This window comes from Cyprinus carpio, chromosome B7, assembly GCF_018340385.1.
Source record: "Cyprinus carpio isolate SPL01 chromosome B7, ASM1834038v1, whole genome shotgun sequence".
Taxonomy (NCBI): domain Eukaryota; kingdom Metazoa; phylum Chordata; class Actinopteri; order Cypriniformes; family Cyprinidae; genus Cyprinus; species Cyprinus carpio.
In genome coordinates this window covers 9,379,921-9,443,029 of record NC_056603.1, presented here as the reverse complement: position 1 = coordinate 9,443,029, position 63,109 = coordinate 9,379,921, and the positions used below count along the sequence as shown (strand labels likewise).

The 63,109-nt window shown below is 36.3% G+C and overlaps 2 protein-coding genes across 2 annotated transcripts; one reads left to right on the top strand and one right to left on the bottom strand.

The window, feature by feature from the left end:
* The first annotated feature begins 17,486 nt into the window (after nt 1-17,486).
* Nucleotides 17,487-23,948, top strand: cd248a (CD248 molecule, endosialin a). The gene has a single exon (XM_042727110.1). The coding sequence runs from the start codon at nt 17,726-17,728 to the stop codon at nt 19,889-19,891; it is 2,166 nt and encodes a 721-aa protein (XP_042583044.1). The 5' UTR covers nt 17,487-17,725; the 3' UTR covers nt 19,892-23,948.
* A 14,316-nt stretch (nt 23,949-38,264) lies between these two features.
* LOC109093533 (somatostatin receptor type 1-like) lies at nt 38,265-51,015 on the bottom strand. The gene is made up of 2 exons (XM_042727109.1): nt 50,586-51,015; nt 38,265-42,166 (listed from the first exon to the last, which is right to left on the bottom strand). The coding sequence occupies exon 2, from the start codon at nt 41,460-41,462 to the stop codon at nt 40,347-40,349; it is 1,116 nt and encodes a 371-aa protein (XP_042583043.1). The 5' UTR covers nt 41,463-42,166; nt 50,586-51,015; the 3' UTR covers nt 38,265-40,346.
* Between the last annotated feature and the right edge of the window lie 12,094 nt (nt 51,016-63,109).

Here is a 63,109-nt window from a genome sequence, read left to right as displayed (position 1 = left end):
ACAGTGCTTGTTCTGGCTATGTTCAGTTTCTCGTTCACTCTAATTATGTCAGGAACAGATAGGAGAACTAGCTGTTTTGTAAGCAACATCTGAGCTCTGTGGGAGAGATTCAAGGGAACATAGAGAACATTTTCCTACATTATATCTATGTAATTGTCATCCTCCTTTTGCTGTACCTCATTCGATAAACTATATGTCTTAGATTTGACAGTTCAAAATATCTATGTAATTGTCATCCTCCTTTTGCTGTACCTCATTCGATAAACTATATGTCTTAGATTTGACAGTTCAAAATAATCGATCAATGGCAGTGATGGGTAGTCCAGTATTTCATATCAAATTAAAGTGTTGATCTGGTTTGATGATGATGTTATTTCCCCGGAGCAGGAGATCTGAAACAATTGATGAGACATCATTGGTTCAGCAAGGAGCTTTCCTGGCACCTAAATAGCAAAAGAACAACAGGGAACACATTCAGTCTTAAGCTTGAAAAAAAAACAAAAAAAAAACTAGGGGTTCCAGTTGGTTTGCACACAGTAATTGAGTGGTGTTATTTTTATACTCCTTGTTTCAGGAACAAAATTAATAGGAGCGCAGGATTGGTCAGGATGGTCGACTGGCCAAGTGACCAATCAGTAGATGAGGTCGACACGATTGCTTCTTTTTTCTCCCCCCTCATTTTTGTTTAAGCTTTAATATTTTACATAACAGTGCTTTGGAAGAGGAACTTTTCTGAGTGGATTTTAGCCTGCTGATAGTGTTGGAACACTCTCTGAGGAGTTGTGTCTCTAAATTCATTCCATTTTAAGCACCTCCACTGCAGTTATCTATCAAATAATCGCTTTTGTAAAAAATATTTTTAAAGACAATTTCTTCTGTATTTTGAATCACCTGCTGTACATAGCATGAGGGCTATGATACTTTTGTGCAATAAAAGTATTTTTTTTTTTTTTTTTTGTTAATGTTGGTCTACCCTTGTGAAAAAAAAGTATGCTTTAGCAAACTTTTATAAAGAGTTCTTATTATAGAAATACTATACATCATAAGTGCTTAATCAGTGTAATGTTTTCTGACCATGAATTGTTTCAGTTTCAGTTCAGTTATATGCAATTAGCCAAACTAGAGTGTTTTTAGACCCACTTAAATTGTGCTTGATTACATCATTATATGTCATTTCATATTTATTATTATTGTCTTTGAAATATAGTTGCTGAATCTACTATATATATTAGCTTTAAATGTAATATTGAAGTTAAAACTATATTGAGTCGAAATTATAATCATGTAATTTACGTGCTTTAATACGTTAGTTATTAGTCAACACATCAGAATAAGTGTACTTCTCTAAAGCACAGCAAAATATTATTAAACAATAATTTAAAATGTATTTTGTTTTGAATATTACAACGTGTTGAGGAACACTGTCATGATAGTAGGCCTATAACCTTTAAATACACCTAAGTGGATTTTTTTATTATTGTTTATTTGCAAGTGAGGTTTTTTAAATACATTTAAGTGCACAAGTGCACATTTCATACAATTAAGCGCATTTCTTTTTCACTAGGGTCGTCTTTAGCAAATGTTGTGTTTCGCTGGTTTTCAGTGTTTTGTTCCAAGAGCATTGCGTTTTTAAGTTGGCATGTCAGTTTACATTTTTTAAGTCATTTTCGAAACTGAGAAAAACGAGTCTGTTGCGATTCTTTTGTTTAGAATATAAAAAGCCATCTTTTGTAAATGCCCCTTAAAAATGCATCTGAAGTATAGTAGATATGATGCTAAATGTTATATGTCTACCTTAAGATTAACTCGTCAAGACAACTCACCAGTCTAGATTATGAAAATACTGTAGATGGATTTGCACTTTTTGTTTTACAGTAGCATCATTTAGAGTATAGGAAGATGGAAAGAAAAGTGGAGAGAGAGAAGGAAGACCAGTGGAGGTGGAAGAAAGGAAGAGACCTGCATATTCTGTGGCGTACTGGGAGGCAGAGATTGGGTTTCACATCAGCTGAAACAATAGCACCATTCACTCACAGTGGAATCTGAAATCATTCAGCCTCTCTGTATGAGATTTCACTGCTGACCTACAGGAACATCCAGCTGCTTCCGGAGAACATCATCCATGTGACAACATGACACGTTTGTCTCATCTCAGGACCTCTCCGTTCCACAAAGATCAAACATCCAGAGAAGGGCTATCCGAGGCTAGATTTAGGAGCACCAATGGGTCATTCCCTGAGGAATGTTGAACACTAAACCCACAGTTTGGTTGGAAACATCAGCCGTGTTTTAGTTTAGACATATAGTGGATAAGAATAAGAGTTTTGCTGTGAGTCCTAATTAGATTTACAAGTTCTGTAGCCCAGTTTGTTTCCCTTGAGACTTCCCTTTGTTTCCTTTGAGTTTGGACACACTGGGAGGATGTTCTGGGAGTGCTTTATGTTCACAGAGGCTGTCTGAGGTTGATAGTCAACACCTGTTTAAACTTCCACAACTTCACATGACTTACTTTTTGTTTTTAAGCTACATACGTTCCTGCTGCTGTTTTTAAGCATTGAAACGGACAGCAAACATTCATCGAGATGGTTTATATACATACACACAAGTTCACTTCACAGAAGTGCATAATTTTCCACTGCGTTACATTTTTAATGAGTCTACCACTGCAAGAAGTACCACACCAGAAATAAACTAATCTTAAAATATTACAAGCCAACTAAAAGTCAAACACACCACATAAAAAAACTATTAAATTTAAACTAATAAAATTTACTCTAAGACATAACCCATACTTGGAATTGGTGCTCTGAAATTAACCCATCCAAGTGCACACACACAGCAGTGAGAAGTGAACACACACCCGGAGCAGTGGGCAGCTATATATCCATCGCCCGGGGAGCATCTGGGGGTTCAGTGCCTTGCTCAAGGGCACTTCAGCCATGGGTATTGAGGGTGGAAGAGAACGCTGTTCATTCACTCCCTCCCACCTACAACTCCTGCCAGCACCGAGACTCGAACCTGCGATCTTCGGGTTACAAGTCCAAATCTCCAACCATTAGGCCACAGCTGCCCCCAAGATCTGTGGTGTTTTCTTGTTGTTTGTTCTCCACCAAGAATCCATTAGTTCTCATGTGAAGTATTAGGCAGCTCTTAGGTCTTCGGATGTTGACAAGAAATTGAAATTTTGACTTTGAAACTCAAGGGACCACACTAGGCTAATGGCTAATATGGTGGGATCAATGGTTCTTCAATGAGGCTTTGAAATAACAGCCTCAGGAAAGAAAGTGGTGGTGACTTTAGCTTTGATCTTCCTTAAGATGAAATGCATATTCATGAATGTTAAGAGGGACCACATTAATGAATGACTTGGCCTTTGTTAATCATTGAAATGAAGGAAATTGGCAAGTGTTTTTGTTCTCAAATGTATAGACTAAGAGCTAATTTTTTTATTTTTATTTCTGGAAATTGTCTAAGGTATAATTCAGCACAGGGTCGGGTTTCTCAGACTGTGTGAGGAAGCAAAGAACATCATTTAAATCAGGGGTACTTTTTAAGATCTCTAATATTTAGAGATTTTGCCATGCATTAAAAATTTGTTTGTTTGTTTGTTTGTTTGTTTGTTTTATATAACCATGAGTGAATATACAATTCTCATTTTAATGAAAAGCAAGAGATGTAGATCTTGAATTTGCAAATCCATTTAGGACCCCTCAATTAGCAAACTCTCCGTGTCCTCACATGCACTTGAGTGTGGTCTTCGCTGCGCAATTTCTAAAGACTGTAAAATTCCAGCCGTGCCTTTGACTTACTGTGAAGGTATTTAGTCACATTTAGTGACTAAATTTATGTGTATTTAGTCACGCATTGCACAAACAAATCAATATTTGATTTTTATCGTGTATTTGTAATCTTAGTAAATCTTAAGAATAGAATAGAATAGACCTGCTAGTAATTTAGAGATTGTATAGTCTTAGCTAGAGGTTGCTCATGTCTCAAAGGCTGTATAATGTAATTTACTGCATTCAATAAAATCTATTTATTTAGTTAGTTATTTACCTATATATTTTGTAACAACATGTGACCTACTCCATCATTTTCAGTCACTTTGTCACAGCTTTCTAATGTTAGTTTGTAGTATGACTGTTTTCCTTTTATTTCTGATTCAATTTTTTCATTGTTAGATTGACAGATTTATCTTTGATCTGACCTTATTTTAAATCACTCTGACCAAGAAACATGCTTTTATGCATAACATCTCAGCTATGGTTCAACTTCAAGCTGTTGCTGAAATATAACTATTTAAATGCTGGCTTATATCCATGTTTCTGTGTCAAGGTGACTCAAACTGATGAAGCAACAACAATATAAAAACAATGTTGTCTGAATGAAGAGCTAAGCTTTTGTTTGTTATTTCAAGGGCTCGAGTCAAATCTGTAATTTAATTCGATCTAAAATGTTCCTTCTGACAACAGAAAAAAGCTTAAAAAAAACACACAAATTATGTTTAGACGCAAGCAACAGCACTTTTTCATTGGCTTACTAAAAGCCTTCAGCATATTACAGAAAGACAATCATAACAGAACCCAAGGAGGTCATCGGCTTTGACACGTGACAGTGCTTTACTGGTCTCCACTCTGCTGTCTGGCTCCCACACTCTGGCAAAGTGGACTGGTCAGTGTCAGTTTAGCTGTAATGGCTTTACAGTTCTCATCCACTGGTCTGTGAAGAGCATTGAAAGATGTTTATGCCTTTCATTCCCCTTTGAGTGTTTGTACAGTCCTAAAGTAGATGCTGTTGTGTTGTTTCATATATTTTCAGAGGCACTCCTAAACTTCTAATGGGTGTGCCTGATAAAATTGAGTCTCTGGTATGAAAGCTAAAAGCAAAGAGGTTTAAGAGGTCACCTTTGCCAGGACCTCGGCTGTGGGAAAAGGGGGAGGCAGGAGTTAATTTATCTGTGTTTGTATGCTGTAATGGAAAGTAGGCGCAGTTTTGTTTTATCTTGAAAGTGCAAAGCTTTTACAAGTTATCTTTCCATTCATTCTATTCCATTTACATTAGTACAATTAGTGTACATAATAATAATACTATTAATAAGTACACTAAAGCAGCCATTTAATTTAATAATATATTCACCTTCAAATGCAGTTTTAAAAATATACTTTCTCTCTCTCTCTCTCTATAGTAAGTACATTTTTTGAAACTGAAAATTTGAAGTTGAATATTAAATTTAATGGCCATTTTTAGTGCACTTAATAATAGTATGCTTTTATGATTGTTTCTTAACTCACTTACAGTAAGCACACTTTTAAAACGTGCAATTTGTAATAATGTCAAGTTAAAAATTTATTTATCTTTTGTTGTGCTTTAGTGAAGTACACTTATTTTGATAAGAACTTGCTAACTCCAAAAATCCAGAAATATCCGAACGTAATGAAATTTCATACACATAGACCAGGACAAAATGGCACCAGACAAAAACGGCACCTATAGGGGGCACTACAACTGAAAATCCTTAGTAATGCGATAAACATATTATCAAATGGTTGAAAATTTGTAAGAATCTTATTTGGTGGACATCCTTACATGTAATATCTAATATGAATCGGCTACAATAAAAAAAAAAAAAAAAAAAAAAAACAGAGCCTCCAGCGGCCAATCAGATTTCAGTGAATAATAACGTCAAACCCAAAATGCCTATTGTTATGAAGATTAATCTATTCCTACATCTGGTATAAACAAGTATGTGTACATATTTTTGTGTAAATCTTTCACAAGGTGGTGCTATAATAATGTTTACATTTTCCAAAATAACTAAACTGTGCATTTACTATAAATGAAAACTATAACACATTTTCATTTAACTGCAATTAATATTTAGTTAAGCGTCTGAATTACTGAATTAGTTAAGCGTCATTTATCACTTTGTAGAATATTCGGTCACGCTTTATTTTAAGGTCCAATTCTCGCCATTAACAAGCCATTAACTACGAATTTTGCATCAAAAACTCCTAATTTGCTGTTTATTAATAGTTAGTAATGTAGTTAAGTTTAGGTATAGGGTTGTAGAATATGGTCATGCAGAACATGTGCTTTATAAGCACTATTAAACAGCCAATATGTTAATAATAGGCATGCTATTAAGCAACTAGTTAATACTAAAGTGTTACTGTAAATTCATTGAAAGTATATTATTTCTGTAATAAATACTTTTTTTAAAGTATGCTAATGTGTACTTCTTTTTCACAAGGGCATATATTTGATTGTCAGAAAAATAAGGAGTGTGTCCCTGTTTCCCAGAGCTCTGCCTTAGCTGTTTTATTTAGCCAGCTGACTGTCTGACAGTCAAATCAAAACAACATTTGAGCATGACTCTTATAAAATGTGTCAGGGCTGGTTATTTTTTCTTTGATTATTTGCATGTGCACTAAAGGAATACGAAACCCTTTGGCCATGTTATGAGATAAATCTAGATATTACTGCAGTTACTCTGAAGTTCAAAATGAAACAATGGGAAAATATGAAAGTGATCAGACTGATCTGATATCGGATAAACTGTGAACTGGAGCAGGATAGTCATACTATGACCCAGTTTATATGTGTTGTATTTCTCTAAATAATGTAGAAAAGTTATATAGTTTATGGTGGCTGCTTTTCGTAGCCTCCACCCATTGTCTCCAAACGGTAACATATCATGTTATAGAAATTCATTTCAAAGGTCTCTTGCAGGGAAGAACTCCATCACCCTTCCCTCTCCTTTCTTTTTCTCCTTCGAGAGAGTGAGAAGGCAAAGGTATGCGTCGCTTGAACAAGAGCCAGAAATGGATCTATTGTTCTTCCATGAGCAGGTTCTGATGGTCATAAGCGTTTCTAGATCTGTCGTCTTTTGGGAATTGCAGACACATGCGCTATCTCCATCAGAACCTTTAAGGGAGGACAGTGCAGGAGAGGTCACAAAGAAGGATATCTTCTCTCTCTCTCTCTCGCTCTGTCTCTCTTTCTCGCTTTCTCACTTCTGGGCTGTAGATAAGGAGGGGTTAACTGCTGCATACTCTCAGAGCCTGCTGATCTGAAAGCCAGACGTGGATTTAGAGAAGAAGAGATGGGGGTGAGAAGAAGAAAACGAGTGTGTGTGTGTGTGTGTGTGTGTGTATGAGGGAGACAAACACATAAATAAAACAATATTGCTTTGTTCATTTTTAAAACATGAGGTTTAAACCCCCCAAAGCAATAATGTTTGTGGTGTATGAGTGTGTGTACAGGTTTTGCTGCACTTTTTGAAAAGCATTACGGTTTTTGGCCATATTTCTCAAAGTATGTCCTTAACATATCCTTAAAATGCTTAATCATGTTTTTGTTTCAAATTTGTTTCAAATTTAATAATATAAAATAAAAAAAGACAAAAGACCCAGACCATTTTTTAAGGCAATGTAGTGTTGTTGTGGGTGTGGCTATGGCATAAGAGCTTACCCACAATTCTCTATAATACTTTCATCTCTCAAGATCTTAGAATTTTGGGTCTGACATTTTTATTATTAATTTTTTAAAGACGTCTCTTATACTTATCAAGGCTTAATTTATTTGATCAAAATACAGTTTAAACAGTGATATTGTGAAATATTATTCAAATTTAAAATAGCTGTTTTCTAGTAGATTCTATAAAAAAATTATTTATTCTTGTGAAGGCAAAGCTTTTTCAGGAGCCGTTCCTCCAGTCTTCAGTGTCACATGATCCTTCAGAAATCATACTAATATGTTTATTTGGTGCTCAAGAAACGTTTCTTATTATTATCAATTTTGAAAACAGTTCTGCCACTTGATATTTTAGTGAAAACTGTGATAGTTCTTTCATGATTCTTTAATGAGTAGAAAGTTCAAAAGAACTGCATGTACAGTATTTGAAATAGAATCTTTTGCAACATTATAAATGACTTTACGGCACTTTTGATCTATTTAATCCATCCTTTTCTTAAACGTGTATATGCTGACTTAAACTTGACTTAAACTTAATTAAAGGCCTGTTTTTGTACTTTTATATGTTGCAGTTTTACCCTCCTACAGGAAGGTTTTTGCCACACACTTTATTAAAGGCAAGGAAAGCATCACAAGTGGGAATACATGTATAGTCTCACCAGAGATGTAAGTTAACCTTCTGTAACTTCAAAGAGCTTTTATTATCATGGCCATAAGCCGGGTTTAGGTCCATCTGTCTCCATGAAAGCAAATCACTTTTGTTGTCTACTAATAGCCTCAAACAGAGTCTATTGCAGAGCACAGATACAGTGTATTCTGTTTAGTGAATGAAACTACTGTGTGAATGCAGCCAGCCGGCTGCCCAGCAGAAAATGAATTCATTAAAATAATAGAATTACAAATTGCCCAGCACCCAGTGAACAAATTTAAAAGCCGGCTCAATTTTCCATTGTGAATCTCTGTGACTGGGGGAAATATAGAAAAGTCTGTGCATGGAGAAAAGTCTGATGGAAAGAGTAAAAAAGCTTTATTCAATTCTATTTCTGGCATGTTCGTCCATGCAGCTTTACTCTTTGCCTCATTCATTTCTCTTAATCCAATTCTCTCTCTTCTTAGTGTCTGATATTTATTTTATAGCTCCTCTCATTAATCTGGCTCTTAAAAGCTCTTTCAGGAGCAGAAAATCTACTGTGTCCACTTTTTTAAATTATTTGCTTAAGCTGGAAATCCATTGCTTTGTATTGCTGTTTAAAACGATTCCATTTGTCTACATGAAGCTCTTAAAAACGTATATATTATAGCCCTTTATAAATGGGGCTTTATGTACCAGATCTCATGTATATTTATTGATATTGAGTGAATGATTAATGTTTAAGTACTTTTAGGGTGACTTACTCTTAAACAAAATATGCAAAACATGTCAGCAGGACACTTAGTGAATTTGCTACACTGAACAGACCATATACAGTAAGTTCATGTTCTGATGAGTGATAATTTGTGTATATGTGTGTGTGTCTTGAATGAGCTACAGTTATAACTGGTGCGTGTTTAGAAGCCTGGAGGGTTTTGGAGAGCTTGTTGAAGGAAGGTCTTTATTGTATTTTCTGAAGAGAATAATCAGGAGAGAGAGCAGCATAGAAAGATAGATAGTGTTGAAAATATGCTTTGGCATCGTTCCACATTATAGAAATAGTTTGCATCCTGCTCTGAATTAAGATTCAGAGTTTTGGCCCTGCTGCTATTCTGAATGCAGTGATGGAAACCCCCTCTCTGACTGCGATTAATGGCGTAAGTGTTTGTGCAATCACATATAACGAGTTGTTAGTGAGGCTCATTGCTATAAGCTTCATTAAAAGTAATGATGTATAGAAATGATAGCATGGGAAAATCCATTTTCCCACTCCCTTGGTGACTAAACACTGACCTCAAGAACAGAAATATGTGAGAAACACATTTAGAGTGTGTTTTAAGAATGTTTAGTGTCTGAGTAAATTAAATAAAAATGACATTGATTAAAATGTTTTAGGAATTTAATACTGCACCTGTTCTACAGTAGGTCATTTTTCTGATTTAATGATGATTCGTAGATTTAATAGGTACATTTTATTAAAATGGCATTAATTAAATATGCAGTCACATTGTTTGACACACTATATTTACTTTGTTTGACAATGGATTCCATCACTTAACCAAGACTTAAAATGGAAATGAAGCAGTCAGTCAAGTTTGCATTATTTAGGAAAATAACTTCCATTTTAATAAAAAAAAAAAAATATAACAAACATGATTAATGTAACCATTTTAAAGAAAAAAGGTTGTTTTTTTTTTACAGCTTTTGGAGCAAGGGCACCACCATCTTGCAGTACCACCGATTGTGACGTCACGGGGTTGGTTCGCTCCGCTGGCCAGTGAAGTAATATGAGCATTTCTTTACATTTTGAACACACGCTTGTTTAGAAATGGAGGAAGATGACCATGAAAGCACTGTTAAGTCTATAATAAGTGCTATTGCCTATGCATTAGAGCATATATGGGTGATGGGGCCGAGCGGTAGGACATGTTAGGAGTTGAAGAAGTCGTGAATCTGCTGGTTTGGAGTAAAGTGCGGATCGGAAACAATACTTGTTTACGTGGATACTCCTCAAGACTGTCTTTTTGATGTGCTTTGTGTGCATTTGATGATGAAGGCGCGAAAGAAAGCTCAATTTGGTAGCCTACTCATGTGCTGTCCGAGTCGAGCTGTGGCTTTGTGTGTGTGTGTGTGGTGGCGCCGCCGGCGCGAACAGAAATGATCCATCACATAATGTGAGAGTAACTTACTGCATTTAAATCTCTTTCAGAAAAGGTCTATCACAGCGTGTAAGTACCGCATTGAAATCTGTCCCGTGCTGTCTCACGCTTGAATGGCTTAAAACACTTCAATATTTAAACTGACACGTGAGAATGATAAACTTTATTGAGGAAGCAGCACTGGTCCGATTGTTCAGATAACGTTAGGTGATTAGTTAAACACTAGGCCCTGTTAACAGCAGGAAAGCTCATGTGAACATAAAATATGATACATACAACTGGTGAACCAATCAATGTAATACATATGTCTTAATGGTCTGACATAACGATAAAATGCGACATGAATGATATTGTATGAAGCGTTGTTTGTTTACATCAAGTTGCGCCTCGCATTATGAAAACAATGTTTGAGATACCATAATCAAAACTTAATATATAAACAGTTTGATGTTGAATATTCATCCAAATTATGGTGAAAACCAAATTATTTGTGTGTTAAAATAATATGTGTGTTCAAAATGTAAAGAAATGCTTATATTACTGCACTGGCCAGCGGTGCGAACCAACGCCCTTGCTTCAAAAGCTATAACAAAACATCCTTTTTTTCTTTAAAATAGTTACATAAATCATATTTGTTATATATATTTTTTAATCAAAGTGGAAATCACTTTACTAAATAATGTTAACTTAACTGACTGCTTCACTTCCACTTTAAGGTTAAGTTTAAGATGTTTAAAATATATTAGTGCTGTCAAATGATTAAACGCAATTAATCACATCAAAAATAATATATGTGTGTAAACTGTGTATATTTATTATGTATTTATAAATACAAACACATGCATGTATATATTTAAGAAAAAATTATGTGTATATAGTAAATAAATTTATATATAATATAAAATATAATAATATAAACATATAAATGTATATACATGTAAATATTTTCAAAATATATACTGTATGTGTGTGTAAATATACACAGTACACATACATATATCATGTAAACAAAAACTTTTATTTTGGATGCGATTAATTGTTTGACAGCACAATTTCTACATCACGATGTGGGAAGATTTGCATAACGCCACCCAAATGTTCACCCAAAGAAAGAAGGCGTTTTGTTGTGAAAGCGAAAATGCTTTGTTTGGCCTTCCAAAAGGGGACACGACTAGAAATCAGTGGAAGCAAATATTCAGATGTGTGCAGCACATTTTATGGAGGACTGTTTCCTGATCCTGGGAGAGAAGACTACAATGCCAGCTGTTTTGACTCACAGCCTGTAAGTACTTTTACATATGTAAAGGATTTGCCACTGATGATTCAAACGTGAGTTTTGAGCAGTGTAGAGTAGCGCTTGTTGTTTGTTGTTTCTCCGATCACAAATGCAGACAATGTTTTTATGTTTACACGGCGCGATATGCAACGCAATACAGTAGTACAGCAATAAAGACAGTATAAGTCATTATAATCCGTAATTATGTCCCCAATGGATGCATCAAATGGCTTGTTTGTAATGGGTTTTATTGTTATTGTCTTGTCGCGCCGGTTTTCTGACCGGGACACGCATCACAGTAGGGTAAGGGGTGTAACATTTCCATCACGCGCTTGAGGAGTTTCGGCCAATCACAACTCACTGGACAGCTGGCCAATCAGAGAACACCTCACTTTTCAGACCGATGAGCTTTGTAAAAATCGACACGTTTCAGAAGGCGGGGCATAGACGAGAAACAATAATCTACAGTGTGTGGAAAATAATGTGATTTTTGAACCTTAAACCACATAAACACATTTCTTTACACCAAATACACAAAATAATGTTATTTTCAGCAACATCATATGACCCCTTTAACACGTTTGCTTTTTGCACGATTCAAAATATAGCTTTCCAGCACTGTGAACCTGAATACCGCTCTTGACTCTTGAGTCAATACACCTATTATGTTACACAGTGGAGGGGGTTGTTTCTGGGCCTCAATCTGGGTCTATTTTCCTGCTCTGGATAGTAAGAGCCGTGGCCCTGAGGGGTGTAGGGGAGGGTACACAAATACTCTGACATTTCACTCACCCCAGTGTTAATCAGACTTTCTCCTCACTCTCATAACTAGGGCCAGATTGTAGTTGGTGGACTTAGAACAGCATCATGCATCAAAGCCACTCTGCTTTAGATTCTTCGTGTGTGTTCTGTTGAGCTAGGACTTGTAGAGACTCATGGTCTTTTAACTGTGACCACCAGAGTTTTGTGTCTTAAAAGATTGATTTCCCAGACATGCATTAAAGGACATTCTTGTCTACAGTTTATTATATGTGAAAATATGTAACTTTCTCACGAATAATTGTTTTATTTTTTTGTTTTGTTTTTTCAAGCCGCAATGAAACGGAAGTGGAAACTGATCTTTTCTTCCATATTGTGACATACAATATGGAAGAATTTAACAGATTATATAAAATAAAAAAAGTTAGGTGGGGACTTGGTTCAATGTATCGTTTGTCGATTTGATTTTGATAAGTGGGTGTTTCACTCAAAATGGAGGCAAATAAAAGTGAATTTGCAAGGTTGGATTTAAGCAGATTATTGTAAATAAGAGTTTCCTAATAGAAAAATAGATATGAATGGCCTCTTAAGACTCAAGATTTTTAATAACCAAGTTTCAAAATTTGGCAGGCCATAATGTTGAAACATGGGGGAGGGGAGAAACATAGCTGTAGTACTGTAAAATTTTATTTATTTCCCCCATAACATCTACATTGCTTTCTCTTGCTGCTACAGTCATGTATATTTATGTATATAAATAACCAGTTGATGCATATTGTATGTATTGAACACAGTGAAAATACCATTTATTTTTTACTGAAATTTCAGAATCAAGAGCAAGCTGAATATTTCGATTGGATTGCACAGTAAATGTTTATATTGTTACCAACGAATGGCTACATTTTGTCCGAAACCTGTTGGATTATTGGCTAAATATCTTTTGGCTTTAACAAGATTTCCTCAGAGAATGCAATCACAAATGGGCCATATTTTCTATGAGTCCTGTTCTTTCTGACATCAAAGCACTTGAACGCAACAAATTAGTAATTACAGAAGAACTTCATAAGTGGGAAGATTCTAATAGAATATAAAGGCAGCATAAATGGTTGGAGAAGTTTTGCATATGCCACTAGAGAGAAGCCTGTTGTTTTCACCAGAAGGTCAGGTTTTTTTTAATAAATTATTATTATTATTATTTTTTTTTTTTTTTTTTTTTTTTTTTTATAAAACATTACAAGGTCAGAAAAGAACATAGAAGGTTTTAAAAATGAAACATATGCACAGATTAATTGCTAACAATATGATATGTAACATACCTTTAGAAAATAGATAGGGTGAATTTTTATTTCATGCTGACTTTAACGGTAGTAGGCCAACTGGGTTTAATGTTGTGGATATCTGCCCGAACACAAACTGCTTTTTGGACAGAGTAAAATTGTCTGGTGAAATAATTCTTCCAAGTATTTTGTATTGGATGAGAACCCACTGTGAGCCTAATATTTTGGCTTTCTTGTAACATACCTTAAGCAAAAATGATACAGGTGTTATAATTCCCATTTAGATACAAGTTGATATCAGTAAGGAGGACAGTGTTTATGTATGTGTGAATTTGTTGTTCCTCTCTAGTATTGTGATCGAGCTAGCCTTTCATCTGAATCAAAAGATCTCCAGATTTTGTAATACTTAAACACAGACATTATGCACAGGGTCTGAACATGATGTAAAGTATGTGATCCACATACATGTGTGTATCTATGCTTGTGTATGTGGAAGTAATTCCTGATCCAGAAATGTATCTTTAGGATGACTGCTTCAGCTGAATTAGATTTGAGACTTATCACGGTTCAGAGAGAGGGCTTTCCATAAGTGCTGTCAAAGACTGAGTTATGAATTTTAAAAATGTCAAATAGAGCCACATAAGAATATACATCCTGCACCAAGATCCTCGTTTCCAAACACAGCTGCAAATGTTGATCAGTAAGGTCATTGTAACATACAACACAATCGTTTCTCTCTGTTTTTGTGAAATGCTGTCTTTAAGATTATGGAATGATTAGTGTTTAGAGTTTGTAGTACTCTGTGTATGGGGCTTCCATTTGCATCAGTATCTTAAATAACATTATTTCTGCTTTTACTTTGTGCTTCATGAGAGCATAAAGCAAGCTTGAAACGTGAAGACATGATTGTCTGTTGCATGTATAACATCTAATCATTCTCCTCAGTTGTAATCACAGCTCTAATTCCTGCAATTATCAATGCAAGAATTAGGAAAACTGTTTACAGAGAAGCTAGTGGGTGACTGGATTCAGTTCTGCATGTTATGAAGGGTTGGTGGAAGCAGCATGAGACCTGAGAACAATATTAAGGGATCTTGAGAGTGGAAAAGAGTAGATGTGATTTCCAGGTGGTGGGTGGACGGTTCCAGGAAAAAATAAAGGCAACTACATGAAAAAACAAAAAACAAAAAAACTAAGGATCTTCTGCTCTGTGCTGCAAATTTGACCTCTGTTTCACCTCAATGTACCTCTTAGATATGGAGTTGTGAAATGAAGGTTAGGTACATCAGCACTGATGGTGAGCTGAAAAGAGAGCATGAGTCAAGGTGTAACATGTACCCTTTTCCTAGAAATCTTCAGGTTGGTTTCTTGCATTTTTGAAAAACACAATTTTCTTATTATTTTCTGGACTTTCCAAGCCTGTACTGTACATCCTTGCAATCTTGTAACAGAAGCTTCTTGGAACTGGTTTCTGTTTATGTTTCATTTGGCTAAGATTGTCAGACAAGTGTAGCTATTATATGGACCCAGGATTGCATTTTTAACATTGAGTGTTTCCATGGAAATGATGGATATGTTCTTGTAGAAAGTCTGTAGTGTATGAATAGATTTGCCCAAGCTCTTATGGTTGTTAGAAGTGTGTGTGTTTACTGACATTACATTTGGCATTGTGCATGTGTATCATTATGCGTGTGGACTGAAAAAAAAAAATCTGTTACAGATCACTTAACCTTTAGACACCACTCCAAAATGTTATGATGTGATATTTGATTTTAATGATCATCACAGCAGGAGTCAAATTGCTTGGTTTAAGGTTGTGTCAAGTTTTATGATTCTTTTACCAGAATAAAAGACAAGAAAAAAAAAACTGACCCTACTTCAGTGCAACATTGAAGTAATCTAATATTATCAGCTGTCTAAAACATGTGCTTCATCTGTGTTTCATTCACGAGTGATTTTTTAAATGATCTTTTAGCGAAATCCAGCCATTTCCTCCTCAGGCTGCTCCTGTTTAACCCCCCACAGAACATTATCCCCATTATGACCATACACAGACTGAGACCCCATCTCAGTCTTTCCTCCTCTGTTTTCTTAACAAAACTAGACCTGCTTTTGTTCCTTACGGCTGTGGAGACTTTAACCTCTAGCATAGCTAGATTTATTATTGTTCTGGTGCGCAGTGATTGTTGATGTTGCTGTGTTTTTACAGGCAGCTGGCAGACTTCAGGTAATTTGAGTTTTTTTTATGCTGCAGTCATCAGGTATGAACAGTGTTGTTGGGTAAGTTAGTTTAAAAAAGTAATTAATTACTAGTTACTAATTACGTCTTCAACAGTGCAATTAGATTACTGTACTAATTACTCTCTCCAGAAAGTATATAATTAATTAATTATGTAATTAATTAATTACTATTTAAATATTTTAGTAATTAAATACTAGTTAATTACTTTCTAAATCACATATCAACCTCAACAAGTTATTGATACAAGGATAGACATGAAATGGTTATTTTAATTCTTTCAAGTAACTACATAAATTATTCTGGTCACACTTTAGATTAGGGTCCTAACTATTAACTATGAGTTTTGCCTCAAAATACTCCTAATTACTGCTTATTAATACTTAGTAAAGTAGCTGTTAAGTTGAAGAATTGGGTAGCATTAAGGATTTAGAATCATGTCTTATAATAAGACATTAATATGTGCTTTTTAAGTAATAATAAACAGCTGATGGTGAGTTGATGGTGAGAAGGGTTACCAATTATTAACTCACCAAAGTATTAAAAGAGAAAATAAAAAAAAAAAATCAAACATTATAATTTTAAACTTTAAATTATTATGTAAAAACAATCTACATATTGTGTATAAATGTTCTAAACACAACACAAAATTAAATTAAAATAAATAAGTAACTGTAATTAAATTACAGAAAAAATAAAAGTAATCCCTTACTTTACCTTTTCATGGGAAAAGTAATTACTGTAATTATTTAGCAATTAGTTACGTCCAAAACTGTGTATGAACACTACTTGTTTAATTTAACAAGGCCGTTCATTGAAGAATATTTATTTATAATGTTTATTAGACATTGTGAAGCACATGTGAATGCATATATTCCATTACAACAAACTGTTATGAAAAAATACACACTGCCAACTTGTAATAATTTTTTTAGTCCACTCAACAATTTGTGTGTAATTCATTCATCAAATAGAATGTATTAGTAAAATAAAGTAACATACTTATTTGGATACTAATGTTTGTCTTTTTATGTTTTGTCTTTCATTTTTATAGGCAAATTTTTAGAGAAGTGGGGAATGTTTGGAAAATGGCCAGATTCAGACATCCTTAAGAACATAATAGCTTTTACAATATATGTCATGATGACATATATTAACTGCAGTGCCACAGCTAAAATAGATCCAAGCACTGACCAAATGCCAATATATATATATATATATATATATATATATATATATATATATATATATATATATATGAAAAAGAGGAAAGATCAGAGAAAAGCTGGAATATAAAGTTCTGACAGATGTAAGTGGGACTTTTAGAGCAGACACAGCCTTTGTTTTAATTTTCTCTAGCTTTTTACATTGTTAAAAAAAATAAGTGTTACAGTTTGTTATAAGTTATCCGGTATTCAGAGTTTGGTGGGGGTGGAGAGTCAGGTTTGCGGGGGGTCATGTGGTAGGGAGAGACCCAAATCATTTCCATACACACTTATGAGAAACATACGTTAACTTCTGGTGAAGAGGAATCGAGACTGTTGCACTTCCCCCCAGTCCTCCCAAAATACACACACACTTTGGTTCTGCCTGTGCCAAAAACATCTTTTTTCAACCCCCCCTTTTTTCAGTCACTCCTACCCTTGTTCCATCTCTCCAACCCTCCCTCTCCTTTTCTCTCTCTCTCGCTGGAACGTCAAGGGTGAGACTGTAAGTACTCAGCTTAGGCACAGATCACCACTGGACAGGACAGAGAGTGGAGAGTGGAGAGAGGTAAAGAAGGGAAAAGTTTAATACAGGTACAAGTAGAAGAAGAATGGGCAACTAGGGCATTAAACTGTATTTTAGCACCCTGAAAGTCTCCTAAAAAAAGGGAAAGAAGTACAATAGAAAATAGAGTAGGTGTGAAGTATGGGCTGTCCAGTTCTTTATCTTATTCTGCTGTCCTCACTACTGTGCCTCTCCGGGGTGCAGACTCAGGACTTGAGAGAACGGGATGCACTCTGCAGGGAGGATGGTTGCTTTGTGCTCCATTTTCAGCGCAAGATCTTCCTGGAGGCTTGGCGGAGCTGCAAGGAACACGGAGGGAACCTGGCCACCATCAGGCATCCAAAGGAAGCAGCAATAGTGAAGGAGCTCTTCTCGAACATGGAACTGAGACAACACCACAGAGGCAAGGCAAATATCTGGATTGGCCTTCAGAGACAACCCCGACAATGTTCACCCACCCGACCCCTGCGTGGCTTCTCTTGGGTCACTGGAGATCAGGACACCCAGTACACCAACTGGCTACAAGAGGACTCCGCCAGTACCTGCTCATCCCCACGTTGTGTGGTGATGCCTTACAGCACTGCGGCCCATGAGCAAGGGCATAATCTGAAATGGAAGGACGGACCATGTTCGATTTCAGTGGACGGCTACCTTTGCAGGTACAACTTCCGAGGCATGTGTACAGCTATTGCTAGCGAGGGAGGTGGAAATACACTGTATAGTACCCCTTTTAACCTGCTGAGTACCCTCTTAACACATATCCCCTATGGATCGGTAGCAGCTGTACCTTGTCCTGCTAAAGATGACCAGTCAGTTCTGTGCACACAAAAGGAAGATGGAACTGTTGGTTGGAACAGGGAACCACCTTTTTGCTCTGATACGGCTAAGACAAGCTGGTGCGATAAAGACAACGGAGGTTGCCATCACTTCTGCGTTGAGGATGACTCACACTATTATTGTGATTGCAATGATGGCTATCTCCTGGCTGAGGATGGGGTAAGTTGCTTTCCGTCTGACCCTTGCAATGGGGCTCCATGTGAGTTCGAGTGCTTGCGTGTGATGGATGGCTACCGCTGTGCTTGTCCTGATGGCTACATGCTGGCACCTGATGAACGGGGCTGTGTAGATGTCGATGAATGCCTACAGAGTCCCTGTGAGCATGTCTGTGTAAATGCTCCTGGAACCTTTGAGTGTCGCTGCCGTGATGGTTACCAACAAGATGAAGAGGGTGTCTGTGAAGATGTAGATGAGTGTTCAGACAACCCGTGTGAACATGCGTGTGAGAACACATTGGGCTCCCATATTTGCCACTGCCATCTTGGTTTTGCCCCATTACAAGAGGACCAGAGTAAATGTCATGACATTGACGAATGTCAAATTGAAGGAACATGTGAGCAGATGTGCATCAATTATGATGGAGGCTTTGAGTGCTACTGTGAAGAAGGTTATACTCTTCAATCTGACCAATATTCCTGCAGGCCCGTTGGGGAGGACATGGAGACTCTCTCAACCACTGTCTCCAACCCATGGATTACTCACAACCCCATTTGGAAACCAGAGGATCCTGCATACCCATGGCACCCTCCACCTGATTCTGATTGGAACTGGCAGACTGAGCTGCCCAATGTGGAGACAGTTCCGACAGACCTGATTTTGACAACTGAAGAGGAACCTGAAACTACTACACTGACTGAAAGCTCCCCTGAGGTCATTAATGTTAATTTTGACCTTAATCCAGAACAACCAGTTCATAATGCTTTTTTTCCACCAGCAACTCAGACGCCCACACCAGACTATTATGAGGATGAGAGCACCACGGTTCCCACAGTCCTCCCTTCCTCCACAGCTTCAGGCGGCGCTTGGAATTGGCTCTGGTTCAGCTCAACCCAAACAAAGCCTGAGACACAGGAAACTGCAAAGAACCCTCTCGACCTTTTTGGAGAATATGAGCTTTATGAACAAGACCATGATAATACTGACATGTATGATGTTGAATCAACCACCTTTGGTCCAGGGCAACAAACTTCTACCCTGTTCCCAATGCAGTCACGAGGAATAGAGGAGGTCATTATTGATAATGACAACAGCAGTAACCAGAGCCAAGGAACCAGCTGGTTGCTAATCGGATTGCTAGTGCCACTTTGCATCTTCATTGTGGTGATGGTGGTCCTGGGCATTATCTATTGTACACGCTACACAGTTAAACCACAGAACAAGAACACCAGTGATTGCTATCACTGGATTGCTGGTGCTGGTGACAAAGCGGCTGCTGACATATCTGGCAGCGCAACTAAATCCCATGTTTAAGCAAGTAGGACTGTGACAGGACAGTGTGAAATATGTAAATAAACTTTGTTTTGTAACTTCACAGTAGCGAGAGTTTCAAGAGGAATTTGATAAATTGAGGGTAGCGCCCCATCCTTTCCCTTTGACATTTTTTAATCCATGATTATTTATGGATGTTTATCTGGACTATCTGCTAAGTGAGAAATGGGAGGTGGGGGGCAAGAAGGAATGACTCTAAAAACCACTGAGCCTCATTCTCTGCTGTCCTCAAGAGGCAATAAAAGTTCTTCTACTGTTGGTCACACTGATCTTTTAGTTTGCGAAACAGTTGCTCAACAATCACATGGCAACTAAGAGAGCATACTTAATAGATGAGGATACTTGGTTGAGTAATGTGGGTTATTTATTTTTTATTTTGAAGGGAATTTCCATCTGAATAGTTGTCATTCAAAAAAGTCATGTCTTAAAAAATTTGTTCTGTAAGAAGCCATAATTTCAGTCCATTTTGACAATGTCAAGATTTTTATTCCCTGTTGTGAATTCAGTCTGATCCAGACAAAGAAAAAAGGCTTTCTATCATATGTGTTAAATGTTGTTTTAACCAAACTGTGCCTAACATGTCTTGTAACAAGAAGATTTGAAAATGCTTTCTAAGCATTGTGTGTTTAATGACAGTAATGAAATCAGTCCTTTAGAGGTTAGCATGCATGTGGACAGTCTGGTCATTATGCCACACTGTGAGAGTGAAGTTAGACATATTTTAAAAGCATTATGAAATGGCAAAACAAGCAGTATGACAAGCATGTACCAGTGGCCTTCCTTGATCATTTGCAGTATTATGTTTCGATATTCTTGAGGATATGTGAAGGTAAGGTACAGATAAACTTGTTTAAACCACAAACCACCAAATTTCCTGCTCTAACTACTACTTGATTTAAAAAAAAAACTGTTTATTAAAGTGCTCAATAAGGTTTAAAATATTTGTGTCTTCATTGTTTGAGACAAGCAATATTTGTTTTGTTTTTTTGATGCTATGGCTAATGCATTCCTACAGAGTCAATAGGAAAGTTGTGGTTTAATTTGTAGAATATGATTTTTTTGTAAGGATAAGAGTAAGGATGTAAGGGTTTGCTCAGTTCTGTAAAAGTAACAGTGCCTCCATCTTATTCTTAATTTGTCCTTTCAACACTTCTCATCTCATCTTTGCTTTCTTTTCTCCCTTGTTCCACATGGATACTGAGAGATTTTCTGTGATTGCTGGTGGTACTATGAAAGTACAGAACACATGTTCTGTACTCAGTACCAGCTGATTATCCAATCAGATCAATCTGGCCAGACATCAGAGAGCACCTTACTGTCATGCAGTGTTGTGGATAATTAGTGTGCTCAGCCTTCACATCATCACAGGAAAAACACTCTGGTGTAATCGCTTGAAAACTGACAGCTTCCTACATGTTTTGCTGTTGTGGTTTCAGTTCAGTGTGACATGTCTTTAGATTCATCTTTTGGTGGTCAGAAAGTTTGGGGGCAGTAAACAGTAAATAATAGTGAATAAATACTATTCAGCATGCATGCTTTAAATTGATCATAAATGACAGTAATGATTTCAACATTGTTACAAAAATGAACAAAAAAAATACATTTTGTTCTTATGAACTTTTTATTCATCAAAGAAAAAATGCTTTGTGGTTTCCACAACAACTTTAAGCAGCACTGCTTAACTGTTTTCAACATTTATCATAATAAGAATAATGACAGAGAATGATGATAAGTTTTCTGAGCACCAAATAAGTACATTAGAATGGTTTCTGAAGGATCATGTGACACTGAAGACTGGAGGAATGATGCTTTGCATATAAATTACATTTTACAACATGTTAAAAATAGTTGTTGTTTTTTGAGATAGTATTTAAATAAATGCAGCCTTGGTGAACAGCAGTGTATACAGTTACATTGACTCTAAAAGATTTTTAATCAAAACTGACACATTGGTTCTATTACTCTTGACCAGGTGGTCTTAAAGTGTCCTTGCAGAGCAACTAGAAAGTGTCTGAATACTTTTGACTAAATTCTTAACACTTATTCAGTGTTCCTCATATTCCCTATGTTTTGGGGGCCATGTGTCCCCACAAGGATAATAATACCAGTAAATTTTGACCTTGTGGGGACATTTTTGGTGCCCATAAAAAACATTATAAATCATACAGAATAATCTTTTTGAAAATCTAAAATAGCAGAACATTTTGTTTGAGAGGTAGGGTTAGGGTAAAAGTATAGAAAATACAGTTTATAAAGTATACACCATTACGTCTATGAAGAGTCCCAATAAAACATGGGAACTCTATGTGTGTGTGTGTGTGTGTGTGTGTGTGAGAGAGAGAGAGAGAGAGAGAGAGAGAGCCCTATCTTGCTTGAAAGTAAATGTTGTCTATAATTCAGTGGTATTCATACATTTTTATTTGTGACTTAAGTGTCCATATACTTTTGGGGTCACTGTACTTGTTTTTAATTCTGTAACTGATCATAAGACTAGTGTTTAAATGTTGTAAAAAACTAGTATAAAAAGCATTATGGCTAAATCTCAGTATCTGATACACATACAGTAGTTGTCTTCATGCAAATTAAGAAAGCATATTTTATTATTTATTGGGAACAATTTATACAAAACAATTTTTAGCCACTGCTAGAAATCATTATGCTTTCTTAAAGGCATTTAACTAATTCTTCAAATAATCACTTTAAATATTATAATTGACCTTCCATTATAATTACTAATGTCAGTTTAATTTCAAAGGCTTGCTGATTGTTTGTGTTTGCTTTGTGCCCTCAGGCACTCTCACATTCAGCACAGTGATAAGCAGCTGGGTAAAGATTTCTTCAAAGGAAAATGTTGGAGTATATCATGGCCTCTCCTCATTCCACATTCCACAGATGCCTCTTTTAAATTCAGCAGTGCATTATTAGAGGGAATGGACTGATTTATGTAATGTATTCCAAAGATTGTTAGCTGTCACTGGCTTAGCTGTGTGTCTGTGTGTGGTTGATTGCATGCATAACCAGTCTTACGCTCTCCTGCATTTCTCGATAAACAACCTGTCAGCTGTATTAATTAAGGAAGAATTATTATTGGAGCATTGTTTCTACATTCCACGCAACCTATAGGATCCTAAGTCATTTTATGCCTCGTTTCCAGCACCTATGGAGGCTGATATGGCTCATTAAAAACGCCCTGTGATTTCAGTCTGACATTCCATATACTGTCAGACATGGAATATTGGCAAATGTGTTTGGCATACCTTAGTTTGTTGGGACAGAGAGTACCAAAGTTTTATTTATTTAATTTTCTAAGTATAGAGAAACCTAGCAATATTTTTCACCTAGAAGTGACCCAGATTCAAGTACTACCATGTATTAGAGGTTTAAAATCGTGCAGAAGAAAATATTCATGATTTATGTTGAGATGTTTTCCTTCATTCTGTTCATTTTCCTTATTCCAGTTTTTTTTTTTTTTTTTTTTTTTTTGGTTCATATCCGAATGTTCAGTTCAGCTGTAGGACTTTCTGTAAACTTGCTGGCAGTTTGAACGAGTCACGTACAGGCGAGTCTTGGCCATGCTGTATGTGCCCAGTACAAGCAAATCGTAGCATGTATCCTTATGGACTCGCTTGGCTGCCCGCTCTTATGTTTCTTCTATGATCAGTCATGTGTGAAAATGCAATGTGTATGAAATTTAAGGAGTCCAAGTGTGAAGAGAAAGAAGCCTCTTGTAGCCAGGGAATCTAAGAGAAGATTGAGATATGAGTTTTGGGAATTGTGAGTTTTGCATTTCTATGCCTAATTACAGTAATATGGAGCCAGGCTGAATATCTCTGCACAACACCACAGACGCCTCAAACTGGGCTTTTCATATATTAGGTTGGAATCTTTGTTGTACTGCATTCAGTAAATTATTCAGAAAAAAAAACAAAAAAAAAAAACATTTTGGCAGATACTTCCTTAACCAAAGGACTTTTAACACCATGCATTATGTATGTGAGTGTGTACTGTAAATGCAGCAATAAAGGGACTGCAGAAATGAGACGTGGCTCTTTGTGAATGTTTATGATCTGTGCACCAAGAAATGTGCGATTAGACTTCACAGTTATTTCTCAGCAATATACAGGTCCTTCTCAAAAAATTAGCATATTGTGAAAAAGTTCATTATTTTCCATAATGTAATGATAAAAATTTAACTTTCATATATTTTAGATTCATTGCACACCAACTGAAATATTTCAGGTCTTTTATTGTTTTAATACTGATGATTTTGGCATACAGCTCATGAAAACCCAAAATTCCTATCTCAAAAAATTAGCATATCATGAAAAGGTTCTCTAAACGAGCTATTAACCTAATCATCTGAATCAACTAATTAACTCTAAACACCTGCAAAAGATTCCTGATGCTTTTAAAAAAACTCCAGCCTGGTTCATTACTCAAAAACCGCAATCATGGGTAAGACTGCCGACCTGACTGCTGTCCAGAAGGCCATCATTGACACCCTCAAGCGAGAGGGTAAGACACAGAAAGAAATTTCTGAACGAATAGGCTGTTCCCAGAGTGCTGTATCAAGGCACCTCAGTGGGAAGTCTGTGGGAAGGAAAAAGTGTGGCAAAAAACGCTGCACAACGAGAAGAGGTGACCGGACCCTGAGGAAGATTGTGGAGAAGGACCGATTCCAGACCTTGACTGAGTCTGGAGTAGAAACATCCAGAGCCACCGTGCACAGGCGTGTGCTTTTGAACCAGAAACAGCGGCAGAAGCGCCTGACCTGGGCTACAGAGAAGCAGCACTGGACTGTTGCTCAGTGGTCCAAAGTACTTTTTCGGATGAAAGCAAATTTTGCATGTCATTCGGAAATCAAGGTGCCAGAGTCTGGAGGAAGACTGGAGAGAAGGAAATGCCAAAATGCCTGAAGCCCAGTGTCGAGTACCCACAGTCAGTGATGGTCTGGGGTGCCATGTCAGCTGCTGGTGTTGGTCCACTGTGTTTTATCAAGGGCAGGGTCAATGCAGCTAGCTATCAGGAGATTTTGGAGCACTTCATGCTTCCATCTGCTGAAAAGCTTTATGGAGATGAAGATTTCGTTTTATCAGCACGACCTGGCACCTGCTCACAGTGCCAAAAACCACTGGTAAATGGTTTACTGACCATGGTATTACTGTGCTCAATTGGCCTGCCAACTCTCCTGACCTGAACCCCATAGAGAATCTGTGGGATATTGTGAAGAGAAAGTTGAGAGACGCAAGACCCAACACTCTGGATGAGCTTAAGGCCGCTATCGAAGCATCCTGGGCCTCCATAACACCTCAGCAGTGCCACAGGCTGATTGCCTCCATGCCACGCTGCATTGAAGCAGTCATTTCTGCAAAAGGATTCCCGGCCAAGTATTGAGTGCATAACTGAACATAATTATTTGAAGGTTGATTTTTTTTGTATTAAAAACACTTTTCTTTTATTGGTCGGATGAAATATGCTAATTTTTTGAGATAGGAATTTTGGGTTTTCATGAGCTGTATGCCAAAATCATCAGTATTAAAACAATAAAAGACCTGAAATATTTCAGTTGGTGTGCAATGAATCTAAAATATATGAAAGTTTAATTTTTATCATTACATTATGGAAAATAATGAACTTTTTCACAATATGCTAATTTTTTGAGAAGGACCTGTACATTGAGTGGCAATTTTATCAGGTACATTTGATTGTCAACAATCCACTTTGGTACATCATTTGCCCACTTCAGCTTCATATTTTTGTTCTAGAAACATGGCATTCAGATGTGTTTTTCTGTATACCAATATTGTAATTGTCATTGTCTAACTGACTAAATCAGCAACTACTGAACATCTCTGCAAGATCTACATATTGCAGATTTAGCAAATGGTTTTCGATTTATATGTTTGCATTTACAAGCAAAAATTATGGCTTTTAAAATGGCCACTGGGTGTATATTGAATGTCTGTCAGCTTGTATGTGTGTATGTGTGCACTATCCATTGATGACTTCCTTTAGAGTTTAAATTGCTCAGTAGATGTTGGATTTTCATCAGTCGACTTCATAATCTGCTCTCAAGTGAATCGTTTTTTTTAAATCTCCCGAAAAGGCAGATCATGTTTCTGATGTAATATACATAATTTATTTGCATCCTCCATGCCTAAAACAACAGTCAACAGTTTTCTTTGCAGAATAAAGCAGATCAGACAAAATGCAGTCATGCCCTATTTTTCTAGAGCGCTAGGATTACTTGCAATCATGAAATTCCATTTGAATAGTGCTTTGATCCAACACGAGCATCACTTTCTCTTGCCAAGTCACTCCAGTGAGGGCTGCCTTTCTCAAAGCTTTTTTGTTTTCAGGAAAGTCAACCAACACCCCAGTCCTGTTTCTTGTTCTGATTTGGCTTTTTAAAGTACTAATAACACCTTGTGATATCTTTTGTTTATGGGACAGAGGGATTAAAATCTGCAATTAGATTGTTTGAAGATATGGTTCACGCCATTCAAGGTCTATCTGTTTCACAAGCTGCTGAGCAGATGTGCAGATCATGGGCTTTCCCAGGCTACTCCTTTGATCTGTCAGTCAACCGTAAAATCATTCTTATTTTCCATGGCACATTGTAACAATAGCAATTTCACTATAATAGATGTAATGTCTATTTTTTAAATTGCTGTTGCTACAATGTGCCATGGAAAATAAGGCTGATTTTATGGTTTTGTCTATTTTGTCTAATGTAGTAAAATAAATATTAAATCTGCAGTCTGTAGGTTTTGCCTCTTTGTCGCCATCTCTGTTTGAAACCTGCAGTTGCAGCTGTGTGCAGAATTATCTTCCTTACGTGGGCTGTGCTCCGGCGCGACTTCAGCACAGATGAATCTAATGTTTTGAGGAGTATAAGTGACTGTCAGTCAGTCACCGCACCGGTGTGGATATTTACTGTACTTTGCATAGATTCTAGCCTATGTCTTGGAATATATGACCAAAATAAGAATTTTCACTGTATATTGTCATCTGAAAATGTACTCTAAGTAACAATCTGCCACATTTGTTCTGACCAACTGAGGAAAAAAGCATTACATTAAATCGCTCTACCAATGATGGTTTAATCTAAAGATTGGTTAGCTCATATCACATCAAACCATGCAAATTATTATATTGTTATACTTTATTCTTTATTTCATTAACACATAATCCTTTCTGGATTATAATCTGCCATCAAAATAATACATTTAATTATTCCAGCTGTTGTGATAAAAGGCTATAAATGATCCTTCACCTACAGGATCCTCACATGAGGACAGGTGAAATGCTGACAGGTGTCTTGACAGTTTACTTCTCAGCTGTGTGCATTATCCAAAATTAATGTACATGGAGGGCAACACTTGTCATCTTAAAATTATAGCCAACAGCACCTGAATACTAATCACAAGAACATTCATGAAAAAAGAAACACTTGTGAAAAAGTGTACTGCAAGCCATTTGAGAATTAATTGGCTTAAATGGTTTTTCTCATTGTGAAGCACTTTCTGCTGTTGGAGATACTGAGAAATGTTTGAGTGCTTTTGAAATGCCGACAGGTGTCTTGACAGTTTACTTCCCAGCTGTGTGCATTATCCAATTTTTCGTCATTGTTCAAGCAGGTTCTTCAAGTAAAATTATCTTCAAGAGAGTTTATGTGTAAATAAATGAAGGAACAACAAAATATGAGGATGCCAGAGTGTGTCTGTTTGTTAGAGCAAAGAAAGCACAAGGCAAGAATACTTACAATAGTAAAGTAATAAGTTAATTATAGTTCATATTTCAAAGTGTGAAGAAAGATTAACATTATAGTAATGCAACATTTTATGCATAACATAATTTTTTTTATATCTGTACGTTTGGTTTCATAGAAATGGTTCAGATTCAGATCAATGTGATTCTCTTTACATCATTACACTCCATTAAGATCCCATGGGAAAATTTTTGTTTTTTTTTGCAGTTAATTTTAGTATCCCATACTGCAATGACTTATATATCACAGAATATGACCATGTTAAGACCATGTTGGATTGATGCATATGTAGTTAAAGTAAGTTTCATAAAATACAAGTTCTCAGATATTTTTCTAAGTCTTAAAGGGATAGTTCACCCAGAAAAGTGTCATATTTCCTCTTTCATGTTGTTCTATGTTGGTTAAGACCTAATTGACTTTCCTCAAAATATCTTATTTGTGTTCAGAAAATAAAATAAAATAATACAAGTTTGGAAAAACCTTAAAACAAAATTTCTGTTTTTGGATGTACAATCCATGGTAGAAGGTTTTTCAATACAGTTATTCACAAAACTTCAATGATGGAGAATGCATCTTGGATTGAAAGCGAAAAGATTAAGTGACCTTTGTAGTTTAACAGTAAGAGGTAGTGAGATTGACTGATCTGCTCTTGTGTTTCTGATCTGTCTAACAGGCAGACTATGTCAGTGACTTTAGACCATGCTTAACTCCTTAGCATAATGCAAAATCTATAGATGTAAAAATAGAAAACAAGAGATGAGAAACTGGGCGTCATGTGTAATATGAATGTGAATGTGCAAGTGATTAAGTATAGCAGTAAAAAAGTATTTTATCATTCCCTTTTTCTCAGACAATGTTCAGTCTTGGTGATCAGAGTTCCTTGGGAGCAACTACTGTGAATAAATTCTATTCTAATTCTACAATGATCTCTTTTGGCATGAGGCCCAGGGGATCCTCTTCTAACAATCCATAGTCATTACTTTGCCAGATATCTGATTACATGCTAGTCTAAGGCCTTTTGAATGCTTTTGTCTGGTTTATAAAACTTTATAAAGATATATTAATGATTTATGGCGCAGATAGTTAAAGTGAAGTAACATCTGTGGTGAAATCGAATATTTCCCCTCGCAGATATTTCTCCGAAATTCCTGTCTAGACAATCACATAAATGGAACTGAGGTGAATCGGAGGGCGTTTTTGTCTGAGCTACAACATTTTCTATTTATTAATGACAAACCCAGATATAGTTTTAATTCTGAATTGAAATCTTTCGAAACTACATTATTTATGTCGTTATGAATAAGGGAGGAGACAAGATGCAGCACATTAATGCACGAATATCATGAATTACATCATCAAACCCTTAGTGATTTTTACTGTTCTTAGAAAGAATTTGGGAATTCATTTCCTCAGGAAGCCTGTGCTACAAATAAAAAAAAAAAATGGCATACAAGAGAGAGAAAAAATGAAGTTATGATGAATCCTAAATTGCGGCTAAACAGAAACTGCACTGACACAAATGAATGCAGTATGTTTTGTTGTTCGAATCATTTAATATTTTTTCTTCAGTAAATCATCAGAGGAGATATTTCTATCCAACATGGACTTATTTAAGCTGTTTTATTGCTTATGTAATTGTATTACATCATTATATTTAGCAACGTTCATCAGTGAACTTTAGAATTAATATTTGTCATAATAAACAATTCTTCTTTCAGCTTATTAGTCTAACTGTAGGCTGTTTACTGTTACCAGGCAACAACCTGGCAGATTAAAATTGTGTTGAAGAATGTGTGGTCGCAAGTGTGTGTTTATGTTCATTTATAGTCACTTGAATGCGGCTCATACAATCAGAGTCATACATCAGTGTATCGTGTATGAATTCAAGGTCAGCTGCTGAAGGGGGGCAGCTGTGGCCTAATGGTTAGAGATTTGGACTTGTAACCAGAAGGTCGCAGGTTCGAGTCTCGGTGCTGGCAGGAGTTGTAGGTGGGAGGGAGTGAATGAACAGTGCTCTCTTCCACCCTCAATATCCATGGCTGAAGTGCCCTTGAGCAAGGCACTGAACCCCCAACTGCACCCCGATGGATATATAGCTGCCCACTGCTCCGGGTGTGTGTTCACGGTGTGTTCACTTCTCACTGCTGTGTGTGTGCACTTGGATGGGTTAAATGCAGAGCACCAATTTCGAGTATGGGTTACCATACTTGACAAATGTCACGACTAAGTGTGTGGCTTGGCAGCCAAAAATAAGCATAAAACAGATACACTGACAAAATGAGGTACAACCCATCCGCACAATCAGCATCTCCTGAAAGCACATTATCGATCATTATTATGCTCGGTTTTTAATAGTGAAAAGGTTCAGTGGGTTGAATGATTGCCTCAGGTGTCTTTGTGTGTATGTAAACTCCATGCAGCTCAGCTAGTATGGGAAACTGAGCTCAGTCATTTGTAAAAGTTTCTTATTTGGGAAGTCATCAGACAATTCTTGTCAAATTAGATTCAATTGATTAAATGAATAGCTCAAGACAAATGTTCATTCAGCTTTGAAACAATAAACAGTATCTAAACTATGGAAATATGTAGTAAACCAATCATGAGGAATCATTTGATTATCTGAGCCATTTGCACTTGGAATGCAGCCTTTATTGGTGGAAATATGGAGTGGTGAGCCATCACTATGTAAAGTGAGTCATTTCTAATAGATATCACCTGGCTGGACTATATTACTTAGGAAAGAATGTTTAAATCATATCATCCTTCCAATTCTATCATCCAAGATTTAAACACAATATATTTTCCTTAGCATGTGTCTCCTAACTGACTCCACTGAGGCTGAAAAAGAGGAACGAATAAAAAAAAGATTCTCTTCATTATTTATTTATGGCAGGTATTTGGATTCGTTCCTTTTGGTGGAGGTCCCCAGTTTATCTTACTAATTCCTGCTAAATGACTCTGGAAACTTCACTGGAACATAATGGAGGTTATTAGAGCTTTAGGTGAAACCAGATGTGGGAGGGTCATAAAATCACCATTTCTTTAAACGATCTTCTCCTGCGGCACTAACGCTCCATGCTTTGACCTCGCTTTCCAAGAAAATGCTTTAAGCGGGAGGTCCGTCCGTATCCTAACATTTACGAAATGATGAAAAATTGATGTGAACTCTTCTTTAATCTTGGTCCTGTTTACAGCACACGAGGGCTTTGTCTGAAATTGAGGTTGTTGCCCTCATTTTTGTGCCCCGTTTTATTTTTAGCCATTTCTATCAATCATAATGTCATAATCTGCCACCTTCCCTGTGATGAGTTTCTCAAGCACCCAACCACTGGGGTCTCAGCAAGGTCTGCAATGCAGAATCTTTCTATGGACGTAAGCCAAGTCTGAGAGCTTTTTTTTTTTTTGCACGCTATGGCCCGCATACCTCTGACAAAATGATAAGGACATGTAGGCAGTACAAGAGCTCCTACTTGACCTTTATTCTAATAATATTACTGGGCAAGGTGCTTTTGTTCTCGCTCTGTTTTAGATGGTGTCAAGTTGACACATTGGAAGAGGGGTCATAATGTAGCAAGGAAAAATATGACTGCGCCCCAGAGCTTTAGAAATTGCTGTCACATCGAATCATTTGTGCTGATAACAGTTGCCACAAACACATAAAAAGCATTTTTAGGGACAATTGTTTCAGAATATACCCAACAGATGTTAGCAGGTGTTTAATGGTAATGTTATACTCTTGCCGTAGACCACTGAGGAGTCCTATGTTTCCTCCATGTGGCCCCTTGGGGTTGTGCACATTTTCAGTCAGCATTCATCTACGGTTCTGCTTCATTCATGGCCAATGAACAAAAACTGGTTGATAAAAAAAAAGGACAAAGAGCAATATTTTTATAAAGGAAACAATCTGGCCTCACATTTAAACTTCATTAGCATAATAAAGGCAGAAGAAGATTAGTGTGGGCAGTTGTGATATCACTTATCAGTTATTTTTGTTGAGTCATTAAAACTGAAGCCAGTGTCACTGCAATACCATTTCAAACACTAAGCCTTCATGAATATGAAACGTGGCTATAGAACAAGTGAATTTTGAAATATGGAGTGCTGCAGGGATGATGTGTTTTTGCAGGCCAAAACCTAAAAAGTTAGCTTTTCAGCATTGTCCTGAAGTCAGTGGGTTTTAAAATGGGTTTTTGTTTAAATGCTTAAAATAGGGTCTGCCATTAATACAGGCTCAAGGTATTTTCATGTTTCATTCAATATCAGTAAAACCTCCTTGTTTTTTTTGTTTTTTTTTTGATGTCTTGAAAAAGGTTTTTTGTTTGCTAACAAGTGGCTAAATGGGACTGGAGTTGTTTTGGGAATATTAAATGTCATTAGGCCCAACATGTTTATAATCATGTTCTTTCAAACTATTCTAATTCGAGCTTTCAGGGAAAATTGTTTTTAAAAAAAGATACTTAGTGGTGGTGTTGTTCATTCATTTCTAGCCTATGTTTAGCTTTTACCTTTGGCTTTGTATTTAGACTTCAAAATTCAAGTAGTGTTCATTTGTAAAGATTAATATAATGAACAAAATGTGTAAGAACATTTATTGGTCACAGAGTTTTTTTTTTTTTTAATAGAAAAAAATACTATCTGCTGCTTTTTGTTGAGGGAAACAGGATGATTCCAACTTCTGGGTTGGCCTTCAAAAATATGTCATCACTTCAGCACTCTACAGTATATCTGTTTTTGTAGCTGTGCATGATTTGAGTTTTTGGTGATTGCTGAAGCATGACTAAGCATTTGCAAGGAACTTTTAAAGCTTTTTGCATGATTTTATTCTATTCACATCAACAGTAACATATTATATATTCTCCATAACTCTTTGTTAATAATCTTTCTGTCAAATCAAGGTCTTTTAGCTGTGAATATAGACTAGCCACCTCAGAACTCTGATTATAAATGCATTGAAGGTTGGTCTTTTTGCAGTCACATTAATATGTCATTTATTTTAATGTCACCTGTGTCCTGCCTCGTGTTTCTTTCATAACCTTGCGTCAGTTTCATTAATTCAGTGAAATAATGTTGTCCACTTTCATTTAACATTTGTATAAATCTTATTTGACATTGTGAGAGGCAACAGAAAAAAAATAGTTTGGAGTCAAATATATTTGGAGATATAGAGTAGCCTAAATGGAATTTCTACAGTATGCATAGTTTCTGGTGCTTTAATTATTCTCAGTGTGTTTCATTTAATTTATAGACCAAAGAACACATGTTAACTGATCGAAGGAAATCATAGTTTTGCATTCACATTGCAGAAATCATGCTCAAGAAAATTGAACATGCTTCTTGAAGGTGTATGAAGGGCTAATGCATTAGAATGTATGAATTTTAATGTCTGTTCAATTAATATTCAGAACAAATAGCATTGAGAAGTCTGCTGGCTCATTTGACTCCATTAAGTCTGTATTTCTCCAGTTACAGTTAAGCTTTAGAAAGATTCTGTAGCCTTGGGCCTGAGCATCTACTAGCTAGCAGATAAATTCACTGACTCATACTGCTTTTCATTTTTGCCTTAAAGGCAGAAGAGTTAAGTGTTGCTATGAGACTACTTGGTAATGGCTTTGGCATTGATTAAAAAAATTGACTCTGTTACTGTAGAGACCTTATTTAGTTCCACCGTATCCCAAAGGTACACTGCTTTTCACATCCAAATGCTAAAATTTGTTCAGGCTTTCTATAATTGGTCTGAAGTCAAAAGGCTCGACCAACTTGACCTTTCTGTGATTGAGGGCAATAAGTTGTTGGTCAAAATATATGCTCAGCACTGTGGGCATTATTTTGACAATCCAGTCACCCAGTGTGGGCCTTGAGGGGATTCAGTGTGATTAGTTCTGTCCATCTTGATCAACAGTAAAAGGTTTCAGTCACATTATTTAATAATTGTTTTCTATTATGAATTGATATTTTAGATATAATTTTAGTCCAGCAGTATTATCTGTATAAACTATTCTAGAAATAATATGTTCAATTCTTTTCATTAGTGTATATTTCTTTTCTCATATATTTATATGTACAAATATATATTATATATTTTTTTTATATATATATATATATATATATATATATATATATATATATATATATATATATATATATATATATATATATATATATACATCTTTTACTCAACCTTATGTCATTCGGAACCTGGACTTGACAAAATTGTGAAGAATATCCACACACACACACACACACACACACACACACACACACACACACACACACACACACACACACACACACACACACACACACACACACACACACACACACAATCCCAATTTGAGTAAATAATACATTTTCATTTTGCATTTCATTTTTCTGTTCCTTTACATACAGTATATCCCCAAAGACAAAATATAATTTACAGTAATTTACACATTTTTAAAGGTTACATAGATGATGTTTAAAGCAAAATATTGCATTTTTTGCAATATATATACTCAATGGCCACTTTATTAGGTACACCTTGCTAGTACCGGGTTGGACCCCCTTTTGCCTTCAGAACTGCCTTAATTCTTTGTGGCATAGATTCAACAAGCTGTGGAAACATTCCTCAGCAACTGGGGGTTCAGTGCCTTGCTCAAGGGCACTTCAGCCATGGGTATTTAGGGGGGAAGAGAGCGCTGTTCATTCACTCCCTCCCACCTACAACTCCTGGCAGAACCGAGACTTGAACCTGCGACCTTCAGGTTACAAGTCCAAATCTCTAACCATTAGGCCACAGCTGCCCCATGGACAGGGGTGGACATGGTCAGCAACAAAACTCAGGTAGGCTGTGATGTTTAAACAATGCTCAATTGGTACTGAGGGGCCCAAAGTGTGCCAAGAAAATATCCCCCACACCTTTACACCACCACCAGCCTGAACCATTGAGACAAGGCAGGATGGATCCATGCTTTCATGTTCTTTACGCCAAATTCTGACCCTACCATCTGAATGTCGCAGCAGAAATCGAGACTCATCAGACCAGGCAACGTTTTTTCAATCTTCTATTGTCCAATTTTGGAGAGCCTGTGCAAATTGTAGCCTCCGTTTCCGGTTTTTAGCTGACAGGAGCGGCACCCGGTGTGCTCTTCTGCTGCTGTAGCCCATCTGCTTCAGGGTTCGACGTGTTGAGCGTTCAGAGATGGTATTCTGCATACCTTGGTTGTAATGAGTGGTTATTTGAGTAACTGTTGCCTTTCTATCATCTCTAACCAGTCTGTCCATTCTCCTCTGACCTCTGACATCAACATGGCATTTTCGTCCACACAACTGCCGCTCACTGTATATTTTCTCTTTTTCAGACCATTCTCTGTAAACCCTAGAGATGGTTGTGTGTGAAAATCCCAGTAGATCAGCAGTTTTTGATATACTCAGACCAGCATGTCTGGCACCAACAAACATTCCACGTTCAAAGTCACTTAAATCCCCTTTCTTCCCCTTTCGTCCCCATTCTGATGCTCGGTTTGAACTTCAGCAAGTCATCTTCACCACATCTAGATGCCTAAATGCATTGAGTTGCTGCCATGTGATTGGCTGATTAGCCATTTTTGTTACCAAGCAATTGAACAGGTGTACCTAATGAAGTGGCTGGTAAGTGTGTGTATATATATATATAAATCTATATATATACAACTGGGAAGATTTGAAATGTGCAGAGCAAGGAAACTGAAGAAATCACATACCTGGAGGTTTTTTTGTCAAGAATCAGCATTACTGCTGAAGACAAACCAGACACAATTCACAAAAGGCTATTTATAAATAGTCATGGATGCACAAGAAGGCAACGCATAATATTAACCAAGGGTATAAACTTCAACAGGATAATTTATGTAAATTGAGTCATTTTGTCTTACGGAATATACGTATATAATACCGTATCTGCTACTGTATGTTCAATAGTTTCATCAAGGCTGTATAAAAAATAAATAAAAGTAAACTGTAAACTATTAGTATTTTTTACAATCCACAGCCTTCTTTGCCTCATGCCAAATAGAAGGGTCCAAAGGTGTCCCTTTGAGGATACTGCCCCAGTGACAAGCTGCTGCACCACTAAAACTACAATATGTGCACATTTCTTTCTGAAAGTGTGAAAGAGAGTTTCTGTAACAGAACTGCATGCCCCATATTTCTACCAAATGGATTTGGCATGAGGCAAAGAAAGCTGTGTATTGTAAAAATGAATAATAGTTTGCAGTTTCAACACATGAATCAATTATGTTGATTTTATAAATTCACCTTAATAAAAGTAGTTCAGCTATGCAATTTCCCAGAATCAAAGAAGCTTTTATTTGAAGCAAAGTTTTGTAAAAGTGAACGCCTTGTTAAAGTTTGATAGAGGTTGCTCAGAGGTTGGTCTCAGAGGTTTCACTGGCATGGAAATTGAATCAGGAAAATTTCAGCAATGGCAATGAATTATAATCAGAGCACTATGTGAAAAAGTGCTTAATGCACATTTGGAGTTTTCTGTTTAATGACTATGTTCAGAATGGCATACTATTATGGCTATATCTGCAGTTTATACTATATATTCTGTGCACAGTATGCAGGTTTTATGCATGCATAGAATACACTGATAACCTGCTTACTCTGCCGTTCAAAGGTGTGGCATCAGTAAGATTAAAAAAATAACAGTAATCCTTTTATTCCGCAAAAATGTGTTACAATGATTAAAAGTGTCATTGAAGACACTTTTAATGCTACAAAAAAATTAAATGCTGTTCTTTTAAACTTTCTATTTATGAAAATGAATCCTGAAAAATGTATCATGGTTTGCATAAAAATATAAAGCAATATTTAAGCAATATTGACTGCTGAAAATTCAGCTTTGCCTTCACAGGAATGTATGTAGTAAACTAGTATTTCAAACAGCAAACATTTTGTAGAAGTGAAACAATCAACAGTCTTGAGAAAACTTGCCAGACCAGCATAACTAATTCCATTACATAATGATTAGATAAACATGTCACATCAGCAAGAATTTAGTTTAGCACTTCACTTTAGGGCACAATGTCCCTAGACACAAGATACAAGATACAAGATGTTCATGTGGATGAGCAGAATCTCACAGTTGTCTAGTAAACAAATATGATTATTGCCATATAATAAATAGTAACATTAACTGAATAAACTGATTTTTCTGAATAACAGCAATGCTACACAATAATAAATACTTGCTATTACTTTCTTTCCATTCTTCTCTCTCCCTTCCCCCTTCCCTCTCGCTCTCTCCCAGACGTCTCCAGTAATTTCTTCACTCATGTGGCCATGTGTCCTTTTCTGACATTGCAGATGCTGACAGTAATATTAACACTGTGATTTGAGTCACCTGCAGTAGATGATTGCAAATGATGTGGCTGTGAAGGTCAGTTTGGTGTTTACAAAGTGCATTTAAATGTGCTTATGAAACATAATGGCTAAAGCAGGGAGGCAGTAAAGCATGCACGTGTTTCTACTCATAGAGGTTCACTTGGGAGCACTAGGTATTTTCTGCCTGATGCTACAGTATAGTGAACAGATAGTTGACTTCTATTTTAAGATAATGTTTTGTACATGTTTTAGTGCATGCATAGCTTGTTTGCATTATACAAGTTAGCATTCAAAAACTTGTATATATCTAGAACTCAATATATTTGTATGGCTACTCCACCACGAATGCTAAAGAAATAACTATGAGTCACTGCATGCAACTTGATAGGACTCCAAATTGGTGTCACAAGTTCAAATACACGTTCTATGTAGATGAAAATTCACGCACATAATTGTGGAGCATGCAGACAAAAAAAATAAAACATAGATGCTTATTTCCCTATATTCTCATCATCATCAGAACAATGCATGTTCTGACATGTTCTTTATTTGTGTTTTCTGCTTTTCTGTGATTTATTTATTTGTTTGTGGCCGGCCTGATTTATTGAACACATGGTAAAGTCTTCTATGAAACCTGCATATCCACTTCTATTCCAGGTCTCTTTAGGATGTGTTTGCTTTGACCATGAAATGTTCTTATGGTCAAGCATAAAGTAACTACACCTCTGTGTCTATTTCTTACTAGTTAGAGGCAGTTTTGTCTGTCAGGAAATAAAAATGAATCATGTCACTAAACAAAACCAGCTGTTTTTGCTGGATTCCCGCGTTTTCTGTTTTTGTGTGTGGCAGCAGCTCTTCCATACTGAAAGAAGAGTTAATGCATTGAGCGAACTCGTGTCATGAGGTTAAGGGAAAGGATTGGGCAAACTTCCACATCTGTGTCATTTCAGCTGTCATTAGACTGAAGCCAGTCCATGGCAATGAATTGATTGAGCAGATGGAGAGCCTCAATGTGATTGAGAAGGATGCAACAAGCACAGATAACAGTGGTTTTAGTCAGTGGCTTGAAAGCTGGCAGACTAGCTTCCTCCTGTCTGAAACTTAAATATCTGTCTGTGTAAAGTTCAAGTGAATTTAATTACGATTCCAGCGAGCACCTTGTTCATCATGCAGCTGCAGCTGAAAGAATTCTTCACTGTGTGATGCAATAGCACTGCTCCAGACAAATAGCAGACGCCTAACCAGGTTCAATCAACTTTTATTGTCTTTTTTAATTTACTTTAAAATACCAACAATTTGGACCCACAACACAGTTTCAAAGCAGGGTAAACTAAGTCAAATTTGGGCATTGACTTGTACAAATCATTTGACTCACAAACATAAAGTAAATAATGATTTAAGGAAGAACAAATGGAGTATTTTGTTATGGTGATATTGTGCATTCAGAAGTACACAGAATCCACAAACCAATCATATAACCATTTCAACATATGTTTCATATAAACATTAATCTACAATTAATCTACAATTAACATTATTACATAAGGATCACAGATTTAACAGAATGGGCTCTATTGGTTGTTTATAATGAGGTCTTGCTGGCAAATCTTCACCACATAAATAGAGTTTATGATGGAAATTTGGTAGTATTTCAAGGCAAACTGAGACATAACACATCCTTATTCTCTCATGACTTAATGCTGAGCACCAAATATTCTGACCTTGCTGACCTTTGGCGACCGTTTCGTTATTATTAAGTTGCAGTCACATTAGTGAAATTTCTCTGGCAAATAGTCAATGCTCAATAGTATAGCGATGCATGAAACATCACTCGTACAGAAGTCACTTTCAAATCAACTGTCAAATGTATCCTAATTACCATATCATGTTGTTTGATTGATAAAGACCATTCTCTTAAGCACATTTGAATTAAAACAGTGTCTACACATCAATTAGAAATTAAAGATATTTAAAGATTCAACAAACATTTTGGTTGTTATCTATACAGATGCACTGGACTGCCTCTCTTTAGATACCTATATTTGATATCTGAATATGTAAGACAAGAAATGTACAAATTGCCATGTTCATGAAATGTTGGGGAACTGTAACAATTTTAACTTAATGTAAATTAAATTATTCAATTTGTACGACCAAATGTGTAATTGTGCTTACAACTGCTCAGAATGGTATACCTCTGTGTTAATTTTTCTTAAAAGCCAATGCTATGAGCTTTTAGCCAATGTAACGATCATTTGCCAATTAACCTATCGGTAAGCCCCGCCCCCCTTTGTTGCTGTTGCTCACTTGGACAAACAAACGGAGTTGCTACTGTCTTAAAATGGCGGCTGCCAGTGTGAAAACCTTGTCCCAATATGTTTTTGATACGATTTGGACACAGAACCACCATCATTTAAGTTGGACTTAAATATACCATGGAGGGATGTATAAAATATTTCAAAATAAATATGCAAAAATATAGATCACAATGCAAACAGGAGAAGTCCTATGTTATGGTCATTACGACCGCAATGACAGCATCCCAGATCAACACTGTTTATGTACCACAGGGTAAGATTACATTAATTTACATATAACCAGTTTAATATGGAGAGTAGACATTAAATGTAGACCTTCGTGTATGTGTTTTTGACTTACACTGTACATGACGTGAGAACAGTTGCTTGTACGTTAGCACTGACTCACTAACTTTAACGTTAGTTTTAGCCAGAGTTACCTTGCTGAAGCACAAGATGACATTAACGTTCTGCTTGAGCAGATGAAAATTGTAACTTAATGAGAGTATGGCAACCAGAAAATGAACATTTTCGTCTTCTTTGGGATTGGGGGTGAATGCTTAGGGATATTTTTGCTCTGATTTGTTTGGGTTTAGGAAATAGAATAAAATAAATCCTATTGCCTATCTGCTCGGCGTACCTGGAAACAGTGTCATAAGTACCCCAGGCACATTGTTTTTCCATTTCTGTAGCATAAACACCATCAAACCAATGAAAGTTTCGAATCTTTCAATGTTTTTCTATGGGGTTGAAATCTAAAGATATCCGAGTTCCAGTCCCCGTGCAACTGATACTTGACTTCCATTGGCTCATCTGTGTTCGAGGAGGAGGGGCTTACCGATAGGTCACTTGGTACTGCACTTTCATGTGTCAATGAATGATATGATTAAGGGGTAGTTCACCCAAAAATAAACATCACTGATAACCAAAACTGTTAGTAGAGGTTTGGAAAGAAATGAGAGTGGGTACACAACGATTTTCATTTTTAAGTCAACTATCCCTTTAAACACTCTCACTGAATACCCTCTCACAGAGTGGTTGTACGGGAGGTACAGGTTCCATTTCGAAACACCATGTCAGAGGCCAAGCACTCCTTTGGAAAGTTTGGTGGGCCGCATGTGGTCTGACGCCGCAGGGCCACAGCACAGTAGTCCACCTGCTCAGCATCCAGTCCATTCTCCAGCCAGCGGAAACAAATGATACGCTGAAACGAGCGGCGGAAGTTGTCCGACACGAATCCGTAGAGAATGGGGTTGGCGCCGCTGTTAGCGTAGCTTAGAATGACAAATAGCTGAGTCACCATGGGGTCTGGCGGCTTGCGGAACACACTAATCAGCTGCACAATATAAAACGGCATCCAGCAGAGCACAAAAACGGCCACCACCAGAAGCACCATGCGTGTGATCTTCTTTTCAGAGCGCCGCCGCTGCAGCCAGCCCGCTTTTAGACCCACCGCTCGCATGCGCACTACAATCAAGCAGTAGCACAGACAGATGGCAGCCACGGGGAGCAAGAAACCAAGTAGGAACGTGTAGACCACAAACGCTTCTGACCACGAGGACTCAGGCCATAGGAAGTTGCAGTCCACTCCTCCGTCCTGCGCCGGAACCGTGTCCGCGAAGATGATTATGGGCAGAATTACAAGCAGCGAAAGTCCCCACACACAAACGTTGACTACTTTGGCAACGGTCGGCCGACGGTAGCGAGCCGCTTTGATTGGGTGCACCACTGCAATGTAGCGGTCCACGCTCAGCACGGTCAGGCAGAAGATGCTCGTGAACATGTTGATGCCATCCACACTGAGAACTAAACGACACATGAGTGAGCCAAACGGCCAGTGATGCACCGCGGCTGAGGTCGCCAGGAAGGGGACGCTCAACATGAAGAGTTCATCCGCAATGGCGAGATTGAGAATGTAGATGTTGGTGGCCGTCTTCATCTTGGCGTACTTGAGGATGACATAGATGACCATGGCGTTTCCTGTGACGCCGACACAGCACACCAGTGCATAGATGGAGGGGATGATGATCTTGCTGGCATCGGGTTCGGGTTCGTAATACTCATAGTCGCCAGTAGAGTTGAAAGGCAGACCGGTTGAGAACACAAAGTTCTCGCTGCCATTGTATCCAGCAAGCTCTGCCATTTTTTTTGTTGTAATGACTTGTATTTTTTGATGCTTTGTACCCAAATTGGGTTGTTCTGTTTGTGATTTCCAAAAGTCACTCAATGTCTTAATGTTGCTCTAAAGTTAGACATTCTCAAACAGTCACAAGTCTTGTTTTTCTTCAACTTCCAAGTGCCCTTGAAATTTTTGCACCAAACCAATTGACAGGTCCTTGTGACCAGCCCAACAGCCTCACATGGGTCTCATCTCCATCTCCTAAGGGACTCCATTTCCTTTAGAACTTGAAGATAATAAGCAGAAAAATTGGAATCCAAAGGCGAAATTGTTGCATCTGCAGAATTCTAAGTATGAGCATTCCTCTTCGATTCCTAAGCAAACCTGTGCTCATCTATGAGAGTGTGCAGGTATTGAAGGGCATGGCTCACTGAGCATCATTCAACTTCTCATTCTTGGCAGAGAGAAGGCATTCCAGCTCATTAATAAGAAACTGAGTCTGTGAATCAAAGAATTACTATGTTACTCTCCATGTGCTCTTGCCGCAAGAACAGCCTCCCAGTGGAGAACGTGATCCACAGCATATTGTTAAATCAAGATTAGTTCACCTGGAGTTGAAGCCGTTCCATCGTACCATCAAAAAGAAAAATTGTCTAGAGGAGTTTAGGTGTAATATATTTAGTTTGTTTGTTTTACTGGTATTCCTTTGTTCCAGGTGTCATTAAGATCTATAAAAAAAATAAAAATAAATCATGTTAGTTAAAGGCAGTGGTGGCAATCATAAGGTTTAAGGGGTGTCTGATTATGGCAAAAAAAGTCAAAATATCTTGACATCCTTAACCCTCATGTGTTTCATTTGGACCTGGAGATTTTTCCCCCGAAATTATAGTTAATGTTATCACATTGGACAGAGTATAAAAACTTCCTTAACTTTTTAGGGATTTTCTTAAAAGCTTGTTACACTTGTGGCATTCCCAATCAAAAAAGACAATAAATTGCTTCTAAATTTCTCATTATGCAATATTATCACCAAATATTGGATTTCATATTTTTATTAATTTATTTTCTTTAAATTAGCACAGGTTTTGTTGTTCTTTTTGGGACTGATTAATCGTTGGCTCCATTGAATTTTGAGTGAATATTGCTTAAATTATCCACAAATAATGCTTTTTTCACTCAAAAACCAAGATGCATAAAATATTGAACCCAAGATTTGGTAATAATGACAGATTTATAAGATATTTTAATTTTTGACCCTTTTTTTACCTTTAGATAAAGAATTTTCAACACAGCACAAAGTGTTTTTTTTTTCTTCAAATAAGTAAAGTTTTTTGTGCTTAAAAGAATCACTTGCCTGAATCATTTGCAATTTGAAGTAAATAATTAGTAATTTACTATCGTCGAAAAGGTGGAATTACTAATTGAGACAAATATTTTGAGAAACCTGTTCATCCCTGTCTGAGTTTGTGTGTCTGCATATCTATTTTCCCTGGATATAAAATGGATTCAGAGATTAGAAGTGAGATATATTTGTCATCCGTGTCATTGTGGATGCATGAGTGTGTGCGAGTGTGTCCGAAAGCTCTTTCAGCCATCCCCCTCTTCAATTAGAAGACAGACAGAGAGACACCTTTGACTTCAATCTGTTTGCTCACAAAGAGCAAACATCCTGCTGTAGGACTCGACCTTGGTGATGCCAAACAAATGAGAAAGTAATCAAAAGGAGAGGACAGAAAACACTAACCCCTGAAACCCCTCACAGCTCAAGCTGGGCAGCTAGTGCCCCTGATCATCCAAAAGGCAAATGCAATATTAAGCACAAATCTGGTAAGCTAATAAAACGAATGGCTGGAATACAAATGGCTTTGTGTCTGCTCCAGCAATGTATAAAACAGCTAATACACAGAAAAACAATACTGTGAGCAAAATTTTGAACACAGGAGCCCAGATAATAAATAAAGCTGCTCCGCGCCCCTTCCATTCAGTTTTACAGTTTCAAGCAGAGAGAGATAAAGATCTCTGTTTGGAAAAAAATTTAACATTTTGCTAAAACTCGATAATTCCAAGTGCCCAGTTGTGTTATTGCTAATAACAATCACTATGGTGTGTTTTTCCTGGGGACTTTTTAAAGCCATTTTTAAACCAAAATGGTTCCAAATTGTACTTGTATTTATAGCCCAAATGTATTTTCTTCTATGAATATCACCACCCAGGTAATTTCCTCAAATAAAAAAGACCCTGATTCTCGGCTTTCAATATTTTTCTGCTTTGAATGTTAAATCGAAAAATGAATGAACATAACATTGAGACTAAATTGATTCAACACTGAATCTGAGCTGGATAATGACACTATTGTCTTCTGTAAAGCTGCCTTTGAAATTATTTCCTAATTAATGAACTTTGGGACATTGACACTGTTATTAAACTGAATTGAATCAACATTGAACTACTTGAGCCCAATAATGTCACTGTTGTTTTATAATTAATTTGGCACCATTTTTTCCATATTTGTTACTGTGAAGCTGCTTAAATAAATGTGACTTGTCTATAGTTTTGTTTAATAATTTTCAGGTGAAAGGACTCCAAAAGCTTAATTCCTATATTTTTCATCATAGCTGCTCCCTGTTTACAGAGAAATGGTTCTTATAGAAATATAATCAGCCTAAAGGTTCTGTGCTTTAATGATACATACTTAACTTCAATGTATCAAATGGTGGAGAAAGGGAAATTACATTATCTACAAAGCATTTCAAAACCCTCTCACCCGGTAAATAGTGCATTCACTGCTGTTATCTCCATAAGGACTCCTGCTGATGCCAAAGCAAAAGCCTTTTCATGACGCAATGGACATTTCTTGTGATGTACTCTTCTGCTCATATAGGAGAAGCAATGGTAGAGAAGGTTTAAAGAAGCATGGGATGGAATAGAAATGAGGATGATACTAAACAGCAAGAAGAATGAAAGAATGGTTGAAAAGGAAAGTGAAGTGAGTGAAAGAGAAGAGAAAATAGTGACGGGGGAAAGGACCTTGAACAGATACACAAAAAGTGAGAACCAGCAGGAGAACAGAACACAGTGAGATAAAAAAAGAAAGGATTGTGAAAGAGGAGCAGGTCACAGGTGGACCGACTCACACGTACAACCGAGAGTGAGTTAAGACATGCTGGAGGAGCTCATGATGAAAGACAGAGATGAAGATCAAGGGAGTGAAAAAGAGGGAACGAGAATAAGTGAGAATGAGTTCACAGTGGAGAGGAAAACTCCATCACTGTTCTCTGACATTTTTCTCCAGCTCTCTCTCTGTCCCTGCCTCTCTCTCTCTCTCTCAGGTCACAGTAATGTCTCAGATAGTGGCACAAGTTAGAAATGTGGCTGGAAGAAGAGGTATGTGAAAATTGGGTGTAGCTGGTCAATGACAAATAAGGATGTCTGAGAAGATGAACAGGAGAAATCCTTCATAAATCTAGTTTAACAGTGCAAAGTTTTTAGAAATGCGAATTTCACATCAATGTTTTTCCCCTGGAAACACATTTATAGCTACCATTTTTGTGATGTAGCCATCAAGTAGAAAGTAATTTGCTTACACCCTGAATACACTGTACATCTTATTTAAATTCTTATCTTATTTTGTACAAAGATACAGAGCTGGGAAGTATTTGATTACATGTAATTTGGATTACGTAATCAGATTCCAAAAATTAAGTACTTGCACAGTAATAACATTTAAAAATACTCATAATCAGACTACAGTTGTTTTTTTTATGGATTACTTGATTTACATATCATTTACACAATAGCATTAATTTTCAATAATCAACTACTGATGAACACATTCATTCTTATTTGAATGATCACTAAATGCACAAAAAAAAATTACAAATTCACCAACTTTTTGTCATCTGATCCTCTGTCGCCTAACATATTTTATTTGAAATTTTGAAGCGAATATTTTAATTATATATAATATATAAAGATACTATATAATATATAAAGATACTCTCTATATATAAAGATACTAGCATTTAGATATTCATGCTATGTGCTGCATATTAGAGCATTTTTTTTGACAAGCAATTAAACAAAATATGCCTTAGTAAAAAACACAAAACTGTCATCTTTAAGAAAAAGTAATACAGAAACAAAAAGGTCTGACATGGATAAATGCACAAAAAATCAGCTCATTCGAAAATCTTGTACATATTGAACATGAAAGCAAAGCTAATTTTCAAAACAGTCAGTGAATATAAAATGAAAATTATAGCAAACGAAGCAGATTGGTTTCAAGGGTTGTTGTAGCAATTAATATCTGTAAAGCCTAATTTGCAAATGCATCATATTTTTGTCACCCTCCCACAAATGCACCATGTTTTACAAGACTGTGACGTTAGTTGAAGCACTAAAAGGAATGTAATAAACATCAATGCTGAAGTCTGAATAAAACACAGTACAAAGCATATTTTTGGACAAATGTGACTGATGCTTTTAGCACCTTTTACTGAACTCAGAGCATTTGTTTAACACAAAAGCCTTTGGCTATAGTATGTGGGTATGACAGACTACCCTTTAAAATCATGGTAAAAGGACAATAACGTGCTTTTCTGGCCTCTCTGTATTTGTCATTGTATACTAAAAGGGCAATAAACAAAGATAGGGCTTCACACCTTCACAGCATGTCATGTGACTGGATTGGCTCCCGTTAATCCAACTCAGCATGCTTTGTAACACCGTCTGTGTGTGCGTCTTCAAATGCAGCTCACTCAGCAACAGCCTACAGAGCCATTATGTTGAAAAGGACATCATCTGGTCATCATTATCATTATAATCAAAGCAAGTTTCTGTGGCGATTGAGTGTGAGCCTGCCTCGTTTTATCTTCTCGCTCATGCACACACTAAATACAGATATTACTCTAGTAGCAATGTCTCACTAGGATAAACAGTTATTTTGGTGATTCTTAAAGGGATAGTTTACCCCCCAAAAATTACATTTTGTCATAATTTACCCTCAAGTTGTTCCAAACGTGTAAGCCTTTCTTTCACCTGTTGAACACAAAAGAGGTTATTTTAAAGAATGCTAGCAATCAAACAGTTGCTGATAGCCATTGACTTCCAATACTATGGAAGTCAATGGCTACCGGCAACTGTGTGGTTTCCAACATTCTTCAGAATACCTTCTTTTGTGTTTAACAGAAGAAAGAAACTCATACATGTTTGTAACAACTTGAGGGTGAGTAAATTATGACTGAATTTTCATTCTTGGTTAATTCGTGGCTACTGTCCTTAATCTTTTGCTGTTTGCTAACTTCATTTAAACTTTTGTTATTTTGTCATTATTGTTAGTTATTTGTTGCATTGTAATGTACTGTAAAGACCTTCTACAATATCAGTGCATCAATTTGCCTTTTATCTTTTACATTGTAGTAATATTAATCAACATTTCCACATTCTGTTGCAGTGATTTGGACATTTTTTTCTGAAGGAAATGTGACTTCTGCTTGTCTGTTGTCATGATAATAGTGTTGTGGGTGGTTACCATGGTATTTATATGTGGTTGTTATTATGTTTTGGATGGTTTCTATGTGATAAGATGGATGTTTCTGGATGGTTGCTCAGTGAGTGTTTACTAGTGGAAGCCAAAAGAGCCCTCCATCAATTTTTACTCTCAGAAAAAAAGGTACAAAGCTATCACTGGGGCAGCACTAATATGTACCCAAAATACGGTATAAAAATGCTCCTTTTGAAAGATTACCACCTCAGTCACTACTTTTGAGAGTGTATAACATTCTTGGCCCTAGATATGTCTCCATATAAAATCTATAAGATTTTAAATCCGTTTAATGAGAAAAAATTATTGCTTGTAAAGCATTAACACGATTTTCCATGTGCATATTTAGAATGATGCTTGAAACCAACATTTTCCTGATGACATTTTTCCATTGGTAAAATACTGTTGTTGCTTCATTTCTTCTCTGAGGTCATGTGTTGTATGTTAAGCTGTTACTTTTTGTCTTTTAAAATTTTAATGAAATTTCCACACGCCATTAATAAAGCAAAAGTCTTAACTTCCCTACTTCTTATTACCATAATAAAACAGTTTGTTGGGTGATTTGTGGCACACATTGCTACTGGTGGCAGAAAGAGCGCAATGGCGTGTTATCACGTGTTATTGTGTTGCTTGTTTGCATGGCTTCACTTGACCATCGCGGAATCAGTCTGAAAAAGCGAGCTGCAGCGGGGGATATTAAACGAGCTCGTCTCTGCATCTGTACACTTGTCACGTCTCTGTACAGTGCCTCACACCACTCTCTTGCACTAGCTGTGGGAGGGAGGGTATTTTATTTAGTCAGTGTGCAGCTACAAGAGAAAATGAATGTGAACGTGATCGATGAAACCACATTCTGATGTGCATTCAAATAGAGCGTGTTAAGAAAACTTCCTATAGCAAACACACAGACTCCACCTTGTGGCAACATCATGAGGTCTGCACTGTATTACAAAAGCTATCTATCTATCTATCTATCTATCTATCTATCTATCTATCTATGCCTATTTATTTTGTGTTGTGTATATTTAGAAACACATAGTTACTGTAAATAGAATCATATTTATTATTATTATTAATTATTATTATGTGTATTTTCAGTCTATTTTCAGTATTACTAATCTTTTAACATATATACATACAGTATAAATACTATATACATAAATAAATACATTATAAAAATTTTTAACAATATTTTTTGCTTAATTATTATTATTATTATTATTACTGTTGTTATTGAGCGTGATTTATCATTTTTCAAACCTATTCATCTTTATATAAAATATATGTTGTTATATCTCATATATTAGGGACTGTTGGAAATGTAACCTCATAAATGTATAACAATCTGATAGAACTGTCCAAAGGGAAATTAACATATTGGTCCAAAAGGCATTATAACTTTCCTTCCTGCAGACTCTGTACTGTTGTACTCAGGTTTAGCAGGTTGTCCTTGGAGCAGACGATTAATGTGACTCGTGGAGACAGGACAGAAGATAAATAGATCAGATACTTCACCGGGCTGCTTTCTTCTTTCAGCTTGTGTTAAGATGTCTGAGTCTGATTTTATCTGTCTGTTGAGTTTTTACAGACACAATAGATTTCCATTTTCTCCTTATATAGCTGTTCAATAGCTCTTTGTCGGTTTGTTTTAAATGATCTTGTCTACTTCAACAGAACATCAGTAGAGGTCAGTGTGAGTCTGCCAGTAGTTTGTACACAGTTAGTCAGTGTAATGAGACTTCTAGTTATTCAGGTTAACCAGACCTCCTGGGACACATTTCTGCTCTGCACGCTTCCTTTAAGCAGCAACAGATATTTATACTGTTACTAAACTTCCAGCCGTGTAAAATGAGGGAAGTTGTGGCCTAATGGTTAGAGAGTCGGACTTCCAATCGAAGGGTTGTGAGTTCGAGTCTCGGGCCGGCAGGAATTGTGGGTGGGGGGAGTGCATGTACAGTTCTCTCTCCACCTTCAATACCATGACTTAGGTGCCCGTGAGCAAGGCATCGAACCCCCAACTCCCGGGCGCCGCAGCATAAAAATGGCTGCCCACTGCTCTGGGTGTGTGTTCACAGTGTGTGTGTGTGTGTTCACTGCTCTGTGTGTGTGCACTTTCGGATGGGTTAAATGCAGAGCACGAATTCTGAGTAATGTAATATGACATCTGTCAGTTTTTGCTAAAGATGTTTTGAGCGAAACCTACTTGACATTAATAAAAATGAGCTCAGATAATGTAATATGACATCTGTCAGTTTTTGCTAAAGATGTTTTGAGCGAAACCTACTTGACATTAATAAATAAAATGAACTACTAATGAACCACTAAGTCTGCTATTATTATATGCAAAAATAAATTAGCAAAGTGATTTTAAAATAAAGAATAAAGTCAACAGAAATATCAATAGCAGTTTACATAAAAATAAAAAGCAATAAATGGAATTTTCTTGTTCATGATTTCTGAGGTCTTGATAAATTATTTTAAATACTGATTTATGTGATTGAGTTGTGAACACTTAAAATATCAGATAAACTCTCTGTCTTTATAGCTTAGGGAATATTCAGACTTTGAAAATGTCTTCATATTTAAAAGGATTGGCTCTACTTATGTTTATAATAATAGGATTTATATCATTCCTTCAAATCCTGCAGACAAGTACCTTTCCAAGAGGTCAGCAGTATCACCTGTCCCTAATATAGCTGAGAATGACACATGAAAGATACTGTCCTTATAACACAGCTCATACTGGTGAAAACTACAGCAGTGACCTAGTGATATGCAAGCCAGTTACTTAAGCTTTTTTGAGTTGTAACCAGTGATCCACTAATAGTTTAATAATATTGGTAATGTTATATGATACATATATGATAGATGGAATGTTACACATTTATGAGGTTATGATTTATGAGGTTACGTTTTTGATATTCCCTAATTTATGAAATATAACCAAGTATGTTTTATATAAAATGAATAGGATTGAAAAATGATAAATCATGCTCAATAATAATAACAGTAATATATATATATATATATATATATATATATATATATATATATATATATATAGTCTACATCAATAAGGCTCAAGTTCCCCACCTTTAAAAAATAAAATAATAAATTGAGAAATAAATGTGTTTCCTTTAACTCATATTTTCACACTGGGTATCATTATAGTGTTTATATTTTTTAGATGATGTGTTGTGTCTTTTTGATGTATTTGTGTATTAACCTGTTTTTGATGCCTTTGTATGAATGAAGGAAACTGCTTGCTCTCTCTCTCTCTCCTCTTCACACACAGTTACAGATCTGAAACATCAGTTCTATAATATAATTCAAAGACTTTGAGGTCTTGTTATGTGTGAAGGAAATAACATTTATGAATGATTTTTTTATCTGTAGACAGTATATTTCTTATTATATTTATTACTCCATAGACATAAAATCAGAATCATTCATATATGTCATTTCCCTCACATGCAACAAAACCTGAAAGTCTTTGAATGAAAAAAAAAATTATGCTAAATTGTTTATATTTTTCGTTTACTATAACTCAGCAATCTGCATTTCCATTTAAAGTGTATTTCGTGTAAAGATGCTGTATTTTTTACCTGATGTGTTTCAGATGAGTAGAGTTGTGTTGGTTTGTGATCCTGCTTGATTTAAATCAGAAGGAAGCTGCTGATATGTCAGTCTGTTTGTGCAGGTTGTTCTGTATCATCCTCATGAAGCTGGAAACACTGACGAAGCTGAAGCATCTTCTGGTCTCCAGCTCTTTCATCCATCCACCCGCCAACCTGCTATCAGTCAGTTTCTCTCTGTCTCCATCTGTCTCTCTCTCCCTCGTTCTTGTGCTGCCTTCACATATTCTCCTTGATTCCAGTGCTTGTGCACTGATGTTCCCTCTCTCTCTCTCTCTCTCTCTCACTTCTGGTGTGATTGTTGAGGGCGAGTGAACGGAGTGGTGCGAGTGCGGGTGGCTCACTGTGAGTGATCTTTTTTCTTTGTTTTCTTGCTTGTGCTTTCTCTAGTGGTGGGTTCTTGGAGCTGTTGTTCCTGCTTTACTTTTGGGCAGTGTACTGCCTGTTTATCAGGGAGGTATGTCAGCCCAAGTGTGAATTTGAGCTCGCTTACGCTTATCTACCTCCAGAGTGAATAACGCAGCTGTAATTTGTCTTGACAGTATTGATAAAGCAAATATCGTTGAGCACGGAGTTACTGTTGGCAGCAAGTTTATTCCTGTCCTTCCCCTCTCATTACCATCTAAGAAAGTTACTTTATCGAATGTTCCCTCATTCGTGAGTGATGATACTCAGACCCTGTCCTGTTACAGAAAACTGGTGTCACCAATTAAAAAAATCCTGATAAGTACTCAATCCCCTCTTTTGAAACACATCATCTCCTTTAGGCGCTTTGTATACATGGTAGTTCAAGATGACCCTGAGTTAGACCTGTCACTTAAAGGGGTCATATGATGCGATTTCAATTTTTCCTTTCTCTTTGCAGTGTTACAAGCTCTTGGTGCATAAAGAAGATCTGTAAAGTTGCAAATACTAAAGTCTCAAATCCAAAGAGATATTCTTTATAAAAGTTAACACTCATCCACACCCACCTAAAACGGCTCATTCTAACATTCCCCCACATGTCTACGTCAGTATGTGGGAAAATTTGCATAATGCCGCCCAGATGTTCACACAAAGAAAGAAGGTGTACCTTTTATTCTCGTTGCAGTATTGTTGTTGCCGCCGCCGCCATGTCGTATAGACGCTGTGTGTTTGCGCTAGTCGTGGCCTAGTGGTTAGAGACTTTGACTCCTAACCCTAAGGTTGTGGGTTTGAGTCTCGGGCCGGCAATACTGAGTGAGGTGCCTTTGAGCAAGGCACTGAACCCCCAACTGCTCCCTGGGCGCCGCAGCATAAATGGCTGCCCACTACACCGGGTGTGTGTTCATGGTGTGTGTGTGCACTTTGGATGGGTTAAATGCAGAGCACGAATTCTGAGTATGGGTTTACTTGGATGTATGTAACATCACTTTTTTTAATTGTACTGAGCATGCTCTGGACAGAAATCATATTGAACCTCACATGCCTTCTAGGAAACGTCTCACTCACATAATTAAAAAGTATGATTTGTGTGATATCTGGAGACGGTAATGAAATGGTAATGAAAGACAATATACCTGGGTTCATACAAAAGACAATGTGATATAATTTGCCAGACTAGATAGGTTGTAGGCCTTTGGACATCATCTCAATATTTTTAATAATTGTTCCTATGAGTTTTACAGATCATGCTATGGTACAATTTAGCGTTATTCTGAATCTTATTAAACCTAAAAGTGCCTGTTGGCACTTTAAAGGGGTCATATGATGCGATTTCAATTTTTCCTTTCTCTTTGGAGTGTTACAAGCTCTTGGTGCATAAAAAAAGATCTGTAAAGTTGCAAAGACTAAAGTCTCAAATCCAAAGAGATATTCTTTATAAAAGTTGAGACTCGTCCACGCCCGCATGAAACGGCTCGTTCTAACACGCCCCCACATCTCTACATCAATATGTGGGAAAATTTGCATAACACCGCCCAGATGTTCACACAAAGAAAGAAGGCGTACCTTTTAGTATCGTTGTAGTATTGTTGTTGCCGCTGCCGCCATGTCGTATAGACGCTGTAAACTTTGTTTGGCCTTCCAAAAGAGGACGATATCCACTTTGTCATGCCTGGAGCTGATCCGTGCTGGTCGCTGAGGAAATACATCAACTTTGCACCGTGGATCGCAGAATCGGCTTTCACCATGGACGAAGCGGCATCCAGCCCGGGGTCGTCACGTGTGGTTGCTGCAAGACCAAGGTATGCTCCTTCGTAGATTCCCCCTCAGCACTGTTCTCAAGCCGCCCACCTCTGCTCACTCAAGCCGGCCGCGGCTCACTCTAGGCCTCCGGCCTCTGCTCACTCAAGGCCGCGGTGTGTGATGCTGTTTCTTTGAGAAAGCGAAACGACTTTGTTTTTGCCTTCCAAAAGAAGACACGACTAGAAATGATGTTTATATCATGCTTATAATGGATTTTATGTTTTTGTCTCGTCGCTCCGGCTATCACAATATGTTAAGAGGCGTAACATTTCCATCACACGCTTGAGGCATTCGGCAAATCACAACACCCTGGATAGCTGGCCAATCACAGCACACCTCGCTTTTCAGAGCGATGAGCCTTGTAAAAATCTACGCGTTTCAGAAAGGCGGGGCATAGAGGAGAAACAATAATGTACAGTATGTGAAAAATAATGTGTTTTTTTAACCTTAAACCGCATAAACACATTTCATTACAACAAATACACAAAATAATGTAATTTTTAGCAGCAACATATGACCCCTTTAATACTTCTTTATTGAGTGATACATTTTTTAAAGATTCCCTTAAGGCTTTTTGGAAGAGTTACAGAAAAACAAAATCTACTTTTCGGTCAGTACAGGAGTGGTGGGATTTTGGCAAGATTCAAATTATAAACAATTCTGTCAGCAGTACATTCACAATGTTATAAGAGAGTTAGGATGATTTTTGAAGAGCTTGGAAACTGATATAAATAACTATCAGCGGCTAGTTGATTCCACTGGAGACCATTATTATCTCGATGTCTGTTTGAAGAAAAAAGCACAGTTAGCTGATCTACTAGGACATAAAACACAGGGGGCACTGGTCCGGTCAAGATTTCAAAGTGTCGATCAAATGGATATACCATCTGAATATTTTTTCAGCCTTGAGAAAAAGAATGGCCAAAGACACCTTATTCAGGCATTGCGTTCTGAGGATGGGTGGTTATTGACAGACCCCGTAGACATCCGAAGAAGAGCTTTACAGAAGTGAGCTTAATTTAGAGAGCAGGGAGGAAAATGTTTCCTTTGACGCCTTACCCCAGATGTCCAAGGAGGGTAAGCCCCCTGAGTTTGGGAGAGTTGCATAAGGGCCTCCCATCAACTGGGAGACCATCATGGAGTTGATGGTCTCCCAGTTGATTTTTTTTTGGGGAGTTGGGAGTAGATTTGCTTCAGGTACTGAATGGCAGTTTGTTGGAGGGCAGGCTCCCGCTGAGTTGCCGAAGAGTAATAATCACTCTCAATCCAAAAAAGGGAGATCTCACTGATATTAAATGCTGGTGTCCCGTTTCACGTTGGCCAACAGATTGACTGGAGTAATGGACCTTGTCATCCATCCGGACAAGACCTACTGTGTACCGGGTAGATCCATCTTTGATAACATATCTTTAATTCGGGACATTTTAGGAGTGTCAAATTTGTGTAATTTGGATTTTGGTCTGATCTCACTTGACCAGGAAAAGGCATTTGATCGAGTTGAACACACATATTTGTGGAGAACTCTGTCAGCTTTTCATTTATAGAAATGATCAAAGTGCTTTATAGTGAAGTTGAGAGTGTACTGAAGATAAATGGTGGCTTATGTGCTCCCGTTCAGGTTCATAAGGGCATAAGACAGGGGTGTTCGGAATGTTATACTCTTTGGCCATTGAATCTTTGTTGCATCAATTAAGACTAAATGTACATGGTTTATTTTTACCTAATTGTAAAAATAATATTTGTCTGTCAGCTTATGCTGATGATGTCATGGTTGTTATCAGTGGGCAAAATCATATACAAGTTTTGCTTAAACTAATTGAAGAATTTATGTTTGTGTCTTCTGCCAGAATTAACTGGGCAAAATGTGAAACATTACTAGTTGGTCAGTGGGCCGTTGTAAACCGAATCTTCCTGATGGGTTGTTTTGGGGAAAAGGAGGTAATAAATATTTAGGAGTGTTTTTAGGCAATGGTCTGACCCAGCAGAAAAACTGGGAAGGGTTCTTGAAAAAATAAAGGTTCACCGTGAAAAATGGAGATGGCAGATTGCAAACATGTCTTATAGCAGGACGTACTTTTGTTGTTAACAATTAGGTGGCATCCTCCTTATGGCACAGGCTGGCCTGTGTGGACCCTCCAATTAATCTGTTAGCTCAAATTCAAGCTTTCTTGTGGATTTCTTCTGGGACAGTTTGCATTGGGTTCAACAGAGTGTTTTATACATGACTAAGGATGAAGGAGGACAAGAACTAATACACTTACAAAGTAGAACTTTTTGATGGTGCATTGGATTTTATTTGGAGAGCTGTTGCCTGCACTCTACTGCAAAACTACGGGGGCTTTGGGTTGGATAAACATCTATTTCTGCTGGACCCTTTGAAAATGGACTTGTCTAAGATGCCATGTTTCTACAGGAATCTTTTTAAACTGTGGAGTTTGTTTCATATTCAAAAGGTTAAAAGCTCATGTTCTCTCTATTGGCTGCTGGAGGAGCTTTTGATACTTGGAGCCTGTCTGGATGTATCTGACAGTTGCTATTTACATGCACTCAGTCCTGGAATTACAACTTAGGGACGGATGTTAAATTTGGTTGGCCCACATTTGGAGAATGCTGAGGCAACATCCCAGCACTTGGCCATTAAATCTGTTCGTATTACTTCCATCTTTTTGTGTAAATTAAAAGCAGCAATTACAGCTGAAGAGGATCAACTGTTGAAGGACTATCATTCTGGGGAAAGTACCCCCTAAAGAACAAGATTAATTTCCTTGTTTAAAGCTGCTACCTAATTTAGAGGGTTGTACAGGTCTCTTTTTTAAAAAAAAAAAAAAAACCTTGGGAATCTTTATGGTTTGATTTATTGTCAGCTAAGGGTAAAACTTTGTATAGTGCTTGTGTTATGGATTTTAACAAGAAAAGTCTTGAAAACAAAGTTGATACATGGCAATATTATTATTATTATTATTATTTTTTTGCTTAAATGAAACTGTAAAACCTAAGTGGTGAGTACTTCATAATATTATTGCAGTGAACTCTTTTATTTCTATTTTAAACCCAGAAGTTTGTTCTACATGTCCTTTCTGCTCCAAAAGAGGAACAGTGTTTCATGTTTTTGTGCAGTGTTTTAGGCTGGAACCTTTATTTGTGGTTTTAAATGGGCTTTTTAATTGTTTTGATGACTTATTTTCTGCAGAGACATTTATTTTGGGTTTTAATTCAATTAAATTCAAGTTTATATGTATAGCGCTTTTCACAATACAAATTGTTGCAAAACAACTTTACAGAAAATTACGTTTCTACAATATTTAGTAGTAGCTTACCAATGGTGACTGTCAGTTTATGTGCATATGGCAGAAATGTACAGAAAAGTCAATTAAAGATGTAATCAAACAGATGATGAACACTATTAACAGAAATTATTATATGATGCAATCAAACTTATAGCAAAATGTGGTAGTTCTGTATGTTGTTTCAGGGTTGGCATCATCTGAGGTCCTCTGAGGGGTTGGCATCATCTCTTCTCAGGTGTTCTGGATCCAGACTGGAGCTTTTGTAAATCCTAGCAAAACAGAGAAACAAATAAGAGACATAATTAGCATAGCTGCTGTTCCAACCAAGTAAAATTCATTAGTTTAACCCAAGCTAAAGAATAATAATGTGCATTTGATCAGATATAACTGCAGTACAAGATTATGAAATGCATTATTGCATATATGCTCATCTGTCCTCTCTCTCTGTCCTCCCTCTAATCTTTCTCTCTCATTACATACACATTTATTTTATTTTCAGGACAAACAGCTCTCATTTCTTTTCCCTCATGCACTCAGACTTCAGCCCAGAAGGTATTTCTGCTGTGGACGCTGGGTATACCTGTCCAGTTTGATTCTTTGATTGATCGCCTGCCTTCACCTGAAACCTTTTGTGCCAAGGCATGTTAAAACTCAAACTATCCTTTAATAAATGACTGTTTCGTAGGTGTTCTTTTGGTTGTCTACAGGATATAACAGTATGGATCAAGATAATGACAGTGGACGGCTGTGGACAGTTTGATATTGAACTTGGGAAAGTGTATTTGTTCTGTCATAAATGATAGTGCCAGTTGTTTTTTTCTCTCTCTTTTCATTTGCAGGTTCACCCTTACAGCAGCAAACATAAAAATCGGCAAAGAAGTGGTTGTCTGATAGTAAAAACAGACTAAAATTATTCAATATTCTTATGTGCCAATTTCTTCTCGTATTTTTTTAACTATACAGTAACAAACATGAAAATTTCCAAAAAAGTGGGCAAAATGTGACATATGATCGTGACATAGGCTAAAATGTTGCATATATATATATATATATATATATAGATATATATATAGATAGATAGATAGATAGATAGATAGATAGATAGATAGATAGATAGATAGATATAGATATATATCTGCATACTTTTGGTGTCATGCATTGATGTTTTCATGAAATATGTTTAGTGAATCATAATATATCATAACCTAAAAAATAATATGTATCTTAACATAACATCGCTTAGATTGGCATTTTGAACAGAATTTCAACATAAAATATTGAACAGAATTTAAATTAAATTATAACTTGGAGGTTATTCAGTTTTTATTTAAGCACAACTGCCTGATCTTACAAGAAGGGAACTTTGCAAGCATCTCTATTAAAGCTTTTATGCTTTCACTTGTATAATTTTGTGTTTAAATGAAAAGTGGGTTCAGAAAAAACTCATTAACTTCCTACTGACAATTCAAGATCTGAATGAAAAATTATGTAAGACATTTCATCTACTCAAACCTTTTAGATCATTTTAAAAGGATGGAAAGCAATGTAATATTTCATTAGAATAGCTAATATCAGGTACAGGTTTAATGAGGTGTATTGTTATAGCTAATGAAGTTAGGTTTTTTTTTAATAAATAGCTAAATTCATCATTAATTCATAAAAGAGCCTTGGCACATTTCTTCTTAGGTTAATGTCTATTCTTAAGGCTTATGGCATTATCAGAGCTGTTCCCAAAGAACACAATGAGTGTTTGGGCTTATTGAAATATTAAAAGCAAATACATTAGATTATGCTCAGTGGTAACCTTTCAGACTTCCCAGAAATGCATGAAAATGCAAAGGATTAATGATTCTGTCTATACTTCTGGTATCTATTAACCAAAGCTGCATTATATATATGAGGCAGAATGGTAAAAAAAAATACTAACTCAGGCGCATTTTGTGAGAAGAGCAGATTTTTATAGATGACATTTCATGTCTTAATTGTGCCTTTGAAGATTAGATTTGTATGGGAAACCAGTGGAACCACTCTTATTGTTTTCTCCCAAATGTATTCTAGTTTGTATGCATCAACCCCCTTCAGTTGAATGAATGCAGTGTGTATTATTGAATTGCCATTTCAGAAAAAGCAGATAATTGCACAGAAATGCAATGGTTGGTTGGATTTTATGACTAATTTCAGATATGATTCCATAATGTATAGTACTGGAAATGCCAAGAGGAAACAAATAACATGCATGTCTGTGGAAAATTGGGAGACATTTTTGGTGTTGCTTTATTCAAAAAATGCTACAACAGCTACAAAAAAAAAAAAAAAAAAAACATTGTGTAGAAGCAATTTTCACTCAGAAATTGTTAATAAATTTCACAATTAATTACAAAGAAACACATTGTGCAAGTAACACATTAAATCAAATGTGAAATGTTGACGTAGAAAGACTGAAATTTGATTTTCTTGTAAAAGTAAACCTATTCTCTTTTGTATTTTCTGTAATACTTGCTTATGATTGGTCAACAGCAATAGTCTGTTGTAAAATATAGCATAACAGCTAAACTCAAACTATAAACATAAACACATACATACAGATATTTTTATATCACTTATAAAACCAAATAAGCAACATATATATATATATATATATATATATACAGAGCTGGGTAGATTACTTATGAATTGTAATCAGTTACTGATTACAGATTACATGACAAAATTTGTAGTCAGTAATATAATCTCTTAGATAACACATTTTTGGTAACTTAATCTGATTACTTTTGGATTACATTTAGATTACATTTGTGCTAACCATTATTTGATATCACATATATTGAATTAGTCTAATCTTTTGACAGATACAAAGAAAAAATATATTCCACAAAATATATTTAATTCACCAACAAGAGCTACAATAGCTTATTTTTATGGACAGTTAATACTTAAAAAATACTAACACTAATGTACCTTGCTGTTAGTGTTTGCTAGTAACACTGAATAAAACAAAATCACATCTAATGATTTTAAAGGATATTTACTTATAATTAAGTAAATTTAGAAAACATCTACATTACAAAAACCAACTATTGAAAAACATGAAATTCACAGCAATATCACTGCCAGGTCAAATATTTAATCTAATAAAACACTAGAAGTGTATATGAATGTATCAATGAAAAACATAGAAAAATAGCTACATTGCAAACATGAATTTTGAAAAAGACTAAATTCACACAGCAATGAAATTTCTATCCATCTTAAAACATTTTAAGTGCATAGTAACAATGAGGAAAAGACAAACAATATTACAAAAATGAATATTAAAGAACATGAAACTCGTCCTATAAAACGTCCTATTTCTTGTTAGGAAACCTGTGGACTCGATGTCCTGACACACTGGATTTCATGCAACCTCCACAAACATGATCATTTACCATGACGATACATATATATATATATATATATATATATATATATATATATATATATATATATATATATTAAAGACCATATCTAAGATAAACATTTCATCTCAAAACACTTGAAGTGCGTAAGGTAGTAACAATAAAGAAAAATCAACTTTACAAAAAAATATATTAAAAAACATATTAAAGGCTGTGTTTTCCATTATCTTGTTGCTGATTTCTTCTGAGCGTGATTCTGACACCCCTCCCTCTCCGCCGGAAAAACTCGAAGAATCACGAATGTACATATGTGCAGGTTTATTAGGAAAAAATATAAACATAAAAAAAAAAAAAGGAAATTTAGGAGAATCAATGAATTGTGAACAACTTATTAGCATTGTGTAAATAAAATGTAATCATGTAATCCATAAAAAAGTAACTGTAGTCTGATTACGAGTATTTTAAAAAGTAGTTTACTCTAATTACAAGTACTTGAGTTTTGGAATCTGATTACGTAATCCAGATTACATGTAATCCGTTACCAGAGGTGGAAAGTAACGAATTACATTTACTCGCGTTACTGTAATTGAGTAGCTTTTTTGTGTACTTCTACTTTTTAAAGTAATTTTTAAAATCTGTAATTTTACTTTTACTTAAGTATATTTTGTTTGAAGTATTGTACTGCGCTACATTTTAAAACACATTAATTACTGAGTAAAAAAAGAAAAAATCGCTCCCTGTAAACTGCTGCAGTAAATAATGGGCAGGAGGGCAAACTGGCGCTAAAATCACAAGAAAGATGCAGATGGACAAAACAGGCGTTAGTGGTGCAGACACCGCTGAAAATGAAACCCTTCATATTCTGAAGTTGAACCCCTGGCCATATTTATGCTTTATTATGCAGTGTAAACTGTGCTTAGGGAGACCAAACTAGCAGCTTATTAAATCTCGACAAGACATCAGCCCTTCACAAGCATGTAGAGGTAAGCTAAATAATTGCATCGTTGCATTGGTGGTTAAAATGAAGCTTTGACATTTTAGCAAGAGGTTTGCACAAATTAGCCAAAAAAAGTGTGCGATACATATCGTCTGCGATAATATCATAATTGTTGTTTTAATGACGTACGCACGCATTTATAAAATTATTTGTTTTATTTAACATTTATTTATAAAATGCATTTAGAATGATCACAAAATTTAACATATAGGGGCAGAAAATTTACATATTTATATCATTTCATATAGTAAATCAAAATCACACAAAGAATGCCATCTTTTCCTCCAAAAATCATCATGATTACATATACATATACATATATATATATACATATATATATATATATATATATATATATATATATATATATATATATATATATATATATATATTCTTTTTTAACAACAGGTCAAGTTAATTAAGAGACTTGCGTTTTAGACACCATATTGAATGTTTTTGCTCTATTTCTACAACAAAAAATAATTCCAAACACAGCCACCAAAGCACAGTTTTGCGTCTCTGAGCAACATGAAAGTGTTTCGTTCCTGAATGAATCAACTGTTTAAATGATTCGGTTCAATCGCAATTACTCACTTATTAACAGTGACTTGCTGATACATACTGGCCATTTTAATTTCACATTTAAAGTATCTTTTGATTTTTTTTTTTTTTTATAATTAATTTCTTATAATTTCAAATGAGTATTCAACATTTTATGTCTTGTATATCAAAACATTATCATGCATTTGTAACTGCAGGTTAAATGCTTTCTTGTCCTGCACTAAACAGTGTGTAAATACATCTAAATGCCACTTCCGATGAAGCTTCTGCATTTCCTCTGCATTGAAAAGATGAGTTTGTTGATACTGATATGCCTGGTAACAGCCCAAATGTCTTATTATCCTAAATAACTGATTCCTTTAATTAAAAACAACTAGTCTGAGATTAATAGGCCTATCCCAGGGGTGTCAAACTCAGTTCCTGGAGGGCCGTAGCCCTGCAGAGTTTAGTTCTAACCCTGCTCCAGCACACATATCATGTAGTTTTCAAATAAGCCTAAATGATTAGATTAGCTGGATCAGTTGTGTTTAATTAGGGTTATATCTAAACTGTGCAGGGCTATGGCCCTCCAGGAGCACTTATACTTTGACACCTTTGGCCTGTCCCATTTTTGCCTCCATTCCACTGTTAAAATGTAACTTAGTAATTTTTACTCTGAGTAAAATTTAAATGAGCTACTTTTTACTTTTATTTGAGTAGATTTTTAGACCGGTACTTTTACTTGTACTTAAGTAAAATTTCATTAATGTAATGGTACTTTTACAAAAGAAAAAAATCCAATTACTACTTAGCCCCTAAAGGGTTACTACCCAGCTCTGTATATATATATATATATATTATATATATATATATATATATATATATATATATATATATATATATATAAAACTATAAAACAAGACCCAATGCAAAGGCACTCTCTTTGTCCTACAATGGCATAAAGAAAAGGCCTTCATTCCCAGTGTGTGAAATCAACCAAGCCTAACATTTAAGGTCTGGTTTATTGTATTCATACCCCAACAATTCCAGTGGATTCTATCAGATGAATTCAACAATTATGAAGGCTAGAAAGCAGCCTTAAATGATTGCTCTGCCAGTGTGGCATGTTGATGCACCACTGAGGATTTAGTATCAGTTAATGGAGTGTAACTGTAGTCAGGTGCAGAAAATTATGGTTTTTAACAGACATGAACATGTCCTTTGACACTGAGTGCAAAGGAATAGATGTTATGGAGTATTTTTAGCTTAATATGTCCATGTAGCTGAACCATGGGAGTGCTGATGTGCAAGCATTCAAACCTACATCAGTGCATAGAGCAGTCACATTTTAAATTGATCTTGGTCCTGTCATTGTGTTATGCTAGTGGCAGTGTGTCGGTGAAAATTCAATACTGAATGGAAGTACAGCAATCCAGTAATTCATGCACTCAAGTTAAAAGGTTGAAAACCAGAAGAAAGCCTATAGAAATGCATGTCGGTGCACAAAACATTTCTTCACCTTGGTTCAAAAAAATCAGAACCTTTCAAAGGTACAAACAGTAAGGTTATACAACAATTAGGTGTCTAAATGCATGTACACTTTTGAACAAGGTTACGTGATACGTCAGAAATCCAAACATTCAAAGATGAGCAAGGTTGTTATATATTCAGGTTCTTCATTTTGACTCTCTCTGTCCAGATGATTTAATTCAATTCAAGTTGATTTGTATAGTGCTTTTCACGATAGTTTCTACAATATATTTAATAGTAGCTTATCAGTGGTGACTGTCAGTTAATGTCAGAGATGCATTATTTGAATGTTTGGCCAAAGAGATGTGTTTTTAATCAAGATTTAAACAGAGGAAGTGTGGAAGGCTATTCCAGAGTTTGGGAGTCAAATGCGAAAAAGCTCTACCTCCTTTAGTGGACTTTGCTATCCTAGGTACTATCAAAAGTCCAGAGTTTGTGACCTTAGGGAGCGTGATGGATTGTAGCGTGGTAGATGACTAGTTAGGTAGACATGAGCTAAGCCATTAAGGAACCTGTAGGTAAGTAATAATATTTTGTGAC

Bases quoted from the DNA above. Each gene is read 5' to 3' on its own strand.
- cd248a (XM_042727110.1), top strand. From the start codon at position 17,726: ATGGGCTGTCCAGTTCTTTATCTTATTCTGCTGTCCTCACTACTGTGC.
- LOC109093533 (XM_042727109.1), bottom strand. From the start codon at position 41,462: ATGGCAGAGCTTGCTGGATACAATGGCAGCGAGAACTTTGTGTTCTCA.